The following is a 69139-nucleotide window of genomic DNA, read 5'->3' on the forward strand; positions in this document are numbered from 1 at the left end:
AATCTCTACTTTTAACTAGTCGTAGTCTTGGGCAATATTGGCCTCTACATCTTGAAATGCTTTAAGGGCCTCCCCGGAGTGGAAAAGCGCCAGGAGTCCAACCCACTGTGTCCTCGGCCACTCTTCTCGAGTTGCGGTAGCTTCAAAGGCATGAAGGTAAGCTTCCACATTGTCTGACACTCCTAGTTTAGGGATGAAGTCAGCTGCCTTGAGTTTCACCCTTGGTACCTGTTGGAGCTCCTGCTCTTTGAGTTAATTAGCCTGTATTTGCTGTTGCAACAAGGCTGAGTTATTGCCGGGCCCTCTGGCTCTCCACGAGCATCTGCACCAGTTGCTCCATTTGGGATTGGTGTTCGAAGTTCTGAAAAAAAAAAACTGGGTCAAGTCGTCAATATCTTCACTCCCATTCATCCGCACTTAGGCCCCAGTGCCCGCATTCTCCACCACCTGTCGTGTCACGGGCTGTCCCAGGGCAGTGCAAGAGAGCGTTAAAAACAGTCACAATCAGAAGGGTTCAATTAAAAGAGTCAGGTGTATTGTTCCCTGCCAAAGGTTAATTTAATCAAAAAGAGTCCATAAATAAACATAAAGCGTCCCGGAGGAGAAAGTATTTCCTTAAACAAAAAAAACTTAGCAAGTCCGGGTTACGGGGTCCTCCTCCTCGTGGTCCGGTGTTCTTTTCCTCCTTGGGGCTGTCTTTTTCTGTCCTGCTCCACTCTCTCATTTATGAGGCTTCCCAGCCCTGCCTCAATTAGGTGTCTTAAGCACCTGCAGCTGGGTGCGTGATGAGGCTGTTAGGATCCCTGTCTGTTGTTAGTGTTGGCTCCCCTCTTTGTTCCCCTCCTGTCCGGTTTGTTGTTGTGTGCTTAATGTTTTGCTTTTTCAGTCTACAGTCTCCACCTCCGGTTTCCGCCCACTACCACGCCCCTCTCCTTTGGCTCAGCTGGGGCTCGTTGCCCTAAGTGCCACCAGCTGTATTAAGGACCATGGCATTCCCTGACGGGTTGTCAGATCATTCCGGTCACCAGTCTGGTTCCTACTGCATGTTGGGATTCACCAGATCTCTACCGATCCCGTGGGTAGCAAGGACTTGAGCTCGGTTGAGTTGCCCTCCCGACTCCAGCGAGGGAAGACTCGCGCCTGATCAGCTGGTCAACTCTGATCATTGTTTTGTTTGTTTTATTCTTTGCTGTTTTTTCCTTCCCGATCAATTAGGGAAATAAAGATCCTGAATCTTAAGGTCTGCTGCGTGAGCGTGCGTTTGGGTCCTCCACACCACACAACCCTAACAGAGGCAGTCTGGGAGATGTGGTGTCTGCCATGGCGGCCATTTTGTGGGGTGGCCGCTGCTCCTGAGTGGGAACGTATCGCCCCTCCACTACCTGTCCCCTTGTGATGTCACAATATATCTTTTCTTTTCATTTTTCTTTTGAGTTTGTCACATTTGTGGTCGTCAACCTCTATAACCAACAAACCAATCAGGTGCCCCATCGTAAGCACACATCCGAGGCGAAGCTACGGAAATGGCTCACTCATATATATTATATATATAGACTAAGCTCATTCCAGAACAAGAATGTATCTGTCACTAAAACATTAAATATCACAATATTTCTATCCAAATATGTTGCTAACAATATTAATATAATATTAAGATGACTATTTGTGCTTATACAAAATATGTACACATTTTTGTAAATAATCATCACTAATGTGGATATACTTACCAAGTAGGTAAAGTAATCCTGTAACCATAGGAGCTAATTGGAATTCAGCCATTATTCATTGTATTATTTACCCTGTTCTTTTCCTACTGTGACATGTCTTCTCTTATAAAATATGCCTTTAATCACTATTAGTGATCTGGTGGTGCTCTCTCACCCTGTCCTAACTCTTCCTCCCTTCAGTTCCTGATGCTGGACTGTCAGCTGATGATGGGGATGATGAGCCACCGTCTGGATCCAGAGGAATACATCAACGCTGCTCTCATGATCTACCTGGACATAGTCCTCATCTTCCTCTACCTGCTGGGGAGGAGACACACAAATGGACTGACACTCCAAACTGTACAAAGACAAATGTCCTTATTATCTATTGTTATAGAATGTGGAAACTCTAACTTTAACTGACAATTCTATATAAACAAAATTCTATATCAAATATGGTTGTGCTGTATTTATTGTTTTTTGCAGTGCATGTTCACCTGTACAGAAACAAATGAGAGCCTTCAATGTCTGCTTTTTCAGCACTGATTTTGACACATTTAATAGAATTCAGGTAATTATTCAGTCGAAATGCTCACGTCAAACCTGCCTGAAGAACCTCCACATCATTACATTGTTTGATTTAAAGTCAGACGCTGATAATCCAAAAGATCCATAAGACCACGTGCGTTTCATAAAGCACCAAAAGCAGAGACCTAACAGAACACAATACAGCTTACGCTGACATGAGAAAGAATGCAATATAACAAAATGTCGTGCAACAATGTTTTTTAGGTGGCTCAATCTTCATCAAAGTTCATACAAACCAGGAAATTATTTGACAGGGTCCAACATCATTTTTCTGACTCAAAAAGACCGAAGACGCAGCATTTTATTTTAAGAACAAAACAAACTGTAGAAAAATGTAGTTTTGTTGGCGTTGTTCTCATTTTAATTGAGATGCATACGCATTTAATCTGTTGACGTCACCGTGGAGCTGCGACTGCTTCAGTTATTTTGCGGATTAATCCCAGATTTCAGAAAACAGTGAAAAATGCCAGCTACAATCTTCCACAGCTCAAGGTGAGGCTTTCTTTGACCAAAATTTAAAAACCCAAAGATATATTACATTTTTTTTCCTTTGCTTCAAATTGACTAAAACAACTTAAATCGATATAAATGTCGCAGCTCTACGTGTCATCCACCCGGTACCTTCACACCCTACGCTAAACAGAATCATACTGTACATGAAGAATGATTGAGTTATATAGCGTCCCTGCTTTGTGGGGAGAAAAAGCGCTCCAGAAATCTCCAGATTTCATGCATCCATAAACTGTTTTGCATCACCAGAGTGAAGAGTAGTTGAACTTGATCCGCAGCAGGTACCTCATGCGAGTCTGGGCAGGGTTGTAGACGATGAACTCGTTGTACAGGAGGGAGTAACCGCTGTTTTTACCCACCCCCGTCTGCACTGCCGGCCCCATGGGCACCGTCACACCATCCCTGAGAAAGAGAGAGAGAGAGGGAGGGGAATACAAATGAAAAGTTTAATTTCTTTTTCTTTTTTTTTTTAAAAGGACCACTGTGGTGGTCTTAACACATTAAGAACAAACTGTGATGCCATGAAGGTTGAAAATAAATAAAAAGGCATGTGATGGAAATGTCATGTGAAATATATTCATAGAGAGCAGGCCTGATTTATTCTTGTAATAACTTTGTATCATATTTTTATTCTTGTGCATAATGTAATTATTATTATTATCTGTGCTCTTTTCTTTGTTAATGCAATTAACAAACTCCCCCTCTTGGATATTGTTATGATTTTGGTCGCGTAGCAGGAAGCAGACATGAATCAGTGTTTGACCTGCATGATACGCATCCGTGGAATGAGAGGCACTCACAGATCCACAGAGTTCTTGGGGTTGGGTCCGGTCTTTCCCAGGCCCTTGGTGCTGTGTTTTCCAGCAGGCAGGTTGTTGGCCTCGTAGTCGGCATCCAGCAGCTCGTTGCAGTCTCCCAGAGCGACCTTGCGACCCCCCCCCCACACACACACACACACACACACACACACACAGACACAGAGCACGTAAACCAGTGTGTTGTATCACGCCGGGGCCAAACATGTCACGAGTTGTGGACTTATATTGGCAGGTCTATGGGGTCAGAAATCAACCTCATGTTTGCACCGAACTGGCACAATTTGTTCCTTTTTCAGTCAAATGCATTTTTTTCTGGGCGCTAAAACCCCCAATGTGAAGACACTATAACTTTTCCCTTTATTTAAATCCTTTGCCCTGTATCCGTTCTAAATATGGGATGTGCACACAACTGCATGAATCAACTCACCTCAGACAGTAGCAGCAGTCCAACGTTGTTGTTCTGACCAGCGAAGCAGTAGTTGGCGCTCTTTGATGACATGTCAGCAAAGTAGATACCTTTACCGAACTAGATGAAAGAGAATCAGGGAACTTATGATCACTGGAATAAAGAAATACGGTGCTGTATTGAAGATATTAAATAGTTAATTTATAATCTAAGTCCAATATGCTCTGTTAAAAAAAAATACAGGTTTCTTTTTTAAATATTGCATATAATCCTTTAAATAACTATCCACTAATTGTTTTAATTAATGTCAAAATACATTCTATGTTATATAACAATAACAATATATATATATATATATTTTTTTTTTTTTCAAGCAGAGGAATCGGGTTTGCGACCCAAAGTGAAAAACAGAATATGCTTATATGTATTTGTTTTTCTTGTGCATCCATCCTACTGTACCATGTAACCAGTGACGGGGGCTTCAGGGGGGGCCACACGGAGCCCCTGGCTGAGGATGCCGACCCAGTTCGACATGCGGGAACCGTGCCACAACAGAGTCCTGGTCCGACAGACAGACGCGCATAGTGGTCTCTATCAGAGGAACTTTGTAACGATGCACATTTCAAAGCCGCAGGGCAGCAACGGTATTTGTCCAAGCCCTCAGGTGTGCGTTTTACCTGTTGTGCATCTGAGAGAGGAAGTTGTTCCTCTCCCCTTCTCTGTCAACTGAGAAGATGTCAAGGACCGTCATGGTGAAGTTGTGATGGGTGGTGGCGTGAGTGGACTGTAGGTACTTTTCTACCACCTTTACACAGAAAAGAGGAATCATTTAGAAGGAATCAAACAATGTTCAGCGAGCGAACCAATCACAAGACTTCTGTGGCGACGACTCGCTTTAGCATTCACGGCAATGTTTTCACTGGTGATTTGAATGTTAAAACACGTTACAAGAATATTAGACTAAATGTTAGACATGATCCCAAGACACTTCTTCTGCAGAGCACTTGAACATCTGGACTTTCCCTGACCACATGTATCACAGCACTGCATGTGTAAAAAGGAGCAAGGCGGAGAAGTGAATGTGTGAATAGTGAACATCAATACCGGTGTCGAAAGGGGTTTTCCCCAAGAATTTCCCGGGAGCTTTGTGTGAAAGAGGCCGATTCCATTGTAAAAGCTTGAAGCCACAAAAGTCATTCAAATGCATTCTGGTCTATTGCTGCTCCTCCTTGTACGACGGCTTAAAGTTGGAACGGAGAGGCAACTATACAAAGAAAGTTTGATATACCACTGACATCATAGATAGATATAGACACAGATTTACAAGGATAGGTATATAAATACAAATAGCCAATATTCCACCCAATATCTGCTGCTAAATATATCTTAATAAGCAACATCATCTACAATCAGATGTAAACTACGTCATCGTAATTTGAGTGCATGGTTCCTTTAAGGGTTATTTATATAGTCACACTGAAGCAATTTGAGTCAAATTCTTTATACATTTTTAAACGTATTTAAATTTGTTAGCTTTTTTTCAAACTTGTATCATTATTAGTATTTATTATTTCTGATTTGACTGTTACGACACACGAGTTGGTTGAATCATAAATGCACCACTAAGTCGGTTATAAGCAGTAAAACGCTGACCGTGTACTCGTGGCTGCTGGAGTCCAGAGGCTGCATTTGACAATGGAGGGAGGAGTACTGTCTGTCCAGAGGATGCTCGTCCCCGTCTTTACTGGACTGGACCATTTTCACTGCTATCTGAATGTCACTCAGAGCCTTAAAAAAAAGAAAAGAAATAAGACCAACAATTATGCATAGATAATCCAATATGAACCACGGATTTAATTGAAGACGTAAAACAATGATTGTAGACCAAGTTGATTCTTTGGAAATCTCCCCTCTTTACCTCCAAAAGTGAAATTTTTTCCTTCAGCTCATCTTCTGTATGAATAACTGGCGGAGTTTTCAACCTGGAAAATTGCATTTTTTTTTAGTGACATCAACACAAGAGATCCATGTGAAGTGAAATCAACGACATCAGTGCAACGCTCCACTTCTTCCCTCACCCAAAGTCGTGAGGGATGCGGGTGTAGAACTGGTTGCACGCTTCCAGCAGCTCACGACTGTTGCCCTTCTTCTTCAAACACTCCTCGATTTTCTTCAGTGCCGTGTAGCCTGCGCGGATCTGCTCTGTGGTCAGCTTGCCTGCAGGGAGGAGCAAAAAAAACATATGAAACACAAGAAAGTCACCTGTGGAATCTACTCACATAAACTGGAGCTAGAGTTATATGGAGCTAAATCCATGCCAATAGTTTTGTTCGTTTGAAAAAAAAGATTTGAACCTGAAAATTCAAGTTTTGGTCTTGAACATTGAAATATTCAACAATGTATTCGAAATAAAAATAAGTGTATGAAAAGTTTTGTTGGTTTAAGTATAATTTAGATTCAGCGATGTTTTTTTCTCTCGAATAAAATATATATTTTCATTTTTCAGTAGCATATTTTATGTTTTCAACTTTCAATCTTTTTTAAAGTTTCGAATCTTTTTTTCCACTTTCAGATTCGAAACTGTAAAAAAAAAAAGATTGAAAGTTGAAAACATAAAATATGCTACTGAAAAATGAAAAAATATATTTTATTCGAAAAAAAAAACACATAACTGAATCTAAATTATACTTAAACCAACAAAACTTTTAATACACTTATTTTTATTTCGAATACATTGTTGAATTTTTCAATGATCAAGACCAAAACTTGAATTTTCAGGTTCAAATCTTTTTTTCAAACGAACAAAACTATTGGCATGGATTTAGCTCCATAGAGTTATGACTTTATTTTTAATTGTATCTTTGGATCAAAAAGTAGCAACTTCAATATCTTTAAATGCATATGTACTCGATACAATTAAATTGAAATACTGGAAATATTATGAGGAGAAAAGGGGCTGACCGAGGGGAGCTTTTCGGGTGTCAAACTTCATCTCCAGCACGCACTCCTCCATGGCTTTGATGTCACAGATGAGCTCCAGGAGCGACTGGATCTTCGCATCCAGCTGGGAGGTCCTCTTATCGGGCGTGGCGTCCACAGTCGTCTGGCTCTCCTTCTGCAACAGTGAAATATATCAATATACAAAATGATAGAAGACATTAAATAGATATACGAGCTGCTCGTTAACTGCGGTTCGTTGCCTTTTCGCTTGTGCTGTAGTCCATGAACACCATGTCGTATTTTCCAGCTACTTTCTCAAAACTCGCTCTGTGTTCCCACTCATTCTTGGTCTTGTCTAAAAACCTGTGGCAAAAAAACAAAACAAGTTTCAGAACTTTACTAAACTCACATCAATGGCAGACATCTGGAAATATTTTTAATATCCTCACTTCTTCTTGAAGATATCTTTGGCTTTCAGCAAGTCTCCACCACAGGCTGTCAGACTGCTCTGACCCACTTTTCCCACTTAAAAAACAAAAAAAACAATAAAGAAACCATCCATCCATCCATCCATCCATTTTCAATACCGCTTATCCTCATTAGGGTCGCGGGGGCGCTGGAGCCTATCCCAGCTGACATAGGGCGAAGGCAGGGGACACCCTGGACAGGCCGCCAGCCCATCGAGGGCAATAAAGAAACCATTAAAACATATTTAAAATCAGATAAATCCAAACTGCAGGCGTGTGTTCACTTGCTTCATTTATACATTAAAAATCCCGGGGCACATGAACTCACCTCTGCCCCACCTCGACCACACGCTGTACGCCTTGGAGCTGTCGTCTTCCAGCAGCTGGATCAGATAGTATTTGTTGTTGTTAAACTGAAGATTGGTCTGAAAAAATAAGACGGAGAGTGTTTATCTGGTCACTTTCCCACAAATAAAAACGTGAAATCAATTTTACAGCGTTTTTCTGTTTTAGATATGGTTCAAGAAACAGTTGAGGGGCTGAAAGTTCAGCTATTAGTAGCTATGAGGAATCACACTCAGACTCTGGTGAACAATCATAGAATAGTGTCTTTCAAACTATTCACAAGTTTTGTTTCGGTGCAATTTAAGAGAAATAAACAGTTTTTGATTTATTTCTTTTCAAACAAAAAACACTTTTTTACCTGATTTAGCATCACGTCGTAAACATCATTTCCCGAACTGTAAACATAAGCCTGAAAGAGAAATGGAACAGTTATTAATATAAATCAGGGCGATGGAATTTTATGTTAGTTTGGTTTATTTAGTAAAAAAAATATATACTTAATGACCACAAGCACAAAAATGAGAAATACTAATAAGTTAACATATTTTATGTTATTCTCATGTACCATGATAGCACTGATGAACTCAAACTCACATTGCACATTAGCTCTGTAAGTAAACATCAATAACCACAGTCATATTTCCCAAGAGCTATTACACATCTATTGAGTGTACATGTACGTTTTTTTAAGAAGTTGCTCTGGGTACAACAATAATTTAACTCAATTGTTTTGATTGAAGTCCGGACGTTTCACAGTATAATAAACCACAAACTGTGTCACGCTCGCAACAGGAACTGTAACTGGAGCGGCTTTTAAAAATAAAAAAAAAGGTGTCACGCCACAAAGCGTGCCCGGTGTGAATCATGAGTTTCATATCTAGATACTTTAAATAAAAGATACTTTACCTTTCCCAGTTTGGCTTTACATTCAGAGTCCACTGGAGCTTTTCCTTTCATGACCACCGTCCTCACGACCTCTGTTCAACATCCCAAGATCAGACATAAACCAATAATGACAGTGCAGGTAACACCATGTTTGAATGAGAAAATCCTACTTCACATTGCAATGGTTACATAGACAACATATATGATAATATTTTCCACTTTACCGTCACATTTTATTTCTTCTTTGGGTACTTTTTCAGTTTTTGCCTGACTCTTGCTCTGCACTCTCTTTCTTTTAGCTGCGGGATGCTTTTCCGTCTCATCCTCTTCAAGTTGAACCGGCATCTCATTTTGAGCAGCCATGTCACCGGCTGCATTTAGACATTCTGAGCCAAAGTCGGCAACAGAAGAAACATTTTAAATACCTTCAGTCATTTTGATTATTTAAAATGTAAATATAAAGTGTCTACTACTACTACTACATAAAGCTTTTTCCTTAGTTTCCTTAAAATAACCCTGTGACAGTGCAGACATATTGCATAATTTACACATACCTGGTTTTACTGTCTGAGAGCGAATCTTCCTCTGGTACTTGGTGACAGGATTAATCTGGACCATCTTCTTCAGGTCGACTTCGTAGCTCGTCCCCGGGCCCCGAGACAGAGTGACAGAAGTGTTTCCTGAAGAGACGGCGGAGTCCAACAGGATGCAGTCTGCAGGCGAGTATGGTTCCCACTGTCCTTCATCCCCTTTCCACTGCCACACTGGTACACACACAGAGTTGGATTGCTATGAAACTTACGACTGAATAACAGAGATGTATGTACTAAGTCATATCTAATGACTGGGAGCGAGGAACAAACAGTTCTAAGATTAAGATGAACTTGAAATTTCTGAAAAGCTGGGAATGACGAAGTTAATAAACACGACGTGTTCTTTTATTGAAATACAGACGACAGTCTGCCCCACATTTCCGTTTCTGTTCATTATGAATCCCTAATTCTTTTTTCTTATAATTGACTCAATGCATGTGGTTCTTTTTTCACATTCAAAGCTTTTTTGAAGCGATGAAATTTAACCTCATATGCACTAAAAGCACATTAAGGAATCAGATGCAAATCAGCTGATTCAACTACACTACAAACCACAGCCACCAAAACGACAATAGAGTTGAATGAGCATCCCTCTAAAGCCAAGAACACGTGATGCCATAAAGGGGTTTCTTGCAGGACTGAACAGTGACGTCACCTCTTGGGTCCCTAACTCGTCCAACCGTTCTCGTTTAGGTTTATGGTTAGCTAACGACGGTTGGCAATGGCGGACAGGTTTTTACTAACATGCTTCAACTTGTAACTTTAGTTTAAAAAAAGTAAAGCCTCGTGGACCACAAACACATTTATTTCCCACCTCTCGTCTTCTTCAGCCCAAACATGTTCTCAACGGACAGCTAACGTTAGCTTCCAAAGGAGGACGAGCACCAACCTGTTTTTGACAGGACTTCCTCGGCCTCTTGCGCGGCCTGAGTTTTACTCCTCGAACTTCTCGTGCGCCTCATGTTGGTTTGTGAAGAACACAACTCGCACTAGATGTTTTACTACAATAATGCCGGGGTAACAAAAGGGGGGTGGGGCGCGGGCGGTAAAACTTTCCTCGCCACTGGTTCCTGGCCGGCACAAAAGATCGTGTGGCATTAAGATGATTCACTCTGTGGTTAAAACTAAAAACAAAAAAGACCATTGACGCATGCGCTCTACACTACATCCTCGCCACACACAAAAAACGTTCCACCTTTTACCACACACTTGAGACAAAATAAATAGTCCAGAATTAACCTCAACTTTAAACGCGCAATGCTAAAGATAAGTGAAGCATGCAGTTAAGCAAGAAACAACGGCAGAGTGAGCCCTCCTGTATGCGACTTAACCAGGTGGAACAGAACTTCGGGACCAAAGGTTCCGCCTTTGGGATAGTCGGAGTTATTTTGCTGAAGGATTTGTGAGATGAACCTAACGTGCCTGCGTGCTAGTGAAAAATGTGGTTGTAAATTCATAATTAAAGCCATTTAAACGGAAGAAGACATGGCTTCACCGACCTACGGCGCGTGTGTCCTCTGTCAGAGGGCGGTTGTCGTGAAGATAATGAGCAGGGTGAGTGCGGCTCCTGAGTGTCATTGAATGCAGCATCTTTACTTTAAAGGTCAGACAGAGATAAGCTGATTAAAACAGTGTAGCTGTCTTCACAGTTTAGCTTGGAGTTATGATAATATTCACATTCCTTCAGTTTTAATACAGTTGCTTTTGCCCTACTCTGTAAAATGTCCTATTTTTGAGTGAGTGTATGTATTATTTTGTTCTTTATATAGTATTTACTACAATTATACTACAATACGGATAGAGAGTCTGCATATTTATGTAAGCTTTATGGACAAAGCGACAAACTTAATTTGTTAATAATTCAACAAATATCAAAGAGAACAAACAAGCTTTCGAAACACCACGACATAATTCCTTTTAATGCTTTTCTGGTGTTTTCAGTTGTTGATTTCACTATGCTCCTCATACAGTAGTTGTTATGGATGATTATTACAAATAAAATCATTTAATACAATATATATATATATATATATATATATATATATATATATATATATACACACGTAATGAGGTTTTAAAACTGTGTTAAGATAACATAGCCATTTATCTATTATTACAAGATTGTAATTGTCAGATTGTGAATTGATCACAGAAGCATTGAGGTTAACCCACTAGAGCTGGAAGTGGTGGTTCATAAAAACCTTGTGTTTATACCTCGTCCTCAGGGAATGAGTGCAGCGGCTCAGTCCCAGGCCGCTTTCCTGAAAGGAGAATCCCACAAGAAGCATCCAGGTGTGACCAACCTGAAAACTCTGCGCCTACCGGACGAACTCCAGACGGCTGCACGGTCGATTATTCACAGTAGGTTAAATCACGACGGTGGCTTTCGGTCGATGAAACCAAATGTTTCTGTCGCCCTCACCGTGCGACTCTTCCACCTGTCCACCTGCAGGAGCTCGGGTGGCTCAGCTTACCGACCGCTCTCGAAGCCTCACAAACTTCCTGTGGAGCAAAAAAAGAGCCGTCGAGGATTCGACTCTGAGGCAGAAAGCTGTGAGCCTGGAGAAAGAACTTTGGGAGAAAGCGATGGAGAAGAGAGGAGGTGGGGGACACATACATAAAATAAACTATCATTAAATATAATGGTATAATAACTGCGAAAACATTATACGATGCAGCAACTGGAGACTAATGTGCTGTATTTTTACAGATATGGATGAAGAATTGCTTGAAGACCGAATCAAGAAGAAAGTGTTTTCAGAGCTCAGAAAAACTACATATCACTGGACTCCCATGAAGTAAACACTTGCTTTTATCTACATGTTCTTTGATAGAAATATATATTTAAATTATATACGTGTTTAGCAATAATCTAAATTAATTTAACTGCTGTCTAATGGAGAAAATGCACCCTTTACCAAACCGGAGCGGTCGATATTTAACATTTTAAAGCTTTCACAGATGTAAAGACGTTGCAACTCAATTCCAGTTTTCATATTGACACTATAAAAAAGTGTGTACGTTAAAATATAAAAACAGGACAACAACAACAACTTGTGTTATTATATCAGGCTCTGGACGATTTTGGAGCTTGCACAGTAGTTGGAGATTTTTCCTGTTTTTAATTTTGAGGTGTGGATGAGTTTCTATACATCTCGCTCTGTGTGTTTCAGGTATGATGAAGAGTTGGCTGTGGTGTACATGGCGGCTCGGCTGGCTGGAGGCTATGCAGCAGTGAGGAGAGCTATGAATGAGGTAGTGAGCAAAGAGGTGGAGGTCACAGGCTAACTGACCACGGATGTCCCTCAATGGAGACACTATTAGTGTATAGTAATCGATAAGTAATAGATATCGCTATGAAACTTCTCCAGTTCTCTACTTATTGAGACAATTATGTTTTTGTATTTGACATTTTATTATACATGTATACATATTTAAATAAGGAGGTCTTAAATATGTGATGCCAGTAATCTGAACATTGAATTAAGTCTGGTTAAACATTCTTGTTTCATTTTGTTGACATGTTGGAGTCAAAGGCTTTCGTAGAAGAAGAGTTTTGGATATCTCTTTGAATCTCTCATAAATCACACAGCCATAAAAGTCACAATGTTGTTTAGGAATACATAGTTCTTTAAATCTTGCTATGAATGATATATGAATAAACCCCTCTGTGAAAACCTCCAGAATATAGATAAGAATGAAGTTGGAAAGTATTTAAGTGAGACTGAAGTGGAGATTTCTGGCTCAGAGTCTGAGAGGAAACGGCCTTTAATGAATGAATTGTTGAATTACAAACATTTTAAAGACACTAAAGGTGAATAAGGTAAACACAAAGTTCTGGAGATATTATCTAATGCCATCTTTTGGTGGATATCTGAGAAATCTAAGGATGCAAATAAAATAAACATTAATAAACTAAATTCTTCTTTCCACCAGTCTGAAAGATGGCAACAAAATTGCAGAACATCTGAAAGTTGACCAGTTTATGAAAAACTAAATTTGCCTGGCATATATATCCCCTTAAAGAGTCGGTCCACCCAGATCACCAAAATAAACATATTTTCATACCTGGAAAAATATAGCAAAAGAAACATTACTGAGGATTACGACCCTGAATGCGTTAATGGGTCAAAACATCGGTCCTAAACATCTGTTTTAACCTTTCAGATCCTGAAGAGGGATCCCTCTTTTGCCCCTCAGACTCTCCTGGATTTTGGCTCGGGGCTGGGAACAGTGGTCTGGTCAGTGGGAAAGACACCTGACGCAACATTGACAGCGTTCTCATGTAAATCCACGAGACCAAGAGCCGAGTGTCTCTGTTTCTCCCGCAGGGCGTCACACTCGTGCTGGGGCGACACTCTGAAGGAGATGGTGTGCGTGGACAGCTCCGGGCCCATGAACGTCCTGGCAGAACGACTTCTTAAAGGTGAACACGAGAGAATCGTATTTGTATTTACATCTTTTTGTCAAATGCTTGATCCGAGAGTCAAAGTGTTTTTGTTGTTGTTTTTTTCATGTCGAGCAGGTGACGACGAAAGAGCCGAACCTCACATCAAACAAGTCTATTTCAGACAGTTCCTCCCTGTCTCTCCGAAGGTAAAAACCCTCTAGGTTATTATTTGAGAAACAAAGAAAAAACCCTTTCTAAGTTTAATAGTTTCTTCAAATATTTATATGTGTGTGTGTATATATATATATATATATATATATATATATATTTAAATAACTAACATTTAAATAAAAACTAAATATATATATATATATATATATATATATATATATATTTATTTATATATATATATATATTTTAATTTTTTATTTTAATTTTATTCAGATATATATATATACATATATATATATTCTAGCCTTTGATTTTGAAATCCAAAATAATCAAATGCTTGCTGTATTTGCAACAAAAAAATAAGGTTTCTTGCATTAGAAACGGTCACATTATAGTGCGTGAAGCGTTTGACTACAGTCGGTATTACCGAGATGCATTTAAGTAATATATATATATATATATATATATATATATATATATATATATATATATATATATGATAATAGCAGTTGAAGTGGCGAAGAAACTCTATATTGAAAGCCACGTCTCAAGAAAGTGTTTCACACACGCACACACACACACACACACACTTTTGTATGCGTCTTAAAGCATTTTTCAATAAATAGAAGCGGAAGCAGGAAGTTCATTCGTGACTTCGAGAGCACAGTTGTAGCGAAAAGTGAACACTGGGAAGTAATAACTTTATTTATATAGCACCTTTTAAAAACAAGTGTAGTGCAGAAGCCCCACAGTAAAGCGCGTGGCGCAGAAGATCAAATCGGGTAATGAGGAGCACCGTTGGGATTTCCTCGCGTTACATTTATTTATTCGTTTCTTGGACGAGGAGCCCCCTCACCGCGCTGCGCTTCTCCCTCTCAGGTGCAGTTTGACGTGGTGGCCGCCGCCTTCACCCTGTCGGAGCTCCTAAATGCGAAGGACCGAGAAGAGGCGGTGATGACTCTGTGGAGGAAGACGAGCTCGTACCTGGTGGGTCAAAATCACTGTCGGATGATTTTCATTTTTGTTATCCTATGACTATATACTCGATCTGAGACGTTTTAATGCGTCTTTAAAACTAGCCTGGTACCTAGAAATCCTCTTATTTCATGCTTTTTTTTTGTTTGCTATTTCCTTTTTTTTGTGTGTAGGTTCTGGTGGAAAATGGGACCAAAGATGGCCATCAGATGCTTATGGAGGCCAGAGCCACTTTATTAAAGGTATTCAAATACAGCAGATAATATTTTGACATCCCCACCGGTGGAATCGTGTTTGTCTGCTTGACGCAGTTCACGGAAGCAGACTTGATGACTTGCACACTTCTTCTTTCGCCAAGAAACAAGACAAGATCGTCCACGACAGCAGACCAGCGTCGGTGTTCGCTCCGGTAAGTTCGAATCCCAGGCGGGGTTTTTAAAAATGTGGTATTTTCAACCAGCTGTGTCACAGTCTTCTTCTTCTTCTTCTTCTCTGTCGGTTTCTTTTCTCCAGTGTCCTCATGAACTGACGTGTCCTAAACTGGCCCTTAAACCCACCACACCCTGCAACTTCCAGCAGAAGTACACCCCGCTGCCTCTCCCGGGGGTAAGAAGTGTCAGACTTTCCTGTTCCATACTAATTACAAGCAAGTAATTACAGGATAAATCCCACTTGTGTTACGCCAGTTACTAACACAAAGAAGCAAAAAGTGCACACAAAATGGTGATGATTTATATGCAATAACGTGCGGCAGATCAGAGATTGATTCCACTCATTCATGAACGTGATGGTTTCAGCACAACGAGCGGCAGACGGAGAAGTTCAGCTACCTGATTGTGAGTCGGACGGAACCGGCGGAGGCGGAAGGCGAAGGCGTGGACTGGGCCAGGCTGATCGCACCGGTGCAGAGCAGAAGCAGACACGTCCACTGTCGCATGTGCTGCCCCGATGGACGCCTGCAACACCTGGTGGTGACGGCACGGAAACAGAGCCGGTACACACACACACACACACACACAGCTTGAGTTTGATTTGTCCAGAACAATGTGGTTCAAGAGCTCGAAGGGAGTGAATGAGAAATATTTGCGGCAGCTGTTTAGTATTTGTTGTATTATTAGTGGTACTATCAGATTATACATACATAGAAAATGAATATTCCTTATGTTGGAGGCCATGACGGCTGGGTATTTATTGAATTTGGGTTTGATTTAGTTTACACTGATGCAAAAATCTATTTGAGATTAACAAAGTTAGCCAAACTTTTCCTCAATAAAATTATAATTGTTTTAAAAAAAAATTGTTTGAATGAGAAACTCTGTCTGATCAAAGAATAAGTATTACAGATAAATACCAGACAGCTTTCAGTCTTTGGCAGTTTTTTTTAAGTACACAATGTCACAGACACATTTCTGACTATATATAATATTATTGATGCCCAGTCCTCGTGGCCATGAAATTGAGACGCTGCTTTTATTGGACACTGAATTGAGCTCACCGATCCGTCTCCGATCACAGCGCCGCTCCATTTCACTGAATTGGGTTTCATTTTCTTCAATCAGAGACGTGTACCGCTGTGCCCGGAGCAGCGACTGGGGAGATCAACTGCCAATCATCCAGAGAGTCGACGACGACCGCAGTGATTCAGAGTGATGAGTCAGCAACTTAGGAGACATTTTCTGGAAACTTTTGAAACGCCCCGAAACTGAAACGAGGACTGCCAACTGAGGAATCGACCTCTGATTACTCCAATAAAATATCATGACATAAGTTCTTTCACCAGCTTTATTGTGCACCACCTTCACAAAAAAAAAAAATCAAAGTCCAATTCTTGTCACAAGTTTGCTGCAATCTGGACAGTAATGTGCCATTTAAAAATCGATAATGATATTAATCGTTGGTTGTAGTTCTGCTGCAGCTCACACACACACAACATCAGAGTGTATCTTCTTCTGCATCTATGCTCTCATTCGAGTTTACAATAAAATAAAAGGTTGTGATGTTTTGCTACGTGTTGAACTGATCCCGGTGTGCACTAAATATATACGCAGGAATTGATCCCACCTGTATTTGTCTTTTGGGTTTAGGTTTCTCTATTCAATGCTTAGCATGAAGAAACTCTCCTGATTCATACTCTGGTCTTATGTGATATGAAAAACACTTTCCAAGCAGTCCTGAAACCCATCTGTGATCTGGAGTTCTTGTTCAACGATAGATTTGAGCCGCCATATTTGTACAAAATCTTCTAAATCCAGTAAATATGAACACACAGTTACAGGAAGTTTTGCGTCGGCTTTCAACATCTGTTAACTCCCGATGATCTCTTTCAGGGCTGAGGTCAAGTCCGGGTACTTGTACTCAAATCCGGCCTCTTGAGTCCTCTTTGGCACGACATTCTGGCCCTGCAGGAGCACCACGGCCCTCTCGGAGCCCATAACGGTGTTCATGACGAAGCCCGGCACGGGAAAGATGGTGGGCCTCCTCAGGACCCGGCCCAGTTCTTTGGTGAACTCCAGGTTGGTGTTCAGTGCGGGGGCGACCCCGTTGAACACCTGCGGCGAAGGCGAGGGGGTGTCAGCGGGGGGCTCCAGGGCGTGGGCGATGATGCCTGCCAGGTCAGAGACGTGGATCCAGGGAAACGGCTGTCTGCCCGACCCCAGAGTGCCCCCGAGGCCGAGCCAGAAGGGTAGCAGCATTTGCTTCATGGCACCACCATCGCGGCCCAATACCGCCCCTGGTGGAGGGAGGGAGGAATGAATCGGAGCCGGGAATTTGGCTTGGTGATTTGGTGCGTGACAATAGTAAAAGACATAATTTGAGCATAAAAGATATGATAAACAAACAAATTGAGAGTACGTTAAAACAAGTCTGTTATTAAAAGTGTCATGTGTATAAGAATTCAATGTTTAAGATGGCACTGGGCAAGATTTAGAGAGGCTAAGTTAGACTCTTTGGTAAGTAGAACTACAATAAAGAGGAGTTACACTTACACTGACCAGTAAATGTACTAAAATAAATGTCTGATTTAGAAGAAAGACATACAAGTGATATCAAATGTACAAACAAAGCATTAACCGTTTTCTAAAGTGCTCCATCAACAGGAAAATGTAAGTTTATCATTGTTGTCGTCTTCTGAAACAAAAAACATTACACAACTTCCCGACACCGAATTAACACTGCAACGTCAAGTGAATTAGGAGTTTTGTACGCACCGGACCTGATCACGACTTGTTTGGTGTTCTTTGTCACGTTCTCGGGAAGAAGTGCCGAGGCCTCCCACTCTTTCACAAGCTTGGAGAGAATGTCAAACGGAGTCCATTCACTGTCTTCGGTATACTCGGCCGTCAGACTGGGCTTGTAACAAGCTGCGGGTGAAAAAGCAAAACGATGTCTATATTATCCGTGAGTGATTAGGAAAAGACTTATTCTTAAGTTGTATTATTAGACGGCGACTTACCTACACCTGATACCAGGACCCAGGAGTGAGGAGGACTGGAGGAGGCAGCGATGGCTTGAGCCATAGATTTTGTTGTGTCAATGCGACTGGAGAACAAATCCTTTTTATAGCTTTCATTCCACCTGAAACCACAAATAAAGAATAAAAAAATAGATCCGGTTGGAGATTAAGCTACATGTGAACAGGTGGCAACAAATGTTCAGTCACTGCGTTATTACGGGCTTAATTTATTTGTTTTTAGTCGATCTGGACGAGAGGTCACAAGCGTTTTAAAATCAACTGAACAGGCCAAAACATAGCACATGGCTCAAAGGGTGAAGACACCTGAACATCGCAGCCGTGTGTGATTGTTGAGTGTCTCATTACAAAACCATAGACTTAAATCTGCTGCAATACGAGCCCCTACTTTGAACAGGGGTGACTACAAGCATGTTGGTTACTGGAGGAAAGAGAGTGGCTGCATGTATTGTAGTTGTCGGGTCTGTTTATGAATTGCTCACCATCGTAGTGGGTTCATCATATTCTCTCCAGCCAAGTTGACAGCGCCCTCACATGGTGGGAGGCCATGAGACTCCAACTCACCCTGCAGAAGCGTTGCATTACATTTCATTTAGCACAGATGGGAGGGAAATGTTTATAAATGACTCTAGAATGCGAGAAAAGTACAGTGATCTATAATAATAATAACAATTAACAGATATTAAACCAAATAAATGCTGCTATAAAAAAAATACAAATGACCTTGGCCGCTACAATTATGATTTTTATCCTGAGCTCATACCCATGTTATCTTCCCTGGACCCGGCTGGCGAGATATCACCGTGACCTCGTGACCTTTGACTTTGAGCAGGCGAGTCAGCTCACGACCCACAAAGCCAGATCCTCCTCCTACAAGTGGAGAAAGTTGGAGAAATGCTCATAATGACAGAAGAACTGAAGATGCACACTGAATCCATAATCAGTTCCCAGTTATAATACATGTGGATGAGAGAAGAGACCGTTTAGGAAGAAATGTGCCTTATTTCTGTACTATTATATAGTATTGATTGTGCTGCACTGTTATGTATTCAATACACAACGTAACAGATGCAATCAACTTGTGATCGTCCCAGGAGTCAGAGTGGTGCATACTGCGCATGCGTAGTTATACATGGTTACAAAACAGGACTTCTGCAGGCTTAGCTTTAGATAACAATGAAGAGAAGAGAAAAACACAATGAACGTTTTCTATGATTATTCATATAGCTGGCACGGTTTTCTTTGCTGTCAATGTCTGGACAAACATAATGAACACGTAGTTAATAAGTTGGCAACTCAATGTCTCTGGTCAATGTGTGTCTGCAACGATAGCTAGCAGCTACCTGGAGGCGTTACGTCACACCGACCCTTCCAATAAATACTCGTAATAAATAAATAAATAACCTACGTACCTATCAAGACTCTCATGGTCGTGATATTACAGTCCAATGTTGATTAAATAACTGAACGTTGGCCCAGTTTACAGCGAACGAACCACTCTGAGCGGTGTCTGTGAGTCGTTTCTCGCCTTTTTGGACCTACGGGAGTTCCGTAGAAAGGCTGTGACGTCATTTTGTAATTTAAAACGGCACCACCGTGTGTGTTTTAAAAGAACAAATGCCATTCAATAATCTTATTGAATACATACATCTGTTCATATTTACTTGCTAAAACAAACGTGTGTGAGTTTAGTGAGTCACGTTGGCTGATGAAATGTTAATAAGTGTAAGTTTAATTAATTTAAGTTTAACTGAAACAATCTAAGGAACATAAACAGGTTCCTTGATACAGTTTACACCAATAGAGTGAGATACCATCTGGTGAGTGCAAACATTGTGAAATTATTAATATTATACATTTGCTTAGCTCTATAGCTCCAGTTAACTGGTTTGTAAAAGTAAATGTGTGGATTAATAAGGGTCAGTTAAAATCAAATAGATGCATAAATCTCTATTACAACTTCATGGTATAAACATTGGGTATTTGTGTTTTAAATGGAGGTAAATATGTTGTGGCTAAAATCTTTAAATGTGACAAAAAACATCTTCTTGTGTAAACATAATCATTTTAATGGGACATTTTCCTACACACATTGATAAGACTTTTCTCGCATCTGGTTGTTGTTTCAAGGAAAAGAAAAGAAAAATCAGCTGCCAATATAGAACCAAAGAAGAAACCAAACAAAGAAAAAACACACAATAGATGGTCGGAGGAGGAACAGAACCTTTTTTTAAAATGGGATTATAGTGAACAACAATATAATAATACAATACAATAATAATACAACAGTATTACAAAAACAAATGCCCCTTTAGCTGCTGGATGAAAAGCACCTCTGGCCAGACCCTCTGTGGACTAATTTTCATTTTCACTGTACACATTCACATTTACATTTATGTTGATTTACACTTCATATACACTACACATACTTTGCATTGTGCACACTCTGTTTAAACTTAAATTAATGTCCTTGAATACACACTGCACAGTTATTCGTATTCTATTGTGTATATATATTTGACATATTTTGCACATTTTGTACACTCTGTTTACATTTAATTTAATTTAATTTCCTTAATACACACTGCACAGTTATTTGTATTCTATTGTGCATATATATTATATATATATATTATTTTTTATTTTGTATATATCTGTCATCCCTGTTCATATATTTTATTTTATTTTATTTAGTTTGTTTAGTTTATTTAGTCTATTTCATTTGGTGTCTGTAAAGTGTTGAGAGAGAGAGAGAGAGAGAGAGAGAGAGAGATAGATATATAGATATAGATATAGATAGATAGTTTTGTTTGTAAATACTTTTTAGTAAAAAACAATGCATGTATAATGGTACATGCATTAAAGACAATATGCTGTTTATAATTTATGTAAACATGTGGTTTAATAATACTGTCTCTTTTTCTTTTTCTTCTTTCTGCTAGACCCGGAAGTTGCCTGTTTCCCGGAAGCAAACACGTGGTTTTTCCAAAGATATAAATTGAGCTTCAGCCTCTCCAACAGTCTCTCTTCCGCGTTGCAGTGAAACGGGTCTCACGCGCTTGCCGCAGAGAGACAGAAGCCAACGACGTGCGAGAAGCTTCTTTTTCACGGTAAATATTCACGTTTAGTTTAAGTCGTGTTCGTGTATGTCGCCATTTGCGTGTTCTTCTCGTGGGTGTTTGTTGCGGTTATTTCCGCACAAACACTCCTTAACATCGTGGTGGCTTCACGCGCCTGAACTACCGCATGGTCTGCGTGAAGAGACTAGTTTGGCCGTTAAGTGACAACATATCTCAAATTGATGCTGTTTTAATTGTAAATTACTTTTTTAAAAAAAAATTTTTTATTATGATCAGAAATAACCTCCCAGGTCTATTTAATGTTTGCTTTTTTTTTTTTTGGTAGTTAATTGTGGCAATATAAATAGTGTTATTTAACGTGTGCAGGAGGATAATTTGTTCACTTATAATCCAACCGTCCGGCCATAACTTGTTCTGCATTGTACCATCAAACCTTAATGATGATTTTGTCAGTCCGTGTTTCACCTGAAACTCATGATTACTCTTTAACTGCACTGATGGGTTTGATCGAACAGACGCTCTGAAGATGCTTATTCTATTACACGTTGAGACTAACCTCCATGTGTTTGCTTGTTTTTTTTAGAGGATTTTAAGAGCCTGGACTGGACGCCTCTTGATGAGGTCAGTATGTGCCTCTTGGTGGATGGACGTTTACATTATTACCTCATGATTCTACATGCTTAGTTTATTAGGTCAATTAATGTGGTCTATTCCTTTTAGTACTGGATTACTATACATATTATTTTTAGGCCATGTTCAGAGTGCATTAGTGAACTATAGTTTAGAAACAAACACTGAAATAGTCTTCTGTGTTAACTTTAATTTGTTTTACCTTCTGTTATCTGGACACTCAAATCTTATAACTTTCAATTTTGAACGTCTGTCTTAAAGATCTGATCTGGCAAACTAATCAGATTTGCCTGCAGTCTGACGGTAGCTGTAGTCTCTAATCTAAATGAGGTGGTTGCAATTCAAGAGCACTACTATCTGAAGCTTATAATCTTTGAATAAATAATAATTTCAACCTTTTTTTTGTGTGTGTGTTTACAGGTAAAGGGAACGCTGCATGAACAGAGTCCACAGCTGGATTGATGCGCTTTGCTATTTTTTTAAAGTTTATTCATAAGGTTTTTGAAAAGATTTGCCGACTCTAATTATTGAATATCTGTATCTTCTATGCATATTTCTAATCATTTTGACTTGATATAGTTTTGTAACACTGTATGAACATGGACATTCACTGTTAAATAAAGCTAAATGAGTTAAACTATTTGCTTTGCTTTCATATTTTTTATTATATGTATTGTTGCAATCTGCTCATGAGCGTGCCCCCCCCCCCCCCTTTCATTCTATAACACCCGTTGCAGTACATTATGATCCATTACAGAGACTAACACAACCAGATATTACTGACAGTCTTTAAGAGACCACTATTATCTTCAACTGACGCTCACATCTTAACGAGATATGAATATAACCGTTGTGCAAACGGGACTCCAGAGGGTTAAATATGTATAAAATTAAACATGAAATCATGTTAGCGAGTCTTTTTCCATCATATTGTGAGAATCCAAATTATCTGTCATCTTTTTATAATGTACAGGCATAAAGAACATCAATCGGCGTGTAGCCCCGCCCCTAAAGCATACTCTGTCATGGTCTGTTTGACTCTGGACCATAATTTACTAAATTAACATGCTGTATTGAAGACTTGAGACCATAAACTCATTTTTGCAATGTTTACTGAGGGAATAAATCAAGAGAGAAGTAGTCATTTATATAGACTTCTGCTTTTTTTTTTGTCAGTTTACACACGTTTTACTGAATTGTCGCGTGTCAATCACGGCTTACAAGTTGCGCAGAATTATGTTTTTAACAATCTGGTTGAAGCAACATATTTATTTGGGGCTGGTTTTTAAATGAGACTTGTAGGATAAAATGTTTTTGATAAACATCACAGTCCTCTGCTTCATTTTTGTTTTGTTTTTTTTCCTGACTGAAGCGTCCGCCACACATGTCGAGGTTCAGTTAGGAATATAAGTCTGATTTATTAACGGTTTTCACAGCTTCTGAATATGGTTAAAAGGTGTATTTTTGGCGACTGTTTAAAGAAAACATACTTTTCAAATCCCGCCGGCGGGTCTGAAAGCTTAAAGAAAGAAACGCCAGCTGTGAACACGATTTAAATCAACACAATAATTATTTCTGTCCCGGTATTTACTTACTCGGTTGAGTCTCTCGCACTAGGCTACATTTTAAATATCCAGAAGATCAACATAACTCACAATGAGCTGGAAATTGACAGGAGTTCCCACTGGCCCGGATGTATCTTTCCAAATTCTGGCTCATTGAAAATGTAAATATTGATATAACTTATAGGCAGCTGATTAGAAAGCAGAAGCACCAAAACAGGTCATTTTTCTTATCGTCAGCACCAAAAGTCAGGCTCACACTTATCTCCATAATGACTTTGAGCGTCGCCATCTTGGATTTGTGCAACCAGTGACCTTATTTGGACTGTGTAGGAATGACGTAGAGAATTGGAAGCGACTTGTCAATCACAGTAAGTCCCGCCCTAAAGCATACCCTGCTTTATGGTCTGTTTGACTCTAAATGGACCATAATTTACTAAATTAACATCATGCTGTAATGAAGAAACTAGATTTACTAAGGGAATAAATCAACAGAGAAGTGATGTGTACTTAAATATTCATCAAGGATGCGACGGACACATTAAAATGACACCATGATCTGAGACACCCAACTTTTTAAGATTATAAATGAACATTAATTAATAGACCTAGCAGGGTTCGTCTCTTCATTTTTGTTGTCTTTGTTCAAACCTAGTCGACGTGTCCTTGAGCAAGACACTTTTAACCCTGAATGGCTCCCCGTAGCTGTGTCTACTTACATAAGTCGCTTTGGATAAAAGTGTCAGCTAAATGAAAATGTAATGTAATAAAATAAGCTCTTTATGTAACGTAACATTTTAATGTATCAGGCTACATATTTAAATTCAGCGTTTTTATTTAAAATAGGACAATGAAAGTAATGTTTTTAAAGGAAAGGCATCTTTACACTGTAGCTGTGTAATCCATGTAGTGTAAAGCAATTTTAAATGATGATTCATTGCATCGTGATATGTTATGAAGGTGAAACATTGAGAGCTTGCAGAGTTGACCGATCGGATGGATTTGAGACGTGTTGCATAGCCGATGCCCAATCCAGAGGAGCACTGGCTTCAGTTTGTGTATACATTTTATAAAAGACATTTAAAAAAAAATAATTACGTTTTCTGATGCTGGTTCAGATCGGACACGTCAGAGGAACACATTCTCTACCTTTCAAAGTATTCCATGAGCGGATCAGTTTACAGATTCTGTTAATCATATCAATCATAAGCAGTAAAGCAGGTTTATAAGATGTGGTTGTAAGCAGATACTTAATGTTAATGCATGTTTTAGTGTTTCTATATAAAGTCTTAGCTGTTAAAAAAATGTAAATTTGTGTTTTCGTACAATCAAATTGCTCCAAAGTACATGAAGTACTGTTTTGTTTTACTTGAGTTATTTTCTGCAACTGACAAAATGTTTAAAAAAAATTTCAGTATTTACAGTTCTGATTTACAATGGGAAGGTACAAACCATACAAAGTATTTTCCTTGCACAGCTGTCAACCAGTCAAACCTATGTTTCTTTCAACCTACCCAAATCTACACGCTCCACCTGTATTTTGGATTTTGCTTTCATTTTCATTTATGCGCAAAGTTCATTGCATCATGTCCCACTTTGTAACATAATACTTCTTGGTCCTGAGCCGTTCGCAGAGTCCACCGTACTGGTTCCCACAGGGTTGTTACTCTTTTTGTTCCCCGGTTGGTCCATTGACGTCCCTTCAAAGAGCCGAGCCATGAAGGCGAAGCCGTTCTGCTTGATGTAGGATTTACCAGCGAACGTGTAGAGGACGGGGTTGGCGCAGCTGCTGATGAAGGCGAAAGCCGAAGTCACTGCCCGACTGGACTTGGTTATATTGATCAATCTGCAGAAAAAAACACTTTTTAGACCACAAGTAAAACTTCTACTATATTCAGGGAACATAAAATTGATGTTTGGAACAATCTTTGAGAGCTCAATTTAAACACCGTGCTCTCAAACTAACTCAATAAGGAAATATAAATGTATCAATGAATGGATTACTTAAATACTATACTTCAAAGAGACACAATATGACTACATAGCAACACTAACATTAGCACAAATAGACTCAAAGCTACTAGTAGACAAAATGTCTACAAAGTAACCACACAGACACAAAACAACTACAAAGACACAGGACACGTTTACAAAGACAAAGTGACCATTAAGAGACACTGAACAACTACAAAGAGGCACAAAGAGACACTAAACAACTACAATGAGGCACGAGGAGACACTAAACAACCACAAAGAGGCACAAAGCGACACTAAACAACTACGAAGAGACACTAAACAACTACAAAGACACAGGACACGTTTACAAAAACAAAGTGACCATTAAGAGACACTGAATAACTACAAAGAGGCACGAGGAGACACTAAACAACCACAAAGAGGCACAAAGCGACACTAAACAACTACGAAGAGACACTGAACAACTACAAAGAGGCGTGAAGAGACACTAAACAACTACGAAGAGACTCTAAACAACCACAAAGAGGCCCGAAGACACTAAACAACTACAAAGATACATAAACAACTACAAAGAGACACAAGAGACACTAAACAACTACAAAGAGGCAAACACTTATTTCAAAGAATCACAAATTGACAGACAGAGTATATCAGCTGTAAATGAATCATAGTATAGTAGAATAGTTATCAGTCCAACGTTATTTTTGACTTATTTTTTTCCGACTATACTGTATGTAAAAAAATTAATTTTCACAATCAACTTATAATGTAGTGCTATTGCTAGATGAATAAATAAATATAAATAATACGAAAAACATATCAATGAAAATAATTCTGTGAGAGTGTGTTAAAATATTTTGTTACTCACGTGTCTCTCATAGGTGATTCCAGACTGTACCACTGAGCCGCCACCTTGGACCAAAACATAGAAGATCAGATCGTTGATACAAAATCAGAATTATAAATCCTGTGACGATGCCGCCAGCGCGCCCTCACATACCTCCATCATGTTGATGACGTGGTACGGCAGCCAGAAAATGCCAAACGTCACCACGATGGCCAGGATGAGTTTCTCGCTGCGGACCGTTCGGCGGAACTTGGTCTGCCTCAGGCGCCTCAGGATGAGGACGTAGCTGATTATGATGACGGCATACGGGAGGATGAATCCAGAGACCGTCTCAAGGGCATACTGAAACCTCACCTGCACACAGGAGGATGCCAGACGTACACACCATTGAAATGATTGCAAAAACAAAATTCTGCATCTGTTCATGCGTAGGTCAAAGATTCACCTGACGAGAGTAAATTGTATGTGTCTCTTTTTTTGGGGGATTTAGGATACTACTTCTAGAATATGCCAACTTTTAATTTGATTTAAAATGATGGATTTTTCACCGTAGTTGGGGTTATTATACGTTATTCCTTTGATGTGTATTTCTTGTAGGCATTACGGAAGCGGGTGATTGTGCGACGCCAGGATAAATAATGTATCAGTGTTATGTTTTTCCATCTTTTTTATAACGCGAAAACGTCTCGTTATAACCTAAAAATACCTTTTTTTTATTGACATGAAAATAATTTCTTGTTGCGTGAAAAACACATTTTTTTACAACCTAAAAATTCCTTTTAAAAACATGAAAATATCTTGTGATTACGTAAACAAATCAGCTGTTAAAACATGAAAACTATCTTGAAATAACACGCAAATTGCATAAACTCTTCAACTAAACCACACTGATCTGTGTTTTGGCAGCTGTCGTAACACTAGATGTGTTTATGTAATTCCATCTGATATGTGCATGTATGTCAATCACTTTGTTTTGTAATATTAATTGTCTATTCGTGTGTGTTAATGGCAGTAAATAAAGATACATTTTCAGTTATTTGTATCAGTTCTAGCTCTAAAAACCTCACTGCACACTAACCGCTGCATTAAACAACAGACAGACAGATTTAGAGACCAGCTGGTGAACACAATGGAGCATCTAGCAGCTGAAGAGACCTTCCTTCAGGAGTTGGTGGAGACCAAAAACAGAGCTGAAAATGAATATATAATATTTTACTTTGGCCAAACGATACATCCATTGCAGCCCTGGTCTACTTACATGTCGAGGCCGCGTGTGATTGGGCGCGCACACCAGCCTTATTGAATTCATCTCGCCTTTGTCCTCTCTGACGTCCCGAAACACCAGCGAGGGGATCGCGATGACCATCACCAACACCCACATTCCTACGACCACCCTCCTCACGATCGTCATGGTGATCAGGGAGGACATCTTCCTGTGAAACACCACGGCCACCAACCTGTGCACGCTCATCAGCGTGATCAGAAAGATGGAGGCGTACATGTTGGTGTTGCACAGGTAGAACACGCCTTTGCACATGACGTCGCCGAACACCCACGTCTGCTTGGCCAGGTAGATGATGAAGAAGATGGTGAGGGCCATGAGGCAGCCGTCGGCCCACGCCAGGTTGAGGATGAGGAGGGTGGTGACCGAGCGTCGTCGGGTGCGAGCCAGGATGCTCCAGACGATGAAGAGGTTGCCGGGAACGCCCAGGAGGAAGACGATGCCGAGGATGACGGCGCCCAAGATCGTGGAGAAGTCATTGCTCACGACGCTGTCGCTTTCGTGGTTTTGGGTTTTATTGTGAAAGGACGTTAAGGAGGAAGAGCTGGAATTGTTCATGCTGGAAGGAGTTTTGATCCTGAGGATGAGAGACAAAGTTAGAACCTAAATAAGCAGCTCTTTAGCATCCGTATGAGACACACCAGGCTTTCAAGTATCAACACTCGGACACTCAGAGAAAACTCCCTGAGTGTGATGAGGTGGTATACATGCCGGGAGCGAGGAGGGGTGTAAAGGTCTGACAAACACAGGACTTTCAACCAGACAACAGACGTTTGTGACACCAAAGTTAGTCAGTCGTTGATGTTTTTGATGTGTTTTCATCCTAATGTGATGTTGTTTTATTTTGCACAAGTATTTATTTACATTTTTTTTAACCCAAGCAAGTGTTTTTGTTTAACTGTGCGCTGGACTACCCCGTGTGTTCAGGTGAATATACACTAAAGAAAACCTACTTATTAATATTATTCTACCTATTATAGGAAGGGAGCTGAAGTTATTTATATTTCAAAGGGTTGCGTGCTATGATTGACATTTGCATGGATGTATGTTTCAATTCAACTTGTATTTGTACATTACAGCATCGGTCGAAACAATTCTACAGGCAAACTTGGGGTTGCATTTCTCATGATTTACAGATGTTTTGGGGGGAAATGTTATCTCTCCTGATGGCTTGAAAACAGGTGTGAGACTGAAACCGGATGTCAGGCATTCAGTCTTTTGAAAAACCTTCTGAATATTATTGCACTTTTCCAAAAAAGAGAGGTGATGGAAATCACATTTTAAAAAAAAACTTGGTGGTTTCACACTGTATTCTAATTAGTTGGAGGCCTGATTTTTAGATTTTTGAGAACACTAAAAAAAGATTGTTAATGGTCTGGAGAAAATAGTCCGCCATTACCGAAGATAAACATTACAAAACACTGTTGACCAATGGCAAAAAAAAAACACGCAGCCTCTAAAATACAAAAAAAACTGTGTAGATCAGCGTGCTAAAACACGCCACACATCAATTAGCGGGGCTGCGTCATAGAAGAACAGTATTTCGACACACTCGGATATTAGTTTCCGGGTCTTGTATCTTGTAATCTAGTAAATCTGCAGTGCAGAGGTCAGAGGGTTGACCTCTGACGGCATGTCTCAGACGAACCAAGGATTTTTAGCATACACGATTGATACACGAGTGATGTAGAGAAAGGAACGATAAGATCTCTCGCAAAATCTCATTTCCCTCTGTGAGGACAAGACATCAAGCCCCTATTTCCTGATTAAGTCCTAATGTCCTTGCTCTGGTCCGACTGAAGCAAACTGTTTATTTCCCCTGATGGCCAGAAACAGCAGTGATGAGTAAACACACCAAAAAAGTCTTACATCACTACAATGCAACAGAAGGATTGAGTCTGAGCAATACAGTGGTGCTGTCAGGTGAAAAAAGAAATAAAACTTTTGCTGTCTATCCGTTGTGGCAAACATCTGCAAATGTTGCAGCAGACATGTGACATAAATGAACTGCTGTGATGGACAAACTCAAATAACTGATGAAATTTACTTAAAAGAAATAAGGTAATAATTGTTAACGTCTGCAAGAGAATCCACCAAATAGGAAAGTATGTACAGCAACTATATGTTTTCCTAAAAGATTTGGGTTCTAAATCAACAAAACAAAACCTGATAAACGTGTTTACCAATAAAGAAACATCGATGGCTTATCTTGCTGTCCAAAGTTTTTAAAACAATGATTCATAGGTTTGTAATCAATCTGAAACGTGTAAATAATCAAGTCAGCAAAAGGGAGAGAAGCAGATGTTGGAGAGAGAGAGAGAGAGAGAGAGATTGATGAAAAATGTCATTAAGAAGTATTTTCTAGTGACTGACCTTCACTTGATGTCTCCCTGTGATAAATGTCAGGTTTAATGATCCGATCGGTCCGACAGCGCTTCCCTCTAGTGACGGCCTCCGTGAGCTCGGTCCATAATAAACTGGATCACATCCTGCAGGCTGCAACGTGCCCGTGGGGCAGAGAGGGGGAGGCTGAGAGGTGTGTCCTTCCTTCAACCTCTCACTCTCCCTGTATCATCTCCATATATGATTATGATCCATGTGGAAAATGTAGCCGTGCTGTAACATTGTATGCACTCAGGCCTCTTTAAAAAAAAAAAGAAAAAGAAAGAAAGAGTAAGTATTGCATTGCACTTGGAAGCATGTCCCGATGTCTCGTATCAAAATGCCTTTTTTTTTGTTGGTGTCTTGAGGCATTTTTCACTCTGCGTGAGTCAAGTGTTCAGGGGATTGCACAAGCTCCCCGTTTTATGGATGCTGGGCACACAAGCGCAAACATGCAGGACACACACACACACACACACACACACACACACAGACACACACACACTCACGCACTCACAGCCAACTAGTTCACACAGGTTTTTTTGACACTGACAGGAATGCTGGAAGTGAGTAGAAGCCCAAATATGAAATATTCCTCTTTACAAAAGAAAGGTTTTCCTGAACATGCACGCCCTTGTTCGGTGACGTCACGGCTCAGGTTCATGCAGTTTCAGCCACTTAGACACAGTGGAGACGGATGACTTTGACTGATCGTTAACTGTCAGTCAATGCAGCTGAAAAAGATGTTTGTCCGGTTTAAAATGTGTTTTTTTTTGTGTTTGGAGTAAAAGTGAAGTGAGTTTAAGTAAAAGAGAAACCTCCAGAGTGAGTGAGGAGGGAGGCTGGAGGTCGGGTAGTGGGGATTCATGACTGACTTTAAAGGGGAACTATTTGTATGGTTCATCAATCCTGTTGTTCTCGTTTGATGCCACTAAAAGTATTGGGATAATTATTTTTCAAAAGTGAGGTGATTCATTTACTTTTCTATAGAAAGAGAAAAAAATATAACAAAACAGATATTTTGAGGCAAAATATGGAACGTTCTTAGAAAAGATTACATTTTTTTTATTTTTTTTATTTGGGGCTTTTTTGCTGCCATAACGCGTCTTCTGTCAGACTTGTGGTGAGAAAAAAAATAGATGTTTATTTGACTACTTTGTTTGTTCGCCTCTGTAAATTCCTTCTGTATCCCCTAAATAATGCCTCATTTACATATTTACATAAACATAACATTTCAGAACACTTGTAATAATCAATTGGAGACATGTCATGGTGATATCTAGTCATATATTTAACCCTAATCACATGCTTGTGTCTTTAAAAGCTGTTTTCTCAAGACAATCTTTCTCAGACTCTCTGTAGCATTTAAATACACCAAACTTTCTAGCTTCATTTACAGGGGCGTGGTCATCATTCATGAACTATACAACATTTGTATGGGTTATGTATTGCTGCTGAATGTATTGTCCGATTCATGGAAAACCTTTGACTATAATAAATCACCAAAATGAAAAAGAATAGTTTTGAACCTTCATCCGATGATCAAATGTTTTGTTCTGGAAATGTATCCACATTATTTAATAGGACAACCCCTCATTAAGATATTCAAACAAAACAAAAAAATATAGTCTTAATGTAAATGATAGACTGGGGAAGTTGTGTTACTTAATACATATAAATTGATCAACTTAGTAAAACATTCTACATTAACTTAGACACAGTGGTGCTTTTGAGCGGATGTATCGGGTATTATAGGTCGGAAATGTAATCGTCCAAAAGAAGGACGCATTTCTTTATTGTGTATGTTTGGCAAAATTAAGAATTGGTCGCAGTGAGTGGGGCTCAGTGTGCTCATGTAATGTAAACAAGGATGTATACAGTAAGAAGATATTTTTAGAGCACTTCAAGTGCTTTATTTTCTTTACTTTGACAAACAAACATCTAATATTTTTCCCAAACACATGCAGGGAATCATACTAACATATATGTACAAAGTTTGTATTGCGTTTTATAGTTCAATGATCATTTGAAAAAATAAAAATACTTTTTGAACAAATATCCCGTACAATATTTAATAAACTTTCAAACAATGTATGTCAATGTATATATTTATATCTTTTCTTTCAAGTGAGTTCTATCTTCAACCAAGGAGGGTGATGCATGAAAACTGGGACATGGCTTTGTTGTGAATCTCCATGTTGACTAATTTGAGTATATAGAGAAAATAAATGTATATTTTCATCAGTCTGCAGCATTGGTCTTGTGTGGTGTTCAATGTATACTGTTCAAGTGTGTATTGTTTTGCAAGAAGTGTGATCAGACATTGTGCTTATAGTGGTGCAAATGTGGGCGATGTTTTGCACTTTCTCTGTGTACTTCACAAGTAGAATTGCTAAAAGTGTTGTAGGTTTTCAACAGCAGTGTGTAACTGGTCCAAACCAAATTAAGTCATATGCAACGTGTGTGTTTCATATGGTAACGAAATATGGTTTTGATAAATGAGTGTATAGTTTCATTTCGCAAGGGATCTGAGGTGTTTTGCTAATTGGGTTTGTGGGTGTGCTAATTGTGTGTACTGTTTTGAAAAACAAAACAAAACCATCAAAATCGTGCTTAAGCAATCGAGAAAAACTGTAAATGCATTACTCTTTACAGTGAATTCATGTTTTTTAACATACATGTACAAATTACTATTCATGTCCAGAGACACTAAAACATTTCACCTGACCACCATGAGGTAAAAGAACCATTTTGTTTTACCAAATAGTTTTTTTTAATAAGAATACTATGGACTACTTTCCATACATGTAAAAAATCACATGTACCGTAAAGACAAGAATGGAGTGATCATGTTTAAATCACTGCTTTCCTGCCGTCAGTTTGTATCCCAACATGCACAAGATGCACTTCAGGCAAATCCTTTGAGTCATTGGGTCAATAAATCATCTCCAGTTTCTCTTTGACGCAGCACATCGATGTGTCAGAGCAAAGAATTGTAAAAACACATTTCAGGGATCCCAACAATCCGTATCCTCCGGCTGTGAAACCAGAGGAAAGTTACAGAGAAGCTGCCTCTGTCCACGCGGTGGCAACACTTCCACGAGAGTCGCTTCCTCCGCTTGCTCCTCCGCTCCCATAAAGTTGACACTCAGCAGTTCCTCCGTGTGTGCTGCACTCATCCGTCTCGTTGCAGCGCTCCTTTAAACAATTCACCAGCCATTCAACTCAATATAACTTTCCATTTATATAGCGGCAACACACACAGAACCTACATGTAAGTCGCATTGCTGTGATGCAATGAACCAAGTATCAATGTGTACAACACCCGCGGAGATTATGAGATATAGCACTGTTACTTTCACCGGCTCTCAGAGTTTCAGCAGTTTGGTTTAATGTTGTTTTGTTTGTTTCTGCTAACTTTATATTGTGTGAACCTCGTCGTAGAGGTGAAACACTGCCCCCTGTTGAAGCTTGTGGTCAGATTATACACATTGCACCTTTAATTCAGGACTACTGTGCAGTTAATGGAGATGTGGGTCAATTCAAAGGCAGCTAAACCCCCCCCAAAAACTGAAAATGTTACACTGATATTGCACACGTTGAACATATTTTTGACATATATGTATATATATATAGATTTCTGTATATCTTCCTTGTACATTTGTTTTAGTTTTCCTTTTTTCTTTCTTTCTTTTGTGTACTTCTTTTATTTACTTTGTTCAAAAGGCCCAATCAAATGATCAAATACGTGCATGTTACTGGTAAATGAATTGAACGGTGCTAGTCGTATCAATGTTAAAAATATGTGCACTGAAATGCATACTCAAGAGGATGTGTTAAAGTTTAAGTGCATACTTATTCTCATAGTTATTGTGCGCTATATGCTTGTTTAACACATTGCTGTTTGGGGTCTGAACTGGATCATATATTGTCTATGAGAAGTGGACGTAGTCGACGTGATGTCGCCCATAGTTTTCAAGCTTCAAATTCAACATCTTAACTGTCGCCATCTTGGTTTTTTGTACCCAGAAGGGACACGAGAGGGTGGAGCTAAGTACAAAAATAAAAAAATACTGTAAACAGGACAAGAACACGGACAACGCTGTGGTGGCAATCTGTCAATCACAAGGTTGCCAACACCTAAAGCATACCCTGCTTTATGATCTATTTTATTCTATATGGAACCATAATCTACTAAATGAACACCGTGCTGTATTAAAGAAGACTTGAAACTAGAGATTGAGACCATAAACTCAGGTTTACAATGTTTAAGAGAGAAGTGGAGTCATTTTCTCATAGACTTCTAAACAATCTTCAACTTCCTGTTGCAACCAGAGGAGTCGCCCCCTGGTGGCCACCAGAAAGAGTGCACGTTTAAGTCACTTTTCAGACCTCGTGGATGTAATGTCGTCGCTAACTGTGACGTACTTGTAGGCTGGCAGGATAATCAGTCCACAACTTAGCAAAATGAAAAGCTGCTTGTATTTACATTTGAACTCCCTTTGGATACATTTTTACTTCTGGTGTTTTGGCAACGTACACTTCCTAATATTGTTATCGTACCCAATAGTGCCCCAAAGGGATGTGGTGGGACCACGAGTTATCCCATTCTGCCTTTGGCCCCAAAAATGATTGCATCAACGCCACTCGGAGCACTTTTCCCTCTCTCCAAACAGCCTGCAACATCTTGAGATTAGGATCCAAAGGCCTGCCCACACAACCCCAAGAGGATGACGGAGACAGCTAAAGCAAGCCCCCCAGTTACACGCCAGTGTAACATACATAATGAATGTGAGAAATCAGATGAGGAGGAGGAGAAAGGAGGACAGAGAGGAGGGGAGGAGGGGGAGGAGGGAGGAATAAAGAGCTGGACTGAGGCAGAGAGAGAGAGAGAGTGTTTATTTAAGTTTTTCGTCTCCTGACTCAGACAGAGAGCAGACTACAGAGGATAATGAGAAACAGATCTTTGGTGGAGAGGGAGGGGAGTGGAGGGGGGGATGAAGAGGAGGGACGAGGAGGAGTTGGTGGGGAGAAGAGAGGAAGGAGGAGTGGGGTAAAAGGCAAGAAGAAAAAAAAGAAGAAGAAAGGGGGAGGAGATGGAAGAGTGACGGCCAAAAAAAAGGGGGGCTGTCGTGTTCATCCACAGGAAATAGGCCCTCTTATGTTCACTAACTGACAGTTAACATCAGAGCCCTGGTGGCCGTGCAGCCGGCCTTCAATGGCAGGTTACAGAGCTGCAGTGAGTCCTGCGCATGATTGGAATAATAATCATATTGTTTAGGGGTCAAATGTGGGGAAAAGTCGATTGATGTTGAGGAGATAAAGTCAATTGTGGAGGAAGGGGGGTGGTCTGTGGGTGACGCTAAATAAGATGTAAGTTGTAAGCCATGTTTGTCAGGTTCAAAATGTGTTTTTTGTGTCTGGAGTAAAAGTGAAGTGAGTTTGAGTAAAAGAGAAACCTCCAGAGTGAGTGAGGAGGGGGGAGAGGAGGGAGGCTGGAGGTTGGGCAGTGGGGGGATTCATGACTGACAGGCACAAGGTCCTATGGGGAATGAGTAACGGACCAACTGGAGCTGGGAAACCCACCCAAAGGCAATTAAGGGTAAAGGACGACAAAAATATTTGATAAACTTTTTTTCCTCTCTCTCTCTCTCTCTCTCTCCGACTCGAACGGAGGAAGAAGAAGAAGCCACGGGGATGGCGATGGAGCTAGAATGAAAAGACCCGGCTGTATGTGGGAGATGTGTTCCGGAAAAGATTGCGAGATATCCAAAAGCAAAAGATCTGATTTTGGACCGCAAGGCATCCAGGCTGAAAAAAAGAGTAGTGGCTAATACTCGAAGGAGAAGCGGTCCTCATCGTGTGGAAGCAAGCTTGGGAAAAAAAAGTTGCTGAAGTTACATCAAAACCTTTTCGAGAGGATGGATATTTGCGCAATGGCACGCAATTAGGAGAGAGACCAAAACAAAAGTTTTGGGGAATAACTTTTTTTTGTCTTTTTTCGAGGCGCACCAAAAGGACGTTAACGTCGCTCTCTCCGACGCAGGGAGACAACTCTTCTCCGGACCCTGTCCTTGCTTACCGGAGGGCGATGGGGGCCGCGCCGGGCTCGGGCTGGGAGGAGGGAGAGTTCGAGTTCAAGTTGGTGTTCGAGGAGGACCCGCTGTCGCGCCAGAGCCAGGGGCCATCCCCGGTGCGCGTAGCCGAGCCGGAGAGCTCCGTTCCCGGGGAGGAGAGCGAGTGCGCCCCGCTGCACCTGGAGTCCTCCAGCAGCACCAGCCTGGGTTAGAGTCATTTATGGGATGTCTGGATGTGTTGGAAGTCAAATGGACACAGTAGCGGCCTGAGCGGTGTGGCTTCTAATGCATGGGAACGTGTGTGTTCCCATGCATTGTGTGTGTGTGTGTGTGTGTGTGTGTGCGTGTGGCTTTGCATGTTGCATGTGCTGTAATGAGGGCCTTCATCTGCATGCCTGATTATGAACTCGCATGGCATGTGTGTGCGTGTCTCTCTCTGTAAGCATGTGAGCATGAGTATATTGTTGTTGTGTGTTTGTTTTGTGTCTTGTGTGCCTGTCCGACTGTAATCCTGTTTGTGTATGCATTTGCGTGCGTGTGCGTGCGTGTATTTGTGTGTTTGTGCATGCTTGCATGCAGCCCCAGACTCAATGTGTTTCTAATCAGCTGTGCGTGTGAGTAGAGTTAACAGCTGCCATCTGGGAAGGAACCTCAACCTCTGTGTACTGAACAGGCACCACATACACACCTCCCTCCCCACTCCACCTCCATCTCCCCCATTTTTCTTCTCACACACACACACACACACACACACACACACACACACACACACACACACACACACACACACACACACACACACGCGCGCTCGCACACACACCTTGTATCCTCAGGTCCACTCTCTTATTTGTTTCCCGCCCCCACACTGGCATTCGGTTGTATTACCACACCCAAAAGAGTGAACTGCAGGAGAAACAAGAGAGCAGTTCTTCACTCTGAGTGATACGTTTTAATTTTTCAGAGCGTCACAGAGGAGCTCTCTCTCCTGACACTCTGGTTGGCACCGGCTCCCGCATGGCATTAAGATGTCTGTCCTCAGATCTCCATATCTGTTGACGCAACCAAGCGATGTAACCAGTTTTACACGAGGTAGCATGCTGCCAACGATGGTGGTAGTACGAGACGACTTTCTTTAGGTAAATTATAGCAAAAAAGTCAGAATTTCGTGACAACATTGATGACATTTTTTTTTCATTAAATGTATACGAGTAATGTCCACAAACTGTCCGAGGCCTTCATAAAATTATTTAGTAATTCACAAGCAACGATTTAGAGAGAAGTCTGAAAGCAGAAATGTGTCTTTTTTTCTGCTTTCTTATCATGATCGTCATCATCTCGGGACCCCTCAGATTTAATTTTCAGTTTGACCCCCAAGTCACCTCAGAACCCAGAATGAAGTATTACACTGTAGATTATTTACAGGGTACTTTTAAACATGTTAGACTTGAAGGAGCAGTATGTAGCATTTAGGGGGATCTAGCGGAAATAAATGTAATATAATATTGTGAATGTTTTAAGTGTATAATCACCTGAAAAAAAGAACTGTTGTCTTTTTGTTATACCTTACAGTAAGCGTTTATATCTGGAGATGGAGATGGATACCATGTTTCTATAGTAGCCCAGAAGGGACAAACCAAACACAGTGTTTTCCTTTCTTTTAAATTCTCCTATATACGCTTGGCACACAGGAGAAGTTTCAGTTGGTTGCAATCTGCAAACTCACCACTAGATGCCGCCCAAGTCCATTCCACTGCACCTTTAAGATCCTTTGCAAAGAAAAGAACTTATAACTGTAAAGTACATTCGGTTGTGAGAAACTCTTCTGCTGGTTATGAACGCACATTTATTTTGGTTTCCTGATTATATATATATATATATGTATATATATATATACATATATATATATTATCCATTGTTTTACAAGAAAAAAAGCAAGTAAAGTCTGAAAAAATACCGTTGACGTTTTGTGTCCAGTGTAGCAAAGATATTTATTTGTTCCTTTGTTGTCCTGATCATCATCTCGCGACCCCGTGCGGGGTTCTTTTTGGGGAAAAGGTTAAAAAAAAAAAAATCTTACTTAAAAAAAAAATCTTACTAATCTTACTTAGCTTTATTGTGTTCAATACTTGTTAAGCACATTTTCGTGGCTCGTAAACGTTTCTGCTGGTCTGCACACAAACATTTGAATCATTGTTTCATGTGAAAAGAGAAGTTGCCTCAGCACTGCAGCTTTAACCACTTGGAAATATTTCTGTTGCCAGGAAACATTTTGAAGAGATTTTTTTTCACCCAGAGTCTTAATTTGTTGGCACTTGGCTGTTGTGTGTCAGCGTTGCCCAAAATTTGCCCCGTAGGGCGCAACAATGACCAGTCGGAGCCTCGCTCATTACCGTTTGGCTCCGTTTGGAGGCCGACCGCACCACGCCGGGGAAATGTTGTGGTGAGGACGGTCGTCTTCAGGGATATTATCCTTGTTAGGATGAACGGTTTGGCAAAAAAATTAAAGAAAAATGAAGGAGATGGAGAAAAGGCCTCAAATCATCAGTAAAAAAATAGCAGAAGAGTTGGGTTTGTTGGGTTTGTTGGGTTTGTTGCCAAATGAGCCAAATGTTCGGTCACAATTCCCACTTCGGCCGTTACTGCACAATTTGTGACTGTAATACATGGAAAACGTGTTGAAATAGTTAACACTCAAGAGTAGAGTTTAAAAAGGTGTTTAGTAAATTGTTTCCATGTGACTGTGCGAGAGAGTAATAGAAAACCAGATTCTAATATGTCGTGCAGATATTTTGTTATTGATGTGATGTGCACAGTATATGGCCAAGTTTTATATTCCCGAACGGGTGTTATCATTCACCACTTCCTGTGCTGCCTTGTCATGGAATACAAATGTGTTCTTGCATACGAGTAACAATACAAAAAGTGAGGAATAAGCATATTAACAAAGCATTCAAGTAAATAAATACAAAAGTATTTAAAGGAACATTTTTGGAACTTTTTGTTTGCTTCCTTGCTGAGAGTTAGATGTTCAGATTCTCGTATATCTAAATATGAAACTACCCCCATCAGCTGGTTAGCTTAGCTTAGCATAAACCACCTCTAAAACCACAACCTGTCCTTTTCATGCTTTTGGTTTTTGTACGGATTAAACAAACAAGTAATATTGTGTTGATCAGTGAGCTTTTCATTGGAGCCACGCTTGCATGTTTCCAAGTCTTTATGCTAAGCTACGCGTCTCTTGGCTCTGCTCATATTTACAGATATGAGAGAGCGTATCAATCTTTTCATCCGGCTCTCAGCAGGAAAAAACACTTACTCGTTTACATTAAAAGTGACAGAAAGACTGCGTTACAGAGACATTGAGTGTGAACTCCTTGAGCAAAAGTTCCATATGGCATCGATCAGTAAATCAAGGAGAGTCGATGTGTAATGAATGATGGAGGAATGTTAAAAAATGAAAACCCCCCCAAAAATGAATCTCTTCTTACCACAAATTGGGTTCACATTATTTCAAATGACATCTAATGAGTCTTGCTCAGGCCAGATGTTAAAAAGAACCGCACGTTTTGAGAGCGGTTATGAAAAAAAAAGATTAATGGGAGGTCACATGACCCCCAAAAACCTTCAACATGTGATGATAAAGGAAGTGCGTTTAAACAAAAGAGAAGAAAAGAAAGTCGTTTTTTTTGTCGAAAAGCATCCATTAAATTGCTGCCATGTGGAAGCAAAGGCGTATATTATTATAAAATGAACTCACTGTAAACTCTCCATTGGCACCGTTTCCTAATCAGCATTGTTTTCGCGAGTGAAACCAACTTTTTTTCTTCTTTTTTTTTCTCCACAGTTGCCAACTAGAGCGTGCTGTGAAGTGTTTTCAAGCTGTGCTCTGAACTTGTGATGTTTGCCACTTCATTTTCTAAATAGTGTTTTTCGGTGCCAGTGTTTGTCATGTTTTTTTTGTTTTTTTGTTTTTTTACACACTTTTTTATCACACTCCAGTCTGATTAGTCTTGCCATCAGTTACAGACAACCACCACTCAATCAGCATCCCCAGCACGCCACCGTCGGCCAATCAGCGGGCCGGGATGCATTCCCCGCCTCCGCGGAGGGCCCCCGCCAGAGAGTTCAGTGGGACCTATGAGAGCCTGCCGGCGCGCTCTGTACAGGTGAGACCACCTGCAAGTCCTGCTTGTTTATAATGAGAGGGGTTGAACCTGAGAGCATTAGTTTATGGACCATGGGGCGACGTCGGCCATGGGCCCTTCACTCACCAATGACATGTGGACTTTCTCCACACAATGAACAACTTTACCACCGGTTTGATGTTATTACAGCTAGAGTTGCAAAGGGGCGGAAAGTTTCCGGTAAATTCCCGGAAAGTTTCCACGGGAATTTTGTCTCGGGAATTTTGGGAATTTTGAAAAAAAGAATTTTTTGCAAAAGCATATAACAGGGAACTTAAATGTCGTTGAGAACAAGACTATGCACGCCTAGCTCAGCTGGACCCTGAATGCAGCTGGTTGGGAACATTGTCTGCCAGAAACATAAACATAAAACGTTCTGTTGTTTTTGAATGTCTTTGTCATCAGTGTTGTCTGAACGTTTCAGCCCTATGAGAGCGCTGAGTTGTGTAGAGGCCAAGAGCGGTATTGCAGACAGATAGAGATTTCAATCATAGCTCGCAACATATTGAAAAGAATAACTGAACTAGTTCATGGAGCTGTGAATTTTGAATTATGAACTATGAACTGAACTAGTTCATTTTAAAATGTGTGAACTATGAACTGAACTAGTTCATGTAGAAAGTGAACTTTCCCAACACTGTTTGTCATTACTTAGCATATTGATTACTTGGTAAACTGAAGCCATGTTCATTTTAATGCCAAGTTTATTTGTATACAGTAGACTAACTTTACAGCAGTGAGGAGGACGTTGATGAGGTCCAGGAAGAAAACATTTAGACCTGAAAGGATTCAGGGAAAAACACAACAAAAAAAATTTGGTTGGGGGGTGGCGATCATAGAGAATACACCTTTTTTATTCAACGTTCATGTTTGAATGTCATTTTTTTAATGTCATTTTTAAAAGTTGTATTATAAATGTTTGCATGCATGTCTGCTTATGACAAGGTAAATACAGTTAAATTACCCCAACATTTCCAGTTAATTCCCGTTAATTCCCGTTTATTCCCGTTAATTCCCGTGGAAAGTTTCCAACTTTGAATATTCCCCGAATTTTGCAACCCTGATTACAGCTGCCGAGCAACGATGCAATGATAAGCACTCATCATTATCACAAGCTTCATTTAGATAGACAAGTCTTTTTGAAGGTAAAGTAACACTTTAAACATTGTGTTAGGATGCCGTGCTCTCCCCAGTGTTGTTGATGCAACACCGTTGAAGTAAGGTAATATTAGTACAAAATCATATTAAAGGGTTTTCAGGTGGATTTCTTGCCTTCCAGAAAGCCAATCCCAACAGGTGTTCATCCAAACTGGTGATAGCCCTGCAACGAATTAGCTCCGCAATTAATGTTTTTCATCTTCAATCAAATATTTTGTTGTTCATGTTGGAAAGAAAGTGCCTATCAAAGAAGCCAAGGTGACATCTAATACTATACATAATAATACAGAGCAGAAAATACATATCATTTAATGATAAAATACTTCCAAAATAAATGTGAGGAACTTAAAGGTACCTCTTCTTCGCTCTCATCTTCCCTCCAGGTTTCAGAGTCCCGTGTGGTCGAGTGTCCAAGCATTCAGATAACCACCATCTCCCCTGAAGACGACCTAGCGCCAACCATTTCCAGTTACTGGGAGATGGGTGGCGGGGGTGGGTGGGATCGCGAGCGCCTCTACCTCCCCCTGCTGGACCCCTTCACCTACCGCGACAGATGCCCCAGCTCCCTCAGCCCCAGCCCCGGCTCCAGCCCTTCCTCCCGCGGCTGGCTCAGCCCCGCCTCCAGCTGCGACTCCCTGCTGGTGGAGGAGGAGGACCTGAACGAGGCCACAGTCAATTTCGGGCTCTCGCCGTCCTCGAGGCCCACTTCTCCCGGGGGTAAAAAACGTAGAAACTCCCCCCTGGTCTCCCCCTGTACTTCACGGAGGGGCAGTTACTCTGAAGAACTGCAGGGATGTAACCTCGAGGGCAGAGACTCCGCCCCTCAGTCGCAAGCGCCGCCCAGCAGCTGCGAGCTCAGCATCCCACAGAAAACCAGGAAGACGTCATTGGAACAGGTGAAGACGTTGGCTTCACATTCACAAGTCTCTCAATGGGAGGGATGATTAAAATAGGAAATAGTTAACCTAACCTCACAGTGAACCTTTTTGTTTTCCAGTTGTCATCCAGGGAGGTGGATCAGGAACAGGCTCCAGGCCACAGCTCCCCCTGCCCGCTGCCAGAGACCCAGCAGACCAGGAGAGAGCCTCCTTCGCTGGGCATGGACTACCTCTCTGTGCCTCCCGCTCTCGCCTGGGGCCGGACCCGAGCCAGCGCCCACAGCCCTCTATTCAGGCAAAGACACACAACTCTAGATCAATATTCAAGAAGATGTTCATAGTTTCCCCAATAAAAAAATAGCATGCAAAGAGAAAAAGAAAAAAAACATTACAATGAAATATTCACACCAACTAGTTAAAAAAAAAAATGCTATTTAAAGTTGAACAACATCAGCTCACAATGCAACAGCTGGAATGCGTGCACGTATTATCACTGTGACTGTTTCTTCTTATTCTTTCATCCCTGTGGAAGATGAAACAAATATATGCCTTTAAATTATGCGAAGGGTTTAACATATACATTTAAATACTTTTAACAGTAATAATGAACATTTACTCCTACTTTTTTACTGAGTGCGTGCTACAATGTCCATTTTACACATCATGTATAAAATTGTCTGCAAAACTAGTCATTCGCTAGCCTGCTCCCCGCTCAGCGTCGCCGTCCATCCGCTCCACCTGCAGGTCGAATGCCCTGCCGCCACTCGACTGGCCGCTGCCGTCCCAGTTTGACCAGTACGAGCTGCGTATCGAGGTGCAGCCCCGTCCGCACCACAGAGCCCACTACGAGACGGAGGGGAGCAGGGGAGCTGTCAAGGCCACACCAAACGGACATCCTATCGTCAAGGTGAACCCCCCCCCCCCCCCCTTTCCCCCCACAAAAGCACGAAGTAGAACTTTAGCTTGAACGTTGTGTTTTTCATAATACTGGGACAAAGTCTCGGGACACACGTTGCGGCTCACTGCCGTTGGCCTCGTCGCAGTTTGATTTCGCCCCTCACGCCATGTGTCTCCGTACAGCTGTGTGGATACACTGAGAGGAAGCCGCTCTCCCTTCAAGTTTACGTTGGAACGGCTGACGACCGATCAATCAGGCCGCATCCTTTCTATCAGATACACAGGTGAACTGAACTGCATTTCTTTTCTCTTTAAAAAAAAAAAAAATTATTCTCAAGCATACATTAATATTCAGGGCACGGCGTTTTCTTTTTGTGTATTTATCGTCTGTCCACTGGGCCTTTAAAAAAAATTGCGTAACTGACCACCAGCTGCTTCTAGTGTTGGTCCAGGAATTTGTTTGGAACAGTTGTTCTCAACGTAACGTGCTCTGATTTCTGACTGATGAATCTGATTTGTTCGAGGCGGTGCACCCCTTGAACAGGGAACCGGTGGATCACAGGAGGGCTGTTAAATTCATCTGTCCGTCCCCCCCCCCCCCCCACCTCTCAGGGTGACAGGAAAGATGGTGGGCACTGCCAGTCACGAGAGCGTCCAGGCGGGGACCAAACTGCTCGACATCCCCCTCAACCCCGAGAACAACATGACTGCACTGTGAGTGCAAAAAGACACTTTATACCTAAGAAGCAGACTCATCATTTTTGGATTGTTTGTGGAAGAGTGTGACAAAAAAAAAAAATAATAATAATAATTTTACAAATCGTGTCGCAGCATCGACTGTGCTGGCATCCTGAAGCTGAGGAACTCGGACATTGAGCTGAGGAAAGGAGAGACGGACGTTGGGAGGAAGAACACGCGCGTCCGCTTGGTGTTTCGTACCCACCTCCCTCTAGCGCCCCCTGCAGCCCAGCCTGGTCGAGTCCTGGCCCTGCAGGTGGCCTCCCTGGCCATCGAATGCTGTGAGTACCTGGTCAGATGCACTAAACTGCAAAGAGAATACACCTTTACGTCATGCAAAGGAGTTTGTAAAGCTCCTGTATGTAGGATATGTGGCATGCATTGCTGGGCATTTATTTTAACACATAGTTACTGTAAGGCACTTTAAACTGGTTATGAATTTAATACTGATTTCCTATGTAACCTACATAAGTAAACGAGATCATCAGCGAGAATATTGTCTATTTCTATATAGTTATTTGCTTGTAATCAGTAGCAGACTGTCAGACCCCTGCTGAAGTAAAATCAGAGGTTTTCTAAAGGAAATCTGGCGCTCAGAGACACTACCGCGTTTGTCCACAGGGACCGCCAGAATCAACCCAGAATGAAAGTTCCTTGCAGTAGCTTTAATCTGGGAGCACATTCAGTGGTTTACTCTGCCTGACTCTCCCCGCCTCAGCCCAACGTTCGGCTCAGGAGCTGCCCGTCATCGAGTCCGTCAGTCTGACCTCCTGCTCTGTGGAGGGAGGAGAGGAGCTTCTGCTGAGCGGCTCGAACTTCCTGCCAATCTCCAGGGTCCTTTTCATTGAGCGAGGGACAGGTAAAAAGTCCACAGAGGAGACACGGTCAGATCTTTTGTTGATCGAAATGAAGCCAGAGAAAAAGAGGACACAATTCTAAAGTTAGCAGAAAATTGTGATATTTTCAGTGATAACAGTGATATAATTCAGATAGGATCACTGATCATGATTCAATACAGCTCAATACAGTACTGGCCTTGTTTTTAACAGCAGATATATAACATTCAGTGAAAAGAATGCACAAATGATAACAGTTGTTTTATCTATTTCTAACCTGCTCATATAAGAGAGTTTTTATAAAGAAGCTAGTAATGTAGGCTAATAAGTCCACCAGTTTTAAGAAAATGAAATAAAGCACATTGTGAAGTGTCTCTATATGCAAAACATTTGTTATTTATTTATGTATAAAATATTGTTTTGTGAAAAAGAGTTAAACCGTCTCTGGGGGGACAATTAGGGGTTTTCAGGCTGCTGAATACATGCAGAAGGATTTTAGATCACACCTTTATCTTTTACATTTGTTAACATATAATGATAAAATATGAAAGTTGTTGCAGTAACAATAGGAGAAGAAGGGTGTACAAACTGCTCGTTATTTATTCTAGCAAATAGCAGTTAAGCTGTTGAAATAATCATCTTTTTCTTTATGCTTAAAAACAAGCGTCTCCTTTTAAAAAAATGCCACGCCTGTCCAGTTGAAGTTAAGATCCCATAAGTTTTATTCATCAGTGGAAACTGCTTTATGAGCCGAACCAACCTGCTTGACACAGTCAGAGCAAATTACACTCATTAAACCGACTGTGTGTCTTTGTGTTTGTATGTGTGTCTATGTTACACTTGATGATACCTTCGGTTCTCATCTATTAGATGGTAAACTGCAGTGGGAGGAGGAGGCTCATGTCGACCGTGACAACAGCAATGAGGTGATTTTGCACTCAGATAAATATGCAGGATTTTTATATTACGTCTTTAGATATGTGTCCCTGCAGATGTTTTACCCTTTTATTAATATGTTTTATGGATACAGCGTACAGGTAGAAGCCCAATTCCATTATTCCAACAATGTGGGTGAATAAAGTAAATCCTGAATCTCTGTCTTCGTAGTGTTTATTGTGCGTGAGGGTCCCCGCCTACAGCGACCTGTCCGTCAGTCGGCCGACGTCGGTGAGTCTGTACGTCTCCAACGGGAAGAGGAAAAGGAGCAGCACTCACTGCTTCAAGTATCTCCCCGGTGAGTGTGCACCGTATCCTCCATTGTTCCTCCTCCTCCGGTTGTGTGTTTATGTATTGGAGATGCTCTTGTGGCGCAACCCCATATACATATTTATATGTCTTTCTATAGTGTGAGGAGTAGAAACATTGTGCTAACAACATGAAGAAGAAATCTTACTTGTAAAAAAAAGGGAAGACCTTATTTTGGACATTATTTTATTCCATTTTTACATCATTAAGGCGTACCTTTTTCAAATATGTTTTTTATTTTCCATTGATTAAGTTAATTTTTCTAATAATTGTATTGGTGATTTTTGTTAAATTATATATTGTCCCAGATGTGGGTGATGTGGTCTTTTGAAAACATCTTCTATAATATTAAATACTGTGATGTAATGAACCTATCCATTATTATAAATGATAAGAATAAATAGTTAATGAAGATTAAAAAAATGTTAAATTAAGTTCACAGATCAAACTCCTGAAAAAGAATTATAATTAAATATAATTAAATGATATATTTGTACAAATATTATTACATATTATTAAATAATATTTGTATAAATACATATAAAAACATACCATTCAACATTCAAAGGAGAACGTTGAGTACAAAATATTAAAATATTACTTAAACTGTGCTTCACAGTGATGTTCAAAGAGGAGGACACGCTGCTGTCCCGGCCCTCTGTGCTGCCTCTGGATCAGGGGACCGTGTGTCCCGTAGGGGTTCAACCCAGCATGGACGTGGGCTTCCCCGTGAGAGGCGACCCCATGGCTGACGATCAAGGCCTGGGCTTCCACCTGCCCCCCTACCCCTCCGCCTACTCCCCTCCCTGCCCCACCATGGGTTACCACGAGGAGTACTGCTCCAAACCCGACGCCACGGCGAAGGAGCCCCGGGCGGCCCTCTCCGAGCGTCACCCCAGCTTCGAGAACCTGGAGCTGGGCTTCACCGAGCTCCTTCCCCCCTTGTACCCCCGCGGCCCGCAGCCTCCCTCCCCCTCCCCATCCCCGTGGCTGGACTCACCCTACCTTTCCTCCTCGCCCTCTCCCTCCCACTCCTCCTCTCTCAGCCCGTTTCCTGCCGGCAGTCCCATCTCGACCTCCCCTCTGCCTCCCATCCCCACCTCCCCTTACCCCCAGTACTCTGCTTATCCTCAGGATGCGTGTCCCTCTCCTCCCTCCAACCCCAGCCCATATCAGGACATGTACCCGGCACCCTACTCCCACTACGAGGGCTGGGACCCCCAGGGAAGGCTGCTCGGGATGGGACATGGGGGAGATAGGGATGCCAAGATCCAGGAGTGCCCCCTGGAGTTTACCAGCTCTTCTATGCACCACATTACATTTGAAGAAGGTGAGTTGCACGTATGTGTCTTTATCTTAGCGCATGCAGATGTTGAGAGGATGAATTAGGGTGCATTAAAGACTTGTAAAGGACATTCAGACACTATAAATGAATATTATTATGTACATTATGGATGGATGAGTGGGGAGGATGAATGTGTTGTAACATAAATAAATGAGTTTGTGTACACCTGTTGATTAGTTTAACAAGACAGCAACAGATATCAGTGTGTGTGATGTCACCATATATTTATATTTCAAAACTAGGACATGAAATTTAAATATTATTTACATTCATTCGTGCTCTGTACGATGGTTGGAGATGCCCTCAAAACATGCCCTGCTGGTCAAACATTATAAAATTATATTTTCATGTTCACATTACCTGCTTTGTCAGTTACCGATTGACTGCATGCTCAAAAACACAGAGGTTAAGATTTAGGCAAACATAAAAATATATATATATAATAAACAGATATATTTTCTTTGTATAACCCAGATAGGTAGTGAGAAGCACATTTAACAGTTAAAAAAATAAACTGATCCATTTCAATGTCTTTGGCACGTTCTGTATTTTATTGATATGGACGCTAAAGTTAATATATAACTTAAAAGTGAAGTTAATATTAGACAGATCTGGGCATACTCACACGTATCAGACGTTTGACATGTGCACGATTGAGCTGACGTGAACATCAACATAATCAAAGAGATTTATAGTTATTCAGATGATGCATTCTTTTCTCGCTGCTTGCTTTCCAAATTAAAGGTTAATACATACACGTTGAACACCTTTGATTGCGTAAGTAAGCCGAACAAACTGGTTTAAGGAGGTGCATGAAAGGATGGAGTGATGTTCTCTTCTCCCTCCACAGTGACGGAGTATATCGGGGAGGATATCCAGTCTTTCCAGTCGGCCTCGCACATGGACAACCAGCCAAACTGAGCTCAGAGCGGCTCATTGATAATCATCAGCATCATTTTAAAAATCTATTACGCACTTTGGTATTCGGATCCATCGCATCCAGTTCCGTGTGATGTCGGCAGAGCGGTTTGATTACCAGAAGACTGTTGTAAAAATGACCACAGGTAACTCTTTGACGTGGTTTTTATAAAGGGAAACTAATGTTTTTTAACATGTTTTCAATATAAATTATACAAGAAAGCGCTTAGGTTTGTTGTGTCTCGTGTGTCTTTCTTGCAAAAAAAAAACCCCAAAGGGTGAATCTAGGAGGAAAAGGGCATAATAACATGGAACATCTCGTATTCTCTACAATCCCACCGAACTATTTAAATAACAATTATTTATTTTTTCCTTAAGGTGTCTTTATTTTAGGATTGCACCAGCAGAAAACGTGATCCATCCTGCAGTAACAGCACGTGCGTCTCCTCTGGTTCTTCGACGTGAAAGAAATCTATATAGTATAGTAGTTTCGTGAGAAAAAAATGACTAAAAGTGTCAAAGACTGAACAAGACAAATCAACTTCAGACAACGTCTCGTGTTATCTCAGTCGAAGCGGAGCCGGTTTGTGGAGAAAAGTTTTTTTTTTTTTTTTTTTGACGTGACCAGGCTGTGACTCCTGGAGCTGTTTGAAAGGTTCGTTTGAGAAATAGTTTGTTAGATCCTCCTCGAAGCCGAGCAGGTTTTTGTCTTGAAGAACAGTGACACCTGGGGGGGGGGGGGGGGGGGGGGGGGGGGGAGGGGGGGACAACAGGGAACGACCACGACTGTGCGCAACAACAGCAACTGTTTCATTCGGCTGTAAAAAAAAAAAAAAAAAAACCTCACAGGTCTTATTTTATGTGCCCGGTGTACTTTCTCTACTAAAAAGGAGCGCGGCGACAAGAAAAGAAAGACAGGAAAGTGTTTTGTTATTCCAAAACAGCAGCAAAGGCAGTAAAAGAAAATACAAAAAAAAGACCCTAAAGTGGCATTATATGTTTTCTTTGACAGTTTTATGGGTTGAAAATGGTTCGGTGCAGCCATAAAAGGGCATGTGAGGAGCTTCAGACGAAAAAATAAAAAGCCTTAATGGTGAGGGATGGATGGAGTCGGCGCAGAGCTTCTTTTCTTTGAAGAAGAACCGTAATACTATCATGCCATTCGCTTTGCCAGCTCCTCTCTTTTGCTCTCTGGCTGCAGCTCAGGAAAGTGCCTGAAGAGCTGAATGTGGCAACAAAGAATGGAAGGGAAGACTGGAAGAAAAGATGAGTGCACTCCCCTTTGCTGCAAATATTTGTATTTGTTTATTAGTCATCTTTGGGGGAAACATTTTTGTTGCACTGCCATGCGGGTTTTTGTGCATCTTAACATATTGACATATTTCCTTTATTTAGATACAGCACTCTTAACGATACAAATAAATAATGAATCTCCCCGAAAAAAAACGTTGAGCAAACGGAAGTTTGGTGACTCGCTCTTGTGACTTTATTTATACATTCTGTGACAATCAGAAGATTCTTTGTGTTTCACGGTCTCTCGACGCAAAACACACCGCTTTCGTTCATCATTACATTACATTATTTTGTGTTGCATAGTTTCCCAATCTGTGAATAGACAAGCAAGGTCACCCTGACTTTTAAAGCTGCTAAATGACCCGGTGAAATATTTAATTTTCATTGAGCCGTGCTTCCTGCCCCTCAGATGCTTTTGAATTTGAATTTTGCAACGCTTGATTCAACAATCAAATACGGTAATAAAAAAACTAATATTTACTACATCGTAACTTCTTGTATTAACACAAGCGTATGCTCCTCTATCTTCATGTCTCTCAGAGTGTCACCAGGGGGAGGTATAATATCACACACCAGACAGTCAGTCTGACTGACACGTGCAGGTTCCTGAAACAGCAGCCGCGTGGACCCTTAATCGACGCGCCTGCATTAGATCATAAAGAGCCTATGGGAAAACAGAATGGACCATTACTTCTAAACCTCCGTCACTGGAGGGCTAGAATCCCAAAAGGCACGCTAACTATAGGATGACTAACTATAGGACCACTGAGGTATGTTGGAGTCCAACGGAGCAGCCGGCCTGCTTGATACACTCCACACACACACACACATAATAATAGTACAGTATCAATACCAATGCTGCAACTATAATACTGACTGAGTCTAAACATGCAAACTCCTACTGATACTAACAAGGCTTATAGTCATGATTCTACCAGTAATACTACAAGCTCTATAATTGGCAGTCGGCTGATATCGATGGTGTTAACACTCACAATAGTACTAGTGTCCTTAATGCAAAGTGTATCCGTTGAAAATCAGTTATTAAATGTAATAGTTTTACTTGTCGAGAGTTAAATGAGAAGAACGCCGGTCCAAATGCCATAAAAAAAAATCACATTATTAGCTCACTAATTGAACGTGTTTGTATCTCGTTTTAGTAGTAGGACTATTTCTTGGCGAGGAGCGGTGACTTCCTTCCAGAGTTACAGTGAGGTCGCTCGGGCAACCGGCAGAGAGGAAGTGATTGCACCTGGCCAAGAAATAGTCCGACGTCCCGAAAAAAACCCACACACCCTGTTGTTTCACAGACTGACTAAAACGGGCCTTTAGTGCAAAGGTCAACAGGAAATCCCTTTTTATGACACAGTCAAGGGGTCAACGAAAGGTCAGAGGGAAAAGTGTTGAAACGAAATGACCATATTAAGGAACAACATGACGAGAAGACCCTCGTGGCTTGGAAAGAGAAGAGGGAAGCATCTGTGTGAAGATACCGAAGGAGTGGCTTGTCCGCGTGTCTCTTTCGAATGGATCATGTGTGTTCACTCAATAATTGTGTTGTCTTTCCAGCGTGCTTGTCAACAACACGTCCGCAGTTGTAAACAAGATGCTGCGTCTGAGACTTCTTTCTGTGGCCTCTTTCATTGGAGGGTTGTATCAAGCTATTGTAGCGCTGATGACGTACTGCCTTTGTTCTTTTTTTTTTTAATGGGTCAAAGAGGGAGGAAGGCCAAGAATTGATTTAGTTAACTTCAGGAGGAAGGCCACTCCCCACAGGACTTGTTCGCTGTGTATGACAGGAGCAAAGCTTTCTGGGAGATAAGTGGGCAGATTCACCTCGTGCCAGCAGAAATATGAATTTGCATCTTTTAATGCGTTTTTTGAATCCTGATGTGTAATTTGATACATAACCCGAAACATAGACAAATAAACTACAACTTTTGTGGGGGGAAAAGGAAATCAGGAGGATTATACTGACACTTGGCTTTCTTATTTCATACCTATTCTGCTTAACTCAATGAAACTCATATACACTATATAAAGTATCCAGACTCATTAAATGTAACCTGAGCTGCTCAAATAACGATAGAAATACATCACATACAAAGGGAAGAGAAAAAAAAGAAAGGAAAGACAGCAAACATGTAGTGTATACATGTTAAAACAAAGAATATTAGATATAAATTGATCAAATCAATCAGAATTTTTTGATAAATAGTCAAACACTGTCTATAATCTACATTTATAGTCACATTTACAGTAGGATATGAAATGTATTTCATCCTCAACCTCATATGCTATGTTAAAAAGTATATACATATACTATAATTCAAACTTGAAATGAACTCTGCAATAAGTAATAGTGTTCCTGCATTGTGAACCAGGTCCACTGACCTTTAACTCGCCAGTGGCTGGTCTTGCTGTATCGTAGCCGCGTTCCCATGCCGGAGGGTACAACCCTTCCTTTCACAAAAAATAAACTTCATGTCACGTCATTGTGTCAGAACTGGGTGTCTCCTTTCCTGGCCCGTAGATTTACAAGCGACTAAAAAACGTTCACATGCCCTCAGAAGTGGTGGTCGCGAGTCGTCGATCCTCCTGAAAAGTCGAGGCTCTGAGAAACATGGACGCCCCCCCCCCCCGTAGTGTAGCACGAGAGGGCCGATGGGAGGAGGTGAGGAAAGTGTGTTGAGAGATAAAGTAAACAGCCAGGATAAATAGTGTGCACGGAGCAGACGCTGATTTATACTCGGTTTACTTTGAGTTCAAACAATCAGCTCTATTCACTTAAAGTGAATTCATTTGTGTCCGCTGTCAAAGTTGTTACCTGTGTGACACAATTAGAGCCCATTAGATCTTTTAGCCTTTTTTTTGTGCAATTAGCTTGTGTTAGCTCCTGCCCATAGTTTGTGGTGGTGTCTTTGTTGTTGTTGTTGTTTAGAGCGGTGCATCCCACATTTTTATTCTTCTGAGGAGACCAAATTTGTGCGTAAACGTAATGTTCATGACCATTTCTACTGACCACTTTGTGTTATCTTGAAGGGGTGAACCAGCCATTTCAAAGAGATATATAGGTTTTTTTTTATGCACGTGTTAATACTTTATAAATGAAAGCAAAGAAATACATTTAGGCTCACCAGGTAAACAAAGGAATGCGCGCTAGCCTTTATTCTATGTTGTAAGTCGGCTACAGTTATCAGAAATATTAACACATGTGCTGCAGATATAGCAGAAGATATACACGGGTCATTCTAAGGTAAGGAAAACACAACGTTTCTTAGTTTCAGCTGATTTTAACATGAATAAAAACATCGTTATGAATGTTTTATTCTATTTTTTGTTTTGCCAATACATCTCCGTGAATCTCCTTTAACTTGAAACCAACAAATCAATCGCACACACATCTGTTTAACATGTGGTTTTATTAGCTGGATATAAAAAAAAAGCCGAATAATATAACACTAACACCATCTAGAGAGAGAGAGAAGCACCTCTGCATCAGCAGTACGAAGCCAATAGACCAAAATGAACAACATATGTCAATTTAGTGGTGGGAGTTTGGTGTTAATTGATGCTTTGATACACACATACACACAGAAAATACTCATATTAAGTGCACTTTAAACATACTTTTCTCCATAATCTAGCATGTGTTTTTTTCCACATATATATTCTTTCCATTGATTGTAGCTTGCAGATACAGATACACAGATATCATAATAAAGGGAGCTTAAAGCTAGCCTAGCATTCATCTTAACAACATGTACACTATTTCTTTTTTTTCTTTAAATGTGACGACATTGGAGCCTTGAAAAAAAATAAATGGCATAAAAAATACAATCTGACCAGCTGCTGTGCATACTGTTGGGAAGACAAACCAATCAATTTTGATTTAATGAAATCACAAAAAAAAAATATGACATTCAAATATTTAAGCTTATATTGAGCTCTTAACAGCTCGTTGTTTTTTTCTACATTTTGTCCTCTAGTGATTAAAAACATACATATAAAATACTGATCGGCAGTCAACAAAATTGAACATAAGCTTAAAGCATCGAACTGACATGATGCAAAACAAAAAGAAAATTGAACAAAAACACAACAATAAGCCGCCGTTTTCTTAGTTTTTTTCTTCATTTGTCATTATGGACTATGTTTACATGCACATAGTATTTTGGATGTTAACTTGTATATTGTTTGTTTAGAGTCTCGGCATGACGATTCTTTATATAGCTTACTCATATCCAGATTCTAAACATATTGCTTTTTTTTGTATTTTACAATGGTCAATGATCTGCCGTTAATAAAGAAGAAGAAAATGATCCAGCAATCACGTTCAGATCTCTCATAATCAAGATTAAAGACTATCCAGGTCACTTGAATGCAAGGTTTGACTTTGATAAATGCTTCAACACATGAACAGAGAGCCTCGGTAATTTAAAGGAATATTGTTGTACGTGTAAACATAGCCATCGACCTCAACCCCTCCCTCTTCTCTCTCTCTAAGTTCCTAAGCAGTACACTTTAAACAAAATTAAATTTGGCAGGTTTTGCAAAGGCAAAATTACACATGGGTTTGACTTTAAAAAAGACAAGTCCACTGCCCCCCATTACATTATCTCCTCTTTGGCCCCTTCTACTTCTCCCACTATTTATTTTGTACCACTACAATGCTAAAAAAATCTAATCCTTAAATATTCAAATTTCTAAATGAAGTCACACTAGATAACTATATGATAAACTATACCCGTTGTGGTCTAACTGCACAGGCGGCTGCCATCGATGACCCACAAGCTCCGTCATGCGGATGCCGTTTAAACAAGACCGGAGTCGCAGTGATTACACTAGCATTTGCTCGCACCGTCGTATTTGACAGCAATTCGACAGCCTTTTGAGAACCTGCCAAATGAAATTTTTTTTATTTTTATTTGGAGCATACTGCTGGCCTAACACCCTTTTTTTTCTCGTCCCTCAAGCGCTGACAAACACCAGGCGGGTGGAGTAGATCAGGTCGGCCAGGTAAAGGATGAAGTTGACACCCGTGAGCACGGCCACCGCCATGAGCTTATCCCAATCGCACAGTCCCACCTCCGTGTTGCAGAAGTGGGGCCTGTTTTTTGCCCCGCCGTTCTTGGGATCAAAGTTGAAGATGGGCCAGACGATGGTCGCCGACAGGTAGAGGACCACGGCCAGCAGGGCGTAGCCGGACAGGAAGCGCGCAAAGGGGAAAGGGAGGCAGCCGGTGCACTCGCCTATGCAGAGCAGGATGATGGCCGCCGACAGGATGAAGCAGATGCAGTAGACGGACATGCAGTACTTGAGCGCGTGGTTCCGGTCGTACACCACGGGGTCGCTGATGAAGACGAAGATGATGCAGGCCACAAAGGTCTCGCAGACCTTCAGCAGGCCGGGGGCCGTGGCCATGTAGCCGGCCACCTCGCCTGGACGCGCCTTGCTGATGCTCACCTCGGTGATGTAGGCGATGGTGGCCAGGCAGGAGAAGACGGTCGAGACGATGCGGTAGGTGCCGACTTCACCTTGGCCCGAGGAGCCCTTGAGGAAGTAGAGGGGGAAGATGATGGAGGCGGACAGGCAGAGCAGCGCGGCGTAGCAGGCGAAGGTGATCGGGAAGTTCTTCCAGGAAATGGGAGCTCTGGCCTGAAGGCCGAAGAGCTCCACCAGGAGGACGAGCAGACTCCCGGCGAAACTGAAGGCCCAGCAGAAGATGCACCAGTCTCCGGTGCCGTGGTGGACTCTGCCTCCGTGCACGGCCAAGGAGAAGGCCACGCAGGCGAAGATCAGGGCTGCCAACCGCGTCCATAGCAGGGGGCTGGAGTGGAGGACTACGGCCATGATGTATTAGGAGATGTGAGAAGCTGAAATGGTTCCTGTGAGATACGAGCCTCTTCCTGTTGGGAGTCACTTCCTCGGATTTATACCGTCAGCTCCTCAGAGAAGGCAGAGAAAACTGTAAAAAAGACATAAAAAATAAATAATTAGCATGATTTGTGGTAATTTATCATGACCTCTCGATGAAGTACATGATACATCCACACGATGGCTTAAACCCCCCCCCCCTGTGTTACTCTCTGCCCCCGCATCAAACTCCAGACTGCATTTCTGAGCTGAGAGCAGACCGTTTCACTCTGACATTCCTCCACGCTCATCTCCTCTGGCGGGCGTGGCGCCGCAACCTCCACCGACCCCACAGTGCGTCTGTCATCGCGCTCTAAACATGGCCCTCTCCACTTGTTCCACTCCCACCCCCGAAGGACCTCGGCCACACTGAGAGATAATCTGCAATCTGAAGGAGAAGAAAAAAAAACTACCGCAGCCGGGTCTTACATTCTGACCTTTAAAGTGGATCTTTAAGGCCCTGAAAATGTAAAAAAAATTTTTTACAAAGAGAGAGTTGTATGCCAGAGTAAAAGCCATTTGGGTTATTTCCCATGAGAGATTTGGTTTTTTTGGTGCTATTTTAAGTGGGCGGGGCTCAGTTGGAACGAGAAGATATCACAGTGAACCATTTATGATTCAGAGTATTCGGAGTATTAAACTCTCTATAAATAGCCCCTTGAAATGTTGTATGCTTGAAATGTTGCTCATTTAGTCAGGAATATTAGACGGTATGTAGAGAAATAATAGATAACAGAACTGTATCTCTACACTGCTAGGTCTATAGATTACTTAACCTTCACGACTGTTGGTTTTGTTCTTTATTTTTTATCCTCCCTTTCTTCTCTTAACTGGCTTGTCAAGTTCATCTTCAGTTGGTTATTTCATCCACTTCAAGAATGATTTTAAACCAAGAAGCACGGCTTAAATTTAAAGTTAACATATTTTAAGATGCAGCTTGTTAAACATAACAGCCAAAGAGAACATCTCTGTAATCTCATATCTCTCAAAGTATATTTTGTATATGTTTGCCAAGAGCCACTGTAGCCACAATAGACAATGAAAGAATACTAATTAAAAAAAAGTAAGAGTAGCACAAGTGGAAACGAGTCATAAAGTCAGCAAACTGCTGGTCACGTCAGACCAAAGCGTGTTGGACTGAGCGAGGGCGTGTTTTATTGTTTATGAAATTAACTGCTCGTTTGTAAGACCGAATGTGAATTGAATTTAACGTCTTTTAAAAGTTACAGTCCCCCTTTCTAGCTGAGGAATAGGTTGTGGATATACAGCTCGACCGTTGTGTCCTTTAAATTGGTTGTTCGGGCAAATATTTAACGTACAGCTCATAAATGCTCATATTTGCAAAACTGAAACCGAGCAATTGTTGCTTGATAATAAGAGATCAGACTTAAAAAGAAAAGAAAAAAAAGGTGCCAAACTAAACTGCAGGCATCCTTTCTGAAAAACTGCGGGTGATGTCATGAAGATCAGGTGTGAAACGGGGGTGCATTCATCCGTCCCCATTGCAAGGAAGTGAGGTTTTCTTTTTGCTCCAGAAGGCACGAACCGAAACTTGTCGTGCAGCTGCATGTGATGCACTGTGATCTAATGAGGCTGCTGTCAGTAGTACAGATGTCCTCTTCCTCCTCTAGTGCATGTTGGTGCATAGCGGCGTCCATGTAGAGAAGCGTCCTGCTCTTTGATTCTGAGAGGACTCCTAGTGAGGGATGTTTGCTCTGGACAAGAACTCAAGAATACTAGATTTTTTTTTTGTTACTTGCTTCACGGGAAAAAAAGAAGAAGTCTTGAAACAAGCTAATCTGCTCCCAGGGAAACACAATTCAATTTTCAGCCACAAAAAAAATCCCATTTAACATGACAAGATGGACATTTTCACGGCGCAGAAACGCCTCTGACCTCACTGGCACGTCCTCCCTCCCGTCCCTCCTGACACCCATCACCCACTTGGCTCCACAAGTGCTGCATTCCCCATTCCCAGTTTACACAGAGAGACGGTTTATAAACAAGGAGGGATAAAATAAAAAAAAGAAGGCCCCTGTTTACATTAGTGCCATTAAACATCTATAAAATAGTCGAGGCGAAGAAAAGAAAAAAACCTGACCCGGTGGCGAGGTATGCATTTAAAAGAAAATAACACCAAAAAAAACGAGACCCCTGAAACTCCTGCAGGATGACTAACTTGAAGCAGAGGGGGAGGGGAAGGGAGGCAGGGGAGTAAAAAGAGGGAGGAACACGGGGGAAGCCCTGTGCATCGGGCCACAGAAGGACACAGTTTAAACACAGGGATGGAGTGGAATAGCAGAGACGTGAGTCACCACCGGGCCCCTTTCTTTCACCCCCCTCGCCTCCTCCCTAATTTCTTGTAAGATTTTCCAACTTACTGATGCGTTCCAGATGTGCTGCAGACTGGCTGCTGCTGCTGAACAACTACTAACTTTGTCACACGTGCCAAGTCCTTTCCTCTCTTTCCCTTCCTTTCCTTCCCTCCTCGTAGTCCCATTTGGCGGCTACACTCGCTCTCTCTTTTCCATCAGTTGTCCTCTTCCCCCCCCCCCCCCCAGCTCAATGCTCCCCCTCCGCCTTTTTAAAGTCAGGGTACCAATTATGCTTCGTGTAAACCACTCAGAATAAACGTATATACGGAGGGGGTCGTAATGGAAAAATCAATCCCCCCACTCTGGCCTATACCATTACTTCGCTGCTTGTGGAAATCCAGTCAGGAGAGAAATGGTCGAGGAAAATGGCAGACAGGGGAGAAAGGGAGAGGAAAGAAACGAGAGCACGGTGTGGAAAAGTGTCTTCTCACATGGAAAACACCACCGGATCGCACAAAGAGGGGCGCTTCCCCATCTAAATACGAGAGGGGCTAGAAATAGGTTCACGCATCGGGCCCGCAACAGGGCAGCAAACAGGATATGACAGCATCGTGCTCCCCTGCACGGTCACTTTTCATGCAGACAGCAGGGGAGTGTGTCCTGCACACGCACACACGCGCACGCACGCACGCGCGCGCGCACGCACATAGATATTCAGGAAACAAGTGTTTGTCTCAGGCAAATAGGTCATGTGCGCTGCTTGTTTGGTTGCCATGACACAACATCACTAACTCGATTTCACCCATAATCCACTTACAGGGGGACCTGTGGGTCGAAGCACGAGGCGAGCAATTCATGTCGGTCTATTAGTGTCTGTTTTTTCGAAAGCAGAGGCAAAATGTAACTTCACATTTGACCTATTTTTTTTTTTAAAAAGAGAGAGTTTTTTTTTCTTCCTTGACTGGAGAACTATCAGGAAGAGCATGCGAACCATCACAAGATAATAAATCTCTCCTCCTTGTTGGGGGGTTGATTGAAAAGAGGGAATCTTGGAGACATTTCGGCATTTTAATGAAGAACAAGCAGGAAGTTTTTAGGTGAGAATCGTCTTCAATAAAATGCACGCATTACCCCCCAAAATTACCCCCAAAATCGAGTCCACATAGAGCATTACAGTGTGTGTTGGGCCCCTGCAGAGGTCCATTCATTGACAGTGAGGGTGGGTGTGCCGCCTGCCGCACCCTGATCTCACACATACACTACACACTACAGACCACTACACACAAACACACACAAACACAGAAATACATGTCCAGAAATGACATTTTTCTTCTTTTTTGGGGGGGAAAACTGGGCTGGAAGTATATATATATATATTTATTAAAACATTATGAAATGGCAGAATATCTCACCACAAAGATACTATTTCAAAAGAAAAGTATAATAAAGTCTCTATAAGTACACAAAGAAACCACTTTTAAATAAATGTAGTCCTGTAAAAGGTTTTTATTTTACTCCTAACTCTTTTCGTTTTATATAGGTACTTTTCTTATCACTTATTTCGAAGGATACGAAAATCGGGCTTTTCTTTTTAAGCCTGTGAACATTTCTACAAACATGCACACACATAAACCCCCTGTGGCTGCTGATTGCATTACATTCTCATTCAGGTACAACCAAGATGCAACAAGTTGCAGCTGAGCAAAAAAAAAAAGAAAAGTTTTTTTTACCGTGAAAAGTACTACATCGAGTTGTGTATAAAGCTATCACGAAGTTTGGTCTAAGAGTCGGTTACCTTTCTGGTCCTTGGAGTGGATAATGACTGTCTCGTTTCTGAGGGACATCCAGCGCCAGAGAATCGTAGATCGCGACTCCTCGGCTCCCTGACTTCACCAGCAGCTCAAAAGTGCAGCTCCCCGCCCAGTAAACCAAATTAGGCATCAAATGTCTGCACCGTTATTCACATCTGTTCAACTCTCCTCCTCCTCTTCTTCCTCCTCCTCCTCCTCCTCCTCCTCCTCTTCTTCCTCCTCCCCCTGCAGCCTGCAGCCCAGGATACTGGCTGCTTAACACACACGTAGCGTAGTGCAAGCAGAAGTTTACCCTCCCTTTGAACTATATACATATATATATATATATTTATGTATATATGTTAATATATATATTTTTTTTATTTTATTTATTTTAAAAAGTGTTATGAATAAATCTCTCTTGTATGTGACGACGGATGTTATCTGTATCAGCTTCTAGAAAATCATTTAGTATCGATCCCTGTTATTGGAAATAAAAGTGCACTTTGGTCTATTGATGTTTTATGTTTGGCTATGTGTCAATAAAAACTAAAACACAAATAAAAAAAGTATTTTTTTCAAATCGTTTATTTGAATTCAATAAATCTGAATACATCTGTATTCGAATAAAGTCTTTATTTGTATGACAAATGAACGACAAATAAAAGATAGAGGCTAATTTAATCCTTAAAATGAGGGATTTATTATTTATTGTTTTACTTACTAATGAAAATGTCGTCATGTTTATTTGTATGCCCCTATCGTCGGTGTTACTATCGACACTAAATATTTTGTCACTGCGGAAGTCTGTATCGTTGGACTATTTGTATGCGTTGCTGAGCAACCGTTTTTTATTTACTCAGAGATGTAAAATGACGGGCTTCCGGTCAGACATGAGCGAGGGAGGTTTGCTCTCATTCTGACAAGATTGCTTTAATTTGCCTAAAATGCTCACGTTCCCTTCCACCGTTAACACACACAGGAGGACCATAATGTCAGAGAATAGCTCACTGTGTGTGTGTGTGTGTGTGTGTGTGTGTGTGTGTGTGTGTGTTTGAGAAAACAATAAGTTACTCTCACTTTATTCTATTCATCACAGTGTGTGTGTATGTTCGTGTGTGTGTGTGTTTGAGAAAACAATAAGTTACTCTAACTCTATTCTATTCATCACAGTGTGTGTGTATGTTTGTGTGTGCGTGTGTTTGAGAAAATAATAAGTTACTCTAACTCTATTCTATTCATCACTGTGTGTGTGTTTGTTTGTGTGTGTGTAGGTGTGTGTGCGTGTAGGTGTGTGTGTGAGAAAATAATAAATTGCTCTAACTCTATTCATCAGAGAATAGCTCACAGTGTGTGTGTGTGCGTGTAGGTGTGTGTGTGTGTGTGTGCGTGCGTGTGTGTGTGTGTGAGAAAATAATAAGTTACTCTAACTCCATTCTATTCATCACTGTGTGTGTATGTGTGTGTGTGTGTGTGAGAAAATAATAAGTTACTCTAACTCTATTCTATTCATCACTGTGTGTGTGAAAATAATAAGTAACTCTATTATACTCTTTACTGTGTGTGTGTGTGTGTGTGTGTGTGTGTGTGTGTGCGTGTGTGCGTTTGTGTGTGTGTGTGTGCGTGTGTGTGTGAAAATAATAAGTTACTCTATTATACTATGTGTGTGTGTGTGTGTGCATTTGTGTGTGTGTGTGCGTGTGTGTGTGAAAATAATAAGTTACTCTATTGTACTCTATTCATTCATAACTGTGTGTGTGTGTGTGTGTGTGCGTGCGTGCGTGTGTGTGTGTGTGCCTGCTTGTGTGCTTGTGTGCGTTTGTTTGTTTGTGTGTGAAAATAATAAGTTACTCTATTGTACTCTATTCATTCATAACTGTGTGTGTGTGTGTGTGTGTGTGCGTGCGTGCGTGTGTGTGTGTGTGCCTGCTTGTGTGCTTGTGTGCGTTTGTTTGTTTGTGTGTGAAAATAATAAGTTACTCTATTCATTCATCACTGTGTGTGTGTGTGTGTGTGTGTGTGTGTGTGTGTGTGTGTGTGTGATGTGTGTGTGTGCCTGCGTGTGCGCGCGCGTGTGTGTGAGTTGCTCCTGTTTATCAAGGGTGACGTCACCAACAACTTTTACTAATCAATTGCTTCTGCTTGAATTTCTGTCCCTGCAGTCATGAAGTCAATAAAGTTCATTTAACCCGATGAGGCACCCTTTTGTTGTATGGATGAGTTAATAGTCATGTTTACAAATTACACATCTGAGAGGAGTTTATCTGTTATTAATATTATTATTATTATTATTAATCCTGTAATCTGGGTCTTCTGATGAGTTTGCTGCATATTTTAAGTACAACAATAATAAAGGGGATAATAATAAATGACAGGAAATGACTGTAACAAAGAGCTGATCTGTAGTTTTAAAGATAAGAAGTAATCATACATTAACATACTGGCATGAGATTAATTATGTCAGATATTCTTTCACTGTTTTCTGTCAATAAAAAAGAGCCTTTAGGAGTCTTTGTTTATGAGATAAATACAGTGAGGCCTCAGGGCGGAGGCTGAGAGCGCTGCTGCACATCACAAGAGCGCCACCTGCTGACGGGGGGAAGGGCAACTACCATTTAGCAACCACACAAAACACACAGAGGGTACTTTTATTGAGATGAAGGCGTTAATCTATTGGTAAACAAGTTAAAGATTCTCCTTTAGAGAAAACAAATGCAATGTAAGAAACACTTTAAACTTGGAATAATTCAAGTGAATGGGCAGAGCTCTTCACCACAGATGGTTTGGAGGTCTGACCTGAGAGTTTTATACATCTACAATTATTATTGGAAGTGCCCCCCCCCCCCCCCCCTCCCCCCCCCCCCCCCCCTCCCCCCCTCCATGCAGACAGGCCTCGGTGTCGCCTGCACGATGTTGTTTGGCATGCGGCCCTGAGAGGTGAGAGTGAGGGGCAGAAAGGCAAAATAGAAGACGACGCCTAAACAATAATAAGATTCTCTGGCGCCGAGCAGACGAGGTCAAGATGAGCAGAACGGTTACGTTGAGAAGAACACCGCGGTACAGTTCCACCACAATAGAAGGATTGTAGGCAAGCCGTTACTTAAAAAGGTGCCTTGATTTGACGTATTTAATGCTGTTTATTTTCCTAGTTAAACCTAGTTGTATACATCGTGTATTTTACTTGTTATATTTGTGTCATTTTAGAACCAAACATTCCCTCGTGGACGAGTGAGCGCGTGTTTGACCACGAGGCAATACATATCAGTTTTAAAAATAAAGAGACAGTTGGTTTATTCTTACCTGTGCTTCGCATTTTTACCCTCATAAGCTGACAAAATCACATCATCACAATGTCGGCACTTTGATCTAAAGAGTGATGTATAGCACTGTGTTGTGTGTGAACACTGTGGACTATATGAGTTATTGTATATGACTGAAACGTGGAGAGCACAGCTACTCTCACATGATGTCTCATGGTACCTGAAAATGGTTCATGGGTAAACAGTTAGTTCCTTTCCATTTACTGCATATTAAAGTACAACAATAATAAAGGGATAAGAATACATACTACAGGAAATGACTGTAATGTGCTTCAAACAACTACATTAAAACTTTCACGACAGATAAGCAAGAGAAATCTCTGAAGAAAATGTGCCGAACAAACAGCTGATGTGTAGTTTTGAAGATAAGAAGTATTATAAATGAACATACCGACACGGCATTACATATTTCCGGTGTTCTTTTACTGTTTTCTGTCAATAAAAGAGCCTTTATGACATAAATACAGTAAGGCCTCAGGGCGGAGGCTGAGAGCCCTGCTGCACATTACAACAGCGCCATCTACTGACGGGTGGAGGGCGACTACCATTTATCAACCACACAAATCACACAGAGGGTACTTTTTATTGAGATGAAGGCCTTAATCTCTTGGTAATGAAAGCAATAAATTACAGACGCGGTGAAGCTGCAGCTGAAGAATAAGGAAGTCTACGGGGATCACCGGTCCAGGCTCTGATGGAAGATAGACGGGCTCATAAATATCCTGACGGGAGGGGGGAGGGGGGGGGGATATACAGCAGCTTGATTTACAACAAGCTGCTGTAACGATGAGAAAAACAAACAAACGGGCAGCACACAGCAGCCAATCACAGAAGGCCGAGAGACGCGTGGGATGGACCCGCCTGTAAGGATGCTGCCTCTTATCACAGTCATTAGGTTCACTTAGAGAACAGGTCCAAAGTACCTATACTGGATTTGTGGAACAGCTGGAAAAGACATGTGTGTCTTGTGTTTCTTCCATGTGAAGTAAAAAAAGATCACTATCATCATTAACTATATCAGTTGACAACAATGTATGAAAGTATGACATAATGATAACAACGCGGCAACTTTGAAAAGCCGAGAAACGTTGTGTTACATTTTAAATGGCTCACATGCAAGGGAAGGTCTCATTTTAATGTCACATATAATGTTATACGATATTTATGTCTCCCACACTGGATAACAAAAAACACATTTGCTTCTTTCTTTGTTGGGTCGTTATTTGTAAAATTTGAATAAAGATATTGATGGGGAAAACACATGTTTTACAGGAGTGTATTCACCACAGCAGCACCACAGAAAACATATCCAAAACATATAAAACTGAGTAATAATTAGATAAATCTATAAAGAGAATAACCAAGACTCACGAAGCACGTACGCTCAAAAGGGTGAAATAAACAGCAATAAATATAAATATATTAAATGGATGACACGTTTGATCACGATATATCAAAGAGAACGACATGTTGGTGTTGGACATGAAGTCCTGTCTGTAAAACCAGCTGTAACTGTTTTATTGTGACCTCTGAACTACGATTTCAGCCCGTGAGAGCACAACATCCACTCTCAGAAATAATAATGATCAGAAGTAAATCAACAGAAAATCAATCTGCAACTATCTAGATAATATATATTGTATATTCCTCCTTTACATTACCTTTGAACTCTTCATATACCTCATTCAATTTGGGTAGATGTGTTTGTCTGTGTGTATTCATGTGTGTGTATGCAGGTTGATTTGTTTGTTTCTTCTGTTATTGTCAAGAACTTTGTAATATATAAACAAACATCATTATTATTATCTTTATTTTAATTATTGTTATTTGTGTTACTGTTGATTCACTGTTTATGTCTGCAAAAATACCAAACAATACTTTTAATCCCAAGCATTTATTTCTGACATGTTGTACACAAAACGTATTTATGGATTCATTTATGAAAAATAATCTGCAGATTAATCATTAATAAAAGATGAATCATTTTTTTGACATTTACAGACCCACGTCAGCTCTGTGAGAACACACTGATCAACTTTGATCAACTAGAAGTGGACTGAACCACAATCAATACTTTTTAACATATGGGGGGGTGGGGGGGTTTGCTGTGATCCTTATTGATTATAGCAAATATTTGTCGAAACCTAAAGTGATACAATGACAGCCGATCACCCAAAGGAAGTCCCTAACGTTACCATCACTCGGTCATTGGAGGTGTGTATCTCTCCGGCTTCAGGTTCCCAGGTGATAAATCTAAAAGCTTCATTTACGACAACACAACAGGTTTAAATGGAGACCCGGAGGAAGAACCTTTCTTCCCAGGACAGCCGGACCAGGTGATATACCTGCCTTCACAGGTAGGACGCGTCTCTATACGAGGAGACGCTTGTAATTTTATATATATATATATATATATATATATATATATATATATATATATATATATATATATATATATTGTACACTTTCAGGTGTTTCTGCGCAGAACAAACCGGGACATGACGGTTTCTTACACCCTTGAAGTGGCCGACACGCGATTCGGTGGCTTCTCCAAGCTCCTGTTCAGGTGGAAGGGGAGCATCTACAAGCTGCTCTATAAAGACTTCCTGCTCTTCTGTGGAGTTTATCTGTTTTTCAGTTTGTTCTACAGGTACATTCTCAGATGTCATCTTTTTTTTTTTTATTATTCTGTTTGCTCCAGAGTGGACTTTTTTTTTTTTTTTTAATTTGTTTTATTTTCCCCCCTCTCTCAGGTTCCTCCTCACATCAAAGCAGCAGGATCTGTTCGAGCGAGTCTCTCTTTACTGCGACCATTTCACCAACACCAGCTTCATCCCAGTTTTGTTCGTACTGGGTGAGTCCAAATTGAACTGGTTTCCCGTCTCCCGGAGGCCAAATCTGACGCTATAATAAATGAACGTTTGGGGGGGTTTTTTTCCGTCCCCAGGGTTCTACGTGACCCTGGCCTTCAACCGCTGGTGGGGTCAGTACACCAGCTTCCCTCTGCCCGACAACCTGATGATGGTGGTGTCCGGGAACGTCCACGGGGCCGACGATGGGGGCCGTCTGCTGCGACGGACGCTCATGAGATACGCCAACTTGTCTTCGGTCCTGATCCTCCGCTCCATCAGCACGAGGGTTCACAAGCGGTTCCCAACTCTGGAGCACGTCGTGGAGGCGGGTGAGAGAGGAATGAAGTACTTTTACTGTGGAACACTATACGATCACTTTGCTTCAGACATCACATGTTCGTATTTACTTACTGCGCTTTAGTTCTCCAACTATAAGTTTACTATACCACTGATTTCACTTGACATTTTTAAGTTTAATTATGAGGCATTACATAAATGTTACCCGGCAGCTGATTTTAAAATGTAATTCAGAGACAATTAAAAAAAAACGATGCTCTTCCTCACAATTGATTGTTTTTTTTTACATGTGTTTAATCAAATTAAATTGCCTGTTAAAACTGTAATAATTAGAGGAGAAATGCTCTCATCACAAACATCTTTTCAGGATTTATGACTACGCACGAGCTGAAGAACTTTGAATCGCTGCACTCTGATTTCAACAAGTACTGGATGCCTTTGACTTGGTTCTCCAACCTGGCGTCCAGAGCGAGACAGGAGGGTCGAGTGAGGGACGACATCGCTCTGAGGCTGCTGATGGATGCGAGTCGCTTTGTTGTTGTTGTTGTTGTTTTACACTTTTTATATAGACAATGCAGGAATGGCCCCCAGTATGTCGACACATTTTGTATGACTAACTATATAAAAAGATATAATATGTATGTATAACTACAGGAGCTGAATAAGTACAGAGGCAAGTGCAGCCTCTTGTTCCACTACGACTGGATTAGCATCCCTCTGGTCTACACGCAGGTAGGATCATAAAACTATCAACCACAACTATAATACTTTATTGATCTTCTTGTTCTTCCTATTTCATACAAAATGTATTACACAACTGAGTTGATCACCAGCAGTGGAATGTAACTTTAAGGTACTTGTACTTTACTTAAGCATTTCCCTTTTCTGCTACTTTATACTACATTTTAGATGATTTTCACTCCGCTACTAAATGAGTTACTTACTTTGCAAGTCGAGATTAAGAATAGAAAATACATCAACCAATTAATTATGATGCATCATTTATAGGTTAAGATAAAACAATTATTGATCCGCAACAGATTAAGTCATTAACCTTAGCTCAATTAAATCAAACAATATAATTTACTATACTATATAAACTTAATATAATATAAATTATTCTGAAATGGTCCATTGTGACTGATGAGTGCTTGTACCTTTGTTACTTTAAGTATATTTTGATCCAATACTACTATTATTTCAGTAAAAGATGGGAGTACTTCTCCCACAACAGTTGATTACTGCCTTGTATGTTTTTTCTCCATCTTTGCAGGTCGTTACTTTAGCGGTTTACTCTTTTTTTGCCTTCTGTGTGGTCGGCCGACAGTTCCTGAACCCCGAGAAGGGATACACGGATCACAAGCTGGACATGTACGTCCCCGTTTTCACCCTGCTGCAGTTCTTCTTCTACGCCGGCTGGCTCAAAGTGAGACGTCACAATCGCTTGAAGGAGAATGTTTGCTTTGACGCGTCGTGAATGAGCGACGTCGTGGTGATACGCGTCTCCTCGCTCTGCAGGTCGGGGAGCTCATCATCAATCCGTTCGGCGAGGACGACGACGACTTTGAAACCAACCAGCTGATCGACAGAAACATTCAGGTGGTTCCCCGCGAGGCTTCTCTCCAATACAACTAGTCCAAACACCTGAAATGAGCACCACCTGCTTGCTCTCTCTCTCTCTCTCTCTCTCGCTCTCCTGCAGGTGTCCATGCTGGCTGTGGATGATATGTACCAGAACCTGGCTCCCATTGTGAAGGACAAGCACTGGACACAGAGACATTTCTCCATCCCGTACACTCTGTCGACAGCAGCAGAGACTCTCAAACCGGTCTTCAAAGGCTCCACCTTTGACATGAGGTCAATTCAGTTTAGTTTCATTGCCTTTTGTTGCTTCTGCACAGCCCAGTAAAATCACGACCAAAATGTGTGCGATATTTGCAGGATGAGTGCCGAGGATCTCGAGATTCACCAGCCTGCCGCAGACACTTCTTCTGGAAAGACACGGTATTTACCTCTGAAGGGCTCTCTGGGCGAAGGGCTCGACAGTCTTCTGCAGAGGGGCAAAGGCATCCTGCGAGGTGGGAGCCTCCCTTCTCTGGTGGACGCGTCACCACACACACACGAGGAGGAGGACGCTTCCCCCGAGGGCGCCGTCGACACCATCGACACCATCGACCACAAAGAACAAGAACATGCATGGATCAAAGTTGCGGTGGAACACAACTAGTAAAAATGATTGTGATGCTTGAACAAACTGTGTTTTTGAACCAAGAATGTTCTTTTATTGTATAACATATTAAATTTGTCACAATTAAATTAATTTGTGAAAAAAATACACAATTGGTCTTAATGTGTAATGTTTTAATTGAAATGATTATTCAGTGCTTTCACTTCTCATTCGTGAGGATATAGTATTTTTTTAAGCACGTTTGTGTAATTGATAACTCATAGTGAGAGAGGACATACAGACCTCAAGTGCTTTAAAGTGATTATTTATCCACTTCATGCTTATAATTTACTTTCCAAATATCAGAGGTTCTCTATGAGATAATGCAGTGGTGCAATATAGTCTAATTTACATGCAGCCTGCAATAAAAACGTTGCTTTAGTAAAATAATTAATTAAGCAATTTCTTACTCAATTACAATAAAAGTTCTTCAAAATCACAAACGTGTCATCTTCAAAATCTACTTACAAGAGTAAAAGTACTCTTTATGTATAAATGCCCATATATTCTTAATTCATCCTTGACACATTAATTAAGCAGCATTGTATATTGTACATGGTTACTTTACATACTAAAGCGTGCTTTAATCTGCAATGATGCATCCTATTTTATAAGACGATCACATGTGTTATGAATGAAATATTTATGCAACTAACGATGTAATTAGTAGTGAGGTATAGTTACTGCTGCTACAAACAAATAAAGTATATATATATATATATATATATATATATATATCAAGTACCTGTCGAAGAGAACATTTTTCTCTTGACAACATCTATTAAACTCACGTGTAATTTGCAATGTAAAGCATATTTACTATCTTA

At 40.9% G+C, this 69139-nt stretch overlaps 7 protein-coding genes and 1 long non-coding RNA gene across 11 annotated transcripts; 4 read left to right on the top strand and 4 right to left on the bottom strand.

Annotated features, from left to right (window-relative positions):
• Nucleotides 1–2162: 2162 nt before the first annotated feature.
• Nucleotides 2163–10352, bottom strand: parp2 (poly (ADP-ribose) polymerase 2). Of its 2 annotated transcripts, none has more exons than XM_034556184.1 (17): nucleotides 10148–10352; nucleotides 9220–9429; nucleotides 8890–9051; nucleotides 8687–8757; nucleotides 8139–8189; nucleotides 7764–7860; nucleotides 7418–7493; nucleotides 7229–7331; nucleotides 6990–7143; nucleotides 6107–6245; nucleotides 5947–6010; nucleotides 5682–5816; nucleotides 4706–4833; nucleotides 4488–4587; nucleotides 4050–4148; nucleotides 3605–3729; nucleotides 2163–3206 (listed from the first exon to the last, which is right to left on the bottom strand). In XM_034556184.1, the coding sequence occupies exons 1-17, from the start codon at nucleotides 10218–10220 to the stop codon at nucleotides 3047–3049; spliced, it is 1947 nt and encodes a 648-aa protein (XP_034412075.1). In that variant the 5' UTR covers nucleotides 10221–10352; the 3' UTR covers nucleotides 2163–3046. The 2 variants fall into 2 exon arrangements, with proteins under 2 accessions (XP_034412075.1, XP_034412076.1); XM_034556185.1 differs by having other exon boundaries at nucleotides 6990–7140; nucleotides 10148–10342.
• On the top strand, nucleotides 10349–16596 carry mettl17 (methyltransferase like 17). 2 transcript variants are annotated; one of them, XM_034556186.1, is made up of 14 exons: nucleotides 10349–10812; nucleotides 11484–11619; nucleotides 11711–11860; nucleotides 11969–12056; nucleotides 12432–12513; nucleotides 13426–13499; nucleotides 13590–13684; nucleotides 13751–13854; nucleotides 14699–14806; nucleotides 14968–15036; nucleotides 15153–15203; nucleotides 15308–15400; nucleotides 15592–15788; nucleotides 16354–16571. In XM_034556186.1, the coding sequence occupies exons 1-14, from the start codon at nucleotides 10744–10746 to the stop codon at nucleotides 16442–16444; spliced, it is 1407 nt and encodes a 468-aa protein (XP_034412077.1). In that variant the 5' UTR covers nucleotides 10349–10743; the 3' UTR covers nucleotides 16445–16571. The 2 variants fall into 2 exon arrangements, with proteins under 2 accessions (XP_034412077.1, XP_034412078.1); XM_034556187.1 differs by having other exon boundaries at nucleotides 10352–10812; nucleotides 13784–13854; nucleotides 16354–16596.
• On the bottom strand, nucleotides 16563–19830 carry sdr39u1 (short chain dehydrogenase/reductase family 39U, member 1). Its single transcript, XM_034556192.1, has 6 exons — nucleotides 19679–19830; nucleotides 19030–19136; nucleotides 18749–18831; nucleotides 18249–18370; nucleotides 18004–18156; nucleotides 16563–17525 (listed from the first exon to the last, which is right to left on the bottom strand). The coding sequence occupies exons 1-6, from the start codon at nucleotides 19692–19694 to the stop codon at nucleotides 17098–17100; spliced, it is 909 nt and encodes a 302-aa protein (XP_034412083.1). The 5' UTR covers nucleotides 19695–19830; the 3' UTR covers nucleotides 16563–17097.
• Nucleotides 19831–19843: 13 nt separating this feature from the next.
• On the top strand, nucleotides 19844–22616 carry LOC117746865. Of its 2 annotated transcripts, none has more exons than XR_004611362.1 (4): nucleotides 19844–20086; nucleotides 21209–21376; nucleotides 21930–21967; nucleotides 22397–22616. It is a non-coding gene; the product is annotated as an uncharacterized LOC117746865 (long non-coding RNA). The 2 variants fall into 2 exon arrangements; XR_004611363.1 differs by having other exon boundaries at nucleotides 19844–19991.
• Nucleotides 22617–24241: 1625 nt separating this feature from the next.
• ltb4r2b (leukotriene B4 receptor 2b) lies at nucleotides 24242–30120 on the bottom strand. The gene is made up of 5 exons (XM_034554548.1): nucleotides 30018–30120; nucleotides 27621–28221; nucleotides 26516–26716; nucleotides 26384–26427; nucleotides 24242–25384 (listed from the first exon to the last, which is right to left on the bottom strand). The coding sequence occupies exons 2-5, from the start codon at nucleotides 28200–28202 to the stop codon at nucleotides 25123–25125; spliced, it is 1089 nt and encodes a 362-aa protein (XP_034410439.1). The 5' UTR covers nucleotides 28203–28221; nucleotides 30018–30120; the 3' UTR covers nucleotides 24242–25122.
• A 5851-nt stretch (nucleotides 30121–35971) lies between these two features.
• On the top strand, nucleotides 35972–48474 carry nfatc4 (nuclear factor of activated T cells 4). The gene is made up of 13 exons (XM_034555848.1): nucleotides 35972–36310; nucleotides 40124–40269; nucleotides 41829–42341; nucleotides 42443–42618; nucleotides 43068–43230; nucleotides 43404–43504; nucleotides 43833–43934; nucleotides 44052–44239; nucleotides 44677–44817; nucleotides 45665–45720; nucleotides 45902–46028; nucleotides 46659–47369; nucleotides 48235–48474. The coding sequence occupies exons 1-13, from the start codon at nucleotides 36118–36120 to the stop codon at nucleotides 48303–48305; spliced, it is 2688 nt and encodes an 895-aa protein (XP_034411739.1). The 5' UTR covers nucleotides 35972–36117; the 3' UTR covers nucleotides 48306–48474.
• A 4526-nt stretch (nucleotides 48475–53000) lies between these two features.
• On the bottom strand, nucleotides 53001–59787 carry si:dkeyp-66d1.7 (myeloid-associated differentiation marker homolog). The gene is made up of 2 exons (XM_034556031.1): nucleotides 59622–59787; nucleotides 53001–55563 (listed from the first exon to the last, which is right to left on the bottom strand). The coding sequence occupies exon 2, from the start codon at nucleotides 55446–55448 to the stop codon at nucleotides 54567–54569; it is 882 nt and encodes a 293-aa protein (XP_034411922.1). The 5' UTR covers nucleotides 55449–55563; nucleotides 59622–59787; the 3' UTR covers nucleotides 53001–54566.
• Nucleotides 59788–65434: 5647 nt separating this feature from the next.
• Nucleotides 65435–68312, top strand: LOC117746392 (bestrophin-4-like). The gene is made up of 9 exons (XM_034555481.1): nucleotides 65435–65586; nucleotides 65690–65790; nucleotides 65884–66117; nucleotides 66453–66607; nucleotides 66740–66817; nucleotides 67359–67511; nucleotides 67604–67684; nucleotides 67788–67942; nucleotides 68027–68312. The coding sequence occupies exons 1-9, from the start codon at nucleotides 65435–65437 to the stop codon at nucleotides 68310–68312; spliced, it is 1395 nt and encodes a 464-aa protein (XP_034411372.1).
• Nucleotides 68313–69139: the final 827 nt, after the last annotated feature.

The sequence above is a fragment of the Cyclopterus lumpus genome, chromosome 17, assembly GCF_009769545.1.
Source record: "Cyclopterus lumpus isolate fCycLum1 chromosome 17, fCycLum1.pri, whole genome shotgun sequence".
NCBI classification, from domain to species: Eukaryota; Metazoa; Chordata; class Actinopteri; order Perciformes; family Cyclopteridae; genus Cyclopterus; species Cyclopterus lumpus.

What these genes read in the sequence shown, in the direction of transcription:
- parp2 (XM_034556184.1), bottom strand. Translation starts at nt 10,220, where the DNA reads ATGAGGCGCACGAGAAGTTCGAGGAGTAAAACTCAGGCCGCGCAAGAG. An exon ending in AGAAGAAATAAAATGTGACG is followed by an intron (nt 8,758 to 8,889) that starts GTAAAGTGGAAA and finishes GATGTTGAACAG; the next exon opens with AGGTCGTGAGGACGGTGGTC. An exon ending in CACCCGAAAAGCTCCCCTCG is followed by an intron (nt 6,246 to 6,989) that starts GTCAGCCCCTTT and finishes TCCTCCCTGCAG; the next exon opens with GCAAGCTGACCACAGAGCAG.
- mettl17 (XM_034556186.1), top strand. Translation starts at nt 10,744, where the DNA reads ATGGCTTCACCGACCTACGGCGCGTGTGTCCTCTGTCAGAGGGCGGTT. An exon ending in TCGTGAAGATAATGAGCAGG is followed by an intron (nt 10,813 to 11,483) that starts GTGAGTGCGGCT and finishes CCTCGTCCTCAG; the next exon opens with GGAATGAGTGCAGCGGCTCA. An exon ending in TGCACGGTCGATTATTCACA is followed by an intron (nt 11,620 to 11,710) that starts GTAGGTTAAATC and finishes GTCCACCTGCAG; the next exon opens with GAGCTCGGGTGGCTCAGCTT.
- sdr39u1 (XM_034556192.1), bottom strand. An exon ending in ATGATGAACCCACTACGATG is followed by an intron (nt 18,371 to 18,748) that starts GTGAGCAATTCA and finishes TTGTGGTTTCAG; the next exon opens with GTGGAATGAAAGCTATAAAA. An exon ending in GGTCCTGGTATCAGGTGTAG is followed by an intron (nt 18,157 to 18,248) that starts GTAAGTCGCCGT and finishes TTTCACCCGCAG; the next exon opens with CTTGTTACAAGCCCAGTCTG.
- ltb4r2b (XM_034554548.1), bottom strand. Translation starts at nt 28,202, where the DNA reads ATGAACAATTCCAGCTCTTCCTCCTTAACGTCCTTTCACAATAAAACC. An exon ending in ATCACACGCGGCCTCGACAT is followed by an intron (nt 26,717 to 27,620) that starts GTAAGTAGACCA and finishes TCCTGTGTGCAG; the next exon opens with GTGAGGTTTCAGTATGCCCT. An exon ending in ACGTCATCAACATGATGGAG is followed by an intron (nt 26,428 to 26,515) that starts GTATGTGAGGGC and finishes TTTTGGTCCAAG; the next exon opens with GTGGCGGCTCAGTGGTACAG.
- nfatc4 (XM_034555848.1), top strand. Translation starts at nt 36,118, where the DNA reads ATGGGGGCCGCGCCGGGCTCGGGCTGGGAGGAGGGAGAGTTCGAGTTC. An exon ending in GGAAGACGTCATTGGAACAG is followed by an intron (nt 42,342 to 42,442) that starts GTGAAGACGTTG and finishes TTTGTTTTCCAG; the next exon opens with TTGTCATCCAGGGAGGTGGA. An exon ending in CCTTTCTATCAGATACACAG is followed by an intron (nt 43,505 to 43,832) that starts GTGAACTGAACT and finishes CCCACCTCTCAG; the next exon opens with GGTGACAGGAAAGATGGTGG.
- si:dkeyp-66d1.7 (XM_034556031.1), bottom strand. Translation starts at nt 55,448, where the DNA reads ATGGCCGTAGTCCTCCACTCCAGCCCCCTGCTATGGACGCGGTTGGCA.
- LOC117746392 (XM_034555481.1), top strand. Translation starts at nt 65,435, where the DNA reads ATGACGGTTTCTTACACCCTTGAAGTGGCCGACACGCGATTCGGTGGC. An exon ending in GGAGCACGTCGTGGAGGCGG is followed by an intron (nt 66,118 to 66,452) that starts GTGAGAGAGGAA and finishes ACATCTTTTCAG; the next exon opens with GATTTATGACTACGCACGAG. An exon ending in TGATCGACAGAAACATTCAG is followed by an intron (nt 67,685 to 67,787) that starts GTGGTTCCCCGC and finishes GCTCTCCTGCAG; the next exon opens with GTGTCCATGCTGGCTGTGGA.